The following is a 56,047-nucleotide window of genomic DNA, read 5'->3' as shown; positions in this document are numbered from 1 at the left end:
AAATGCACTGCTCTCAGCTGCCTTCCCCATGCCCATGCCTGGAAATGGGGCATCATGCTGGTACCCATTCTTCTTGCAACCCAAGGGATCCTCAGACCACATTGTCATTCCTGGCACTCTGCACTCTTTGTCACCTGAGCACCTTTAAACCAGGCATGTCACCCCCCATAGCAGGCTTTTCAAAGTTCAGATTTTGCCCCCCGCTGCATATACTACTTTGTAGTAGCCTATATAAGCAGGGCTTCCTACCTGTAAGGCACCCACAGTATATCTCCCCCAAGTCAATTCTCCACATCTCCTACCTTCCAAGATGTGGTTGTCTTTCTACTTGTAGACTTGTAGTTTTTGTTCTCTCAGAGCTCTGATTGATTTCTTAGGTGTTCAGAATGATTTGATAAATACCTCCCTGGGTTTGAGGATCAAAACAAGCTTAGAGTCCCTGTATTTTCAGCCATGTAAACTCCTAAGACCCATTAGTTATATTTTTTGAGTGAAAATGACAATCTATAGAAGAGTTCAATATGATTCCTCTTTTTGGAAAAAATATATAGTGAAGCAAGTCAAGCAGAGAAAGTAAATTATCATATGGTTTCACTTACTTGGGGAGCATAAGGAATAATGAGGAGTACATTAGGAGAAGGAAAGGTGAATTGTGGGAAATTGGGGGTGGAGAAGAACCATGAAAGACTCTGGACTCTGAGAAACAAACTGAGGGTTTGGATGGGGGGCTGTTGGGTGAGCCTGGTGATGGGTATTAAGGAGAGCACATATTGAATGGAGCACTGGGTGTGGTGCATAAACAATGAATCTTAGAACACTGAAAAAAAAATAAAATTAAGATGTCTAAAAAAACAAAAAACAAAACAAAATAAAAAAATATATATACATATATACATTGATAGTGGAAATTTCCACACCAATGTTTGTCAACTGAGACATTATTTTTAAAAAGTCTTTGTTTAGGGACACGTGGGTGGCTCAGTGGATTAAAGCCTCTGCCTTCAACTTGGGTCATGATCTCGGGGTCCTGGGATTGAGCCCCGCATCGGGCTCTCTGCTCAGCAGGGAGCCTACTTCCTCCCCTCTCTCTGCCTGCCTCTCTGCCTACTTGTGGTCTCTGTCTGTCAAATAAATTAAAAAAAAAAAGTCTTTATTTATTTAATAGAGAGTGCAAGTGCCAGTGGAGGAGGGGCAGAGGAAGAGAGAGAGAGAGAATCCTAAGCAGAATCCACTCTGGGCCCAGCATGATGTAGGGCTTGATTTCATGACACTAAGGCCATGACCTGAGCTGAAATCAGAGTCAGATGCTCAAGTATTATGTCACCCAGGTGCCCTCAGTCTTGGCAGTACTGACATTATGGACAAGAGAACTATTTGTTATGAGGGGCTGCCCTGTGCATGTTAGGATGTCTAGCAGTATTCCTGGCTCTCCCGCCAGCCCCCACACTAGCAGCACCTTTCCTCTGAGTCACGACAATCAAAAATGTCTCCAGCCATTGCCAGATGTCTTCTGGGGTGAAAAATCACTCCCTGTTGAGAAGCTTTTCTCTCCCTAATATGTTTGCTGTGGTTAAACCTGGGAGGGGGTCTGGCAGGTAATTTTTATCCTCCACCCCTTCACTTTTAGTTACTCTGCAGTGAATATGTGTACATTTATTTCCTATACTGAAAATTAAGAGCAATTAAAATACTTATGACCATAGAACTCTTGGGTAAAAAAACAAGAGGCACGTGCTTTTTTGCACAGTCTTGGAAAAAACAGAAAGCACCAGTAGATAGAAGGTTTTTGGAAGATATCATGAAGAGAACCACAAAGAAAACAGGGAAAACCAGTTCTTCCAAGATAGGTTAGCAAAGATTCCCATCAAGATGTGAGGGCTGTAATGGGTGGGCCAGAAACAATGTGATTTATGATCCAGGTTCACTCATCTGTGCTGATGGCGCCCTCTGTTTAATGTTCTCATCAGATTTACCATGCTGGGCATACTTGTACTCCGGGATATACAAACAGTTTTTCTCTGTATCGATTTCCTGGGAGTTGGCTCAGCCTGGGGACTTCTAGGCTGGTAGGGGTCAGTGTCCGTCTTCACATCCCTCCTTCCCATGCACATGATGTGACACTAGGCTTCACTCGCTTTGTAGTGGGTGTGTTTTCATTCCCCCAATGTAGAATTCGTGGGGTCCGGAAGTGGGGTGACGATTTGATGCTTTCACGAGGAAACCCTACCTAATGTGGAAGAGGTAGAAGCAACACAACTTTTGAAATGCTCAATACTCCTGCCATGCTTAGAATGACAAGAGATGTAAAAGCCACTCAGAATTAGATTCTCTTTTCCAAAACCATTGGCGATTTCAGTTTGAAGGCATCAAGTAAGAAGTAAAGTACGATGGTACTTTTGGGTAAGAAAAACCAGGTGAGGCGCATGTGGGCTTTGAGTTGAAATAGTCATGTCCAAAAGGCCTGTCTTTCTGGTGTTAAGCACCATGCTCTGGCCGTTAATAACAATAAACACATGGCACTCACTATGTGCCGGACACCGTTCTAAGTGCCTTCTGTATTCCAACACTGTTCATGTCAAAACAGCCCTGAGGGATTAGTCATCCCTTTTTCATAGGTGAGGACACTAGGACACAGCAGGTGCTCAAGTAAATATTTTGTGACTAAAACAAGTAAGCCAAACTATCAACAATCACTTTGTTTTCTCTCTGCTCTTAACAACGACTCGTTGTTTCCCTCTCCTCACCTTCTTTGAAGTTAGTGTTATAAATTTGTTCTTCAAAATGAGCAGAGTCATGTCTACCAAAATTGAAGAGAACACTCTGGTTAATGCAATTATGGTCTAAATTAAATCGTTAGATCAGAAACGGTTTGGACTTGTGGTTATTCTTTCAAGACCACGACTCCAGAATCCATCTCTCTTACTAGGGGTGTCTGCCTGTGCCAAAATATAAATGAGGGAATATGGATGTTACCTATTTTCTTGCAAAAGCATTAAAGGATCACGAGTTCATGAATAAAACAAGCATACATTAAGACCAAATAATATGATATTGCTGCATCTGCAAGTCAAAAATGGTCAAATATCAATAATTTTATTTGGTTCAATTTAGAGATTTTGTCATATATTAATGCAGTCTCTAGAGTTGAACTTCCTAGGTGAATGGTGAAGGAGATGAGACTAGTTGCTGGAAATTACCTAGCATGGTGTTTATGGTACACTTTAGTTCCCACAGTGAATTGTGGCAAATTTTCATACATTCTCCCGTACCTATTTGTTTACCTTTTTTCTTTTTTTGTATCCTTGTTTATAGATTTAAAAATTCTGTAGGTGGGGCTATTCATTCATACATATTCAAAGGGGTCTTTTGGCATTGCTCATTCAAATAGAATATTTAGTATTATAATGGTAACATAGTGCTTCAGCAGATAAAAGCATTCCAGTCTAGTGATTATTCAAATATCTTTGTAAACACACATACCCAGAAATAAATGTTCTATTCTATCACAAAAGGTGGCATTTTCTTTCAGGTTAGCCTCCTACTAAACAAGCCTACTGTGTTGTTGAGAGGACATTTTCTGACTAAACAATAATGGCAATTTAGGTCAACACTCCAGAAGTTCTCATAAAGTACCAATATGGTCACTTTAAGTAGCCCAAAGTGTGTAATATCAAGAACTGTTCTTGATTTATCCATTCTGAACTTGGATTATTGTGATTGAATTGTGGGTTGGGTTTAAATATGACCAGATTACCACTAATTCAGTGGTATTTGTATGTTTTAAGTATCTCATCACTCTGAAAATAAACCAAATCCTAAAAAAAAGGAGTATTTAAAAAATGGTCTCTATAAAACATTTTTTACAGTGCTTACACTTGCTAAGTGCCCCCAAATAAATGTAGAAGTAGGCTTGTTTGAAAATAGTCAACCAAGAGAGACAAGATGGCAGGAAACTAGGAGGAGGCGCCGTTTTAACCCTAAAGTGAGCTGATTACCTACCAAAGAACTCCGATCACTCATGAAATCAGCCTGAGATCAGAATTACACACGTCTGCATCTCTACAGGGGCAGAAGATGCCAATGGGCAAGTAAAGCCGAGTGGGAACGTCAGACTGATATTGGAAGAAAAGCAAAAGGGAGAGGGAGCCACCAGAGGTGACCAATTGGAAAGTAATACCCCTAATACGAGAGTTCCCTGCATCTGGGGACCAGCATTAACTTGGAGACTGGTTGAAAGCACTCAGAAAGAGCAAAGGATTGCGGGGAGTGGGGGGAGGAATTGTGGGAATCAGGGCAGCTAGGGACAGGGGCTTAAGTCCCCAGACCCAGGACAGCCTCCCCTGGTGCTGAACCAGAGAGGGTGCGGTGGAGAAACCAGGTCTTGGCCCCTGAGCTGCCAGTGCTCCCGAGAACACGTGGGGTCTGGCTCCTGTGAGGGGCTGGGAGCCTTGCCAGACGGCAGAACGCGGAGCCGTGGTACAGAGCCTGAGATGCACGTGCCACTTACCCTCCCCTGAGAGAGGTGCGTGAAGGCCCAGCCTGGTGCTCTCGGACGGGCTCCCTGGTCTCAGAGCCTGAGATGCGCCTGCAACCCACAGTCTCCCCTGAGAGAGGTGCGCACAAGCCCTTCACTCTTAGACCCAGAAAGACCAGGCACTCCCAGCCCGGGCCAGCGGGAAAATCTGTGTGCAATCGCTGCTTGGAACCTCTCTGGTGGTCTGGAGCTGCCCAGACAGCTGCTTCTGCTGTGGTTTTGGGTACAAGCAGATGATCCTGCATCCCCAGGGACCGGAACTCAGAACCTGCTCTGTCAGAGGCCAAGGGGGAATTTATATGGACTCTGCAACACCCACAGGGGACCAGATTGAGGCTTCTCTCTGAGAGGGGGCGTCAGGGTGCAATTTGCTTTCCTCTAAACCTACAAAAACCATCAAAAGCCGTCAAGGCAAGAGAAAAAAAAAAGTGAACAAACATTAAAAGCCTTCAGAAAACAAAAGCCTGAAAACAACCGGTTTTCTCAGAGCCCACCCCCTCGACGGGGGCGGGAGGACTTAACTCAGGGAACATCATTGACTGAAAACCCACGTGGCAGGCCCCTCCCCCAGAAAACCAACCTGGAAAGGAAAAAAAAAAAAAAAAAAAAAGACTGCAAGAGAACAACCACCACTACTTCATAGGACAACTTTTACTTTTAACTCGTTCCCACTATTCTGGTTCATTTTTTTTCTTATGTAGATAATTTTTTAACCTATTTACCATCACAGTGAGATGTCCAGTACATCAAATTCCATAATATCCTTCTAACCTGAACTTTTTGATACATACACCTGTGGTTTTCTTTTGCATTTCTATTTTTTAATTTTTTTTCCCTAAATTTTAGTTTAGCTTAGTCTAGTTTATTCATTTTTTATTTTTATTTTCTAATATTCATATAGAGTTAAACTTCAAGGTAATCCCCTTTCCCCAATCAATGCTACCCCTATAGGTAAACCAATTTTTAATCCCCCTTTATCTTAGGAAAGTTGAGTCCTTTATCAAAGATATCAAGATACATCCAAGAAGAATCAAAACAACCTTCCTCGCCCACACTGAGAATTTATAACCACTCTCCCATCTTTTTCTTCTGCCAGTGTTTCTATGTTTTTGTGTTTGTCCTGATAGTATATAGATCTTATACTTGGGGTTCTTTTTGACGAGGTTCTTCCTTTATTTGCATATATATATATATATACATATATATGTATATATGTATATATATATTTCTCTTGTCATATACTTTTATCAGTCTTTTTGTTTGTCTGTTTTTGTTTGTATACTTCATCATTCTTACCTTGGGGCCCATTTGGGCTGAACCTTATCTTTTATCTTCCCCCTTTTTTCCCTGTTTCTCTCTCTCTCTCTCTTTTTTATTTCTTTCTTTTTCTTTTCTTTTTTCTCTTGTTTGGGTGGGGAACACTGATTGCTCAGAAGTGTTCCAGGGTGCACCTTGACTGCACCACAGTTGATACATCCAGTTACATCCATTCAGTCATCTCTCACACAAATGACTAGGAGGAGGAATGCTCAACAGAAGAAAAATACAGACGATGGGCCTTCTGCAACAGAGCTAACGACTATCAACATAGACAATATGTCGGAAGGAGAATTCAGGCTAACAATTATCCAGGCAATAGCAAGGTTGGAGAAAGCCATGGATGACCAAATGGAATTGATTAGGGCAGAACTGAAAGCGACCAGGGATGAAGTTCACAATGTTAGGGCAGAGCTGAAAGCTACCAGGGATGAGGTTCACAGTGCTCTCAATGAGTTCCAATCTAATCTAAATTCTCTAAAAGCTAGGGTAACTGAGAGAGAAGATAGAATTAGTGATCTGGAAGACAAACAGATAGAGAGAAAGGATCAGGAGGAAGCCTAGAACAAACAGCTTAGAAGCCACAAAAACAGAATCAGGGAAATAAATGATGCCATGAAACGTTCCAATGTCAGAATTATTGGAATCCCTGAAGGGGAGGAGAAAGAAAGAAGTCTAGAAGATATAGTGGAACAAGTTCTTCATGAGAAATTGCCCAATCTTGCGATTGGAACCAGCGTTCATGTGCTAGAGGCCAAACGATCTCCACCCAAGATTATAGATTCCAAAAAAAATCAAGGCACCTCATAGTCAAATTGAGAAATCATAATTGTAGATACAATCTCTTGAAAACTGCTAGGGCAAAGAGACTCCTTACTTACAGAGGAAAGCCCATCAGAATAACGTCAGACCTGTCCACAGAGATTTGGCAAGCCAGAAAGGGCTGGCAAGATATATTCAGGGCACTAAATGAGAAGAACATGCAGCCAAGAATACTTTATCCAGCAAGACTGACATTCAAAATGGATGGAGAGATAGAGTTTCCAAGGCCGGCAAGGCTTAAAAGACTATGCAACTACCAAGCTGACACTGCAGGAAATATTAAGGGGGGTTCTATAAAAGAGGAAAAATCCTAAGAAAAGCATTGAACAGAAATATAGAGATATCTACAGAAAGAAAGACTTCAAAGGTAACACGATGTCAATAAAAATGTATCTATCAATAACACTCTCAATGTGAATGACCTAAATGCACCCATAAAATGACACAGGGTTCCAGATTGGATAAAACAACAGGAACCATCCATATGTTGTCTATAAAAGACCCATTTTGAACCTAAAGATACACCCAGACTGAAAGTGAAGGGATGGAGAAGCATCTTTCATGCCAATGGGCCTCAAAAGAAGGCTGGGGTAGTGATTCTCATATCAGATAAATTAGATTTTAAACTAAAGACTGTAGTCAGAGATACAGAAGGACACTACATAATTCTTAAAGGAACTATCCACCAAGATGATCTAACAATTGTAAATATCTATGCCCCCAATATGGGAGCAGCCAATTACATAAGAAAACTGTTAATCAAGATAAAGAGTCATATTGATATGAATACATTAATAGTAGGGGATCTTAACATGCCTCTCTCAGAAATAGATCATCGAAGCAGAAAATCAATAAAGAAATAAAAGCATTGAATGACACATTGGACCAGATGGACCTCATAGATATATACAGAACATTCCACCCTAAAACAACAGAATATTCATTCTTCTCAAGTGCACATGGAACCTTCTCAAGAATAGACCACATACTGGGTCACAAATCAGGTCTCAACGTATACCAAAAGGCTGAGATTATTCCCTGCATATTCTCAGATCACAATGCTTTGAAACTGGAGCTCAATCACAAGGAAAAGTTTGGAAGGAACTCAAACACCTGGAAGCTAAAGGCCACCTTGCTTAAAAATGCTTGGATCAACCAGGAGATCAAAGAAGAACTGAAACAATTCATGGAAACCAATGAGAATGAAGACACTTTGGTCCAAATCCTATGGGATACAACAAAGGCCACCCTAAGAGGGAAATACATAGCCATCCAAGCCTCCCTCAAAAAAAATTGAAAAATCCAGAATACACCAGCTGTCTCTGCATCTTAAAGAACTGGAGAATCAACAACAAATCAAACCAACTCCACACATAAGAAGGGAAATAATCAAGATTAGAGCAGAGATCAATGAGGTAGAAACCAGAGATACAATAGAATATATCAATGAAACTAGAAGCTGGTTTTTTGAAAGAACCAATAAGATTGATAAACCATTGGCCACACTAATCCAAAAGAAAAGAGAGCCCAAATTAATAAAATTATGAATGAAAAGGGAGAGATACAACTAACACCAAGGAAGTAGAAACAATCATCAGAAGTTATTATCAACAGTTATATGCCAATAAGCTAAGCAACCTAGGTGAAATGGATGTATTCCTGGAAAACTATAAACTCTCAAAATTGAACCAGGAAGAAATTGACAACCTGAATAGACCGATATCTAGTAACGAGATTGAAGCAGTGACCAAAAACCTCCCCAAAAAACAAGAGCCCAGGGGGCACCTGGGTGGCTCAGTGGTTTAAGCCTCTGCCTTCAGTTCACGTCATGATCTCAGGGTCCTGGGATCGAGCCCCATATCAGGCTCTTTGCTCAGCGGGGAGACTGCTTCCCCCTCTCTCTCTGCCTGCCTCTCTGCCTACTTGTGATCTCTGTCTATCAAATAAATAAATAAAAATCTTAAAAAAAAACAAAACAAAAAAAAACCAAGAGCCCAGGACCTGATGGATTCCCTGGGGGAATTCTACCAAATTTTTAAAGAAGAAATAACACCTATTCTCCTGAAGCTGTTTCAAAAAATTGAAGCAGAAGGAAAACTTCCAGACTCTTTCTATGAAGCCAGCATTACCCTAATCCCAAAACCAGGCAAAGACCCTACCAAAAAGGAGAGTTTCAGACCAATATCACTGATGAATATGGATGCTAAGACCCTACCAAAAAGGAGATTTTCAGACCAATATCACTGATGAATATGGATGCTAAGATTCTCAACAAGATCCTAGCAAACAGGATCCAAAAGCACATTAAAAATATTATCCACCATGAGCAGGTGGGATTCATGCCTGGGCTACAAGGATGGTTCAACATTCTCAAATCAATCAATGTGATAGAACAAATTAATAAGAGAAGAGAGAAGAACCACATGGTCCTCTCAATTGATGCAGAAAAAGCATTTGACAAATTCCAGCATCCATTTCTGATTAAAATGCTTTCAAGTATAGGGATAGAGGGAACATTCCTGAACTTCATAAAATCTATCTATGAAAGACCCACAGCAAATATCATCCTCAATGGGAAAAAGCTTGCAGCCTTCCTGCTGAGATCAGGAACAGGACAAGGATGCCCACTTTCACCACTCTTGTTCAACATAGTATTAGAAGTCCTAGCAACAGTAATCAGACAACAAAGAGAAATAAAAGGTATCCAAGTTGGCAAGGAAGAAGTCACTCTCTCTCTTCACAGATGACATGATTCTTTATATTGAAAACCCAAAAGACTCCACCCCCAAGCTACTAGAACTCATACAACAATTCAGAAATGTGACAGGATACAAAGTCAATGTACAGAAATCAGTGGCTTTCTTATACACTAACAATGAAAATACAGGAAGAGAAATTAGAGAATTGATTCCATTTACTATAGCATCAAGAACCATAAGATACCTGGGAATAAACCTAACCAAAGAGGTAAAGAAACTGTACTCGAGGAACTACAGAACGCTCATGAAAGAAATTGAAGAAGACACAAAAAGATGGAAGACCATTCCATGCTCTTGTATCAGAAGAATAAACATTGTTAAAATGTCGATACTGCCTAGAGCAATCTATACTTTTAAAAATGCCATTCTGATCAAAATTCCACCAGTATTTTTCAAAGAGCTTGAGCAAATAATCCAAAGATTTGTATGGAATCAGAAGAGACCCCGAATTGCTAAGGAAATGTTGAAAAACAAAAATAAAACTGGGGGCATCACGTTACCTGATTTCAAGCTTTACTACAAAGCTGTGATCACCAAGTCAGTGTCAGCATGGTACTGGCATAAAAACAGACACATAGACCAGTGGAACAGAGTAGAGAGCCCAGATATGGACCCTCAACTCTATGGTCAATTAATCTTTGACAAAACAGGAAAAAATATACAGTGGAAAAAAGACAGTCTCTTCAATAAATGATGCTGGGAAAACTGGACAGCTATATGTAGAAGAATGAAACTCAACTATTCTCTTACACCGTACACAAAGATAAACTTAAAATGGATAAAAGACCTCAAGGTGAGACAGGAATCCATCAAAATCCTGGAGGAGAACACAGGCAGTAACCACTTTGATATCAGCCACAGCAACTTCTTTCAAGATATGTCTCCAAAGGCAAAGGAAACAAAAGTGAAGATGAACTTTTGGGACTTCATCAAGATCAAAAGCTTCTGTACAGCAAAGGAAACAGTCAACAAAACAAAGAGGCAACCCACGGAATGGGAGAAGATATTTGCAAATGACAGTACAGACAAAAGGTTGATATCCAGGATCTATAAAACTCCTCAAACTCAACACACACAAAACAGACAATCATATAAAAAAATGGGCAGAAGATATGAACAGACACTTCTCCAATGAAGACATACAAATGGCTATCAGACACATGAAAAAGTGTTCATCATCACTAGCCCTCAGGAAGAGTCAAATCAAAACCACATTGAGATACCACCTTACACCAGTTAGAATGGCCAAAATTAGCAAGACAGGAAACAACGTGTTGGAGAGGATGTGGAGAAAGGGGAACTCTCTTACACTGTTGGTGGGAATGCAAGTTGGTGCAGCCACTTTGGAAAATAGTGTGGAGATTCCTCAAGAAATTAAAAATAGAGCTTCCCTATGACCCTGCCATTGCACTACTGGATATTTACCCCAAAGATACAGATGTAGTGAAAAGAAGGGCCATTTGTACCCCAATGTTTATAGCAGCAATGGCCACAGTCGCCAAACTGTGGAAAGAACCAAGATGCCCTTCAACGGACGAATGGATAAGGAAGATGTGGTCCATATACACTATGGAGTATTATGCCTCCATCAGAAAGGATGAATATCCAACTTTTGTAGCAACATGGACAGGACAGGAAGAGATTATGCTATGTGAAATAAGTCAAGCAGAGAGAGTCAATTATCATATGGTTTCATTTATTTGTGGAGCATAACAAATAGCATGGAGGACATGGGGAGATGGAGAGGAGAAGGGAGTTGAGGGAAATTGGAAGGGGAGGTGAACCATGAAAGACTATGGACTCTGAAAAACAATCTGAGGGTTTTGAAGGAGCGGAGGGTGGGAGGTTGGGGTAACCAGGTGGTGGGTATTATAGAGGGCACGGATTGCATGGAGCACTGGGTGTGGTGTAAAAATAATGAATACTGTTATGCTGAAAAGAAATTAAAAAAAAAAAAAGAAAATGAAAAAGAAAATAGTCAACCAAGAAGCCAAACACGCTCACCTGAGTAAATTCTTCATCCAATGTGTCAAAACTTTTTTTTAAATTTAGTTTTATTTTTTCAGTGTTCCAAAATTCATTGTTCATGCACCACACCCAGTGCTCCATGCTATACGTGCCTTCCAAAGCTTTTTGAATGCATACAACCTAGTGGATCAGCCCCTACATTCCAGATGCCCACCATCATCACGAGAGACCCACATGCATGAACCAACCCCCAGTTGAAGCAGAATGAAACAAGCGCTTTGAGAATATAGAAGAGATAAATAATTCTCACAGACATAGAAAATCAGAGTCAACTTCTTTCATCCCACATCCTTTATTGTTTGGTCACTCTTATGTACGCACTCATGTGCCTCATAACAGCAGGGGTGTGGCAAAGGGAAGTTCAGGTGTTAGTCCTCCATTTGCACATGTAATCCCCAGTCCTCCATAAATTTCAGGAGATAGGCTTTGTTTTCTTCTGATGACTCTTCTGGAGCCTGATCCTCATAGAGTCTACACAAGAGTCTTTCTTCTGTGAGCTCCTTGTACTTAGGCTGCTCACATCCCTCAGAGTCAAGTTCAGAGCCAGAGAAGGATGGTATGCACAGCCTGCCAGTCTGAGGGTCCCAGTCCACCAGTGTGGTGGATGCCTCTTCACCTGGCTCCTCTTCCGCTTCCACGTGCTTCGGCAACAGCTGGCCCAAGTCTCGCAGCTGAGGGGCATAGGGATACAGTGGTGTTGGAGAACCCAGGTCTGCCAAAGCTGCCTGTTGCTCCAAGAATTGTCCTTGAAGGGATGCCTCTTCCTGCAGTCTGAGCTCTTGATCTCCAGTCCCCACACAGATATCAACAGTTCTTACAGCCTCTTCGTATCCAACGGCAGCTTTATCTGTGGGCATTGTTTCACCCAGGGACCCTTGCTGGGTTAGGGACATACCCTTGGAGCTTTCCTCAGAGTCACAGAAAATGTCCATCCAATGTAAAGCATACCCTGAGTTCTTCACCTCCATTTCCTCCTGATGTGGCTCCTGGTCCTCGAGGGGCTCATTCAGGGCCCATACATCGTTGCTTTTCCCCCTTACACTTACATCCTGATGAGAAGTGTTAGAATCCTCCACAATATTGAGGGTGATAAAATTAAGCACAATTTTTTCAGCAGGTACAAAGAATCTTTTGTCAAATTTATTTCCATAAATCAAAATCTATAAAGAGAGAAGAGAATGGTTTTTACCTTTTCACTTGAGAGAGACATGTAAAACAGCTGTTAAGTAGAACTTATACTGTCATCACATAGTTCTATAAACCTATTCTTACCAACTCATGGAAGTGACAGTTATTCTCGGAATAAACAGAAAGCCTCATTCACATGGAGGCAAGAGACCTGAGACACGCACACACAAAGGCTTATGGAAGTGAACAGTGGTCCCTGGGGGGGCGTGGGGATATCCTGTCCCAGGATCAGGATAGACTGCTCCCTCCCCTAACTGGCCCAGGGAATTCAGGGCACTTATTCAATTTCTTGAGCCTCAGTTTTTAATTGTGTAAAATCAGAATTTCTGCCACATGAGAAGTGGCAAGGGCTGAGTGAAAGAGTTTGGAAATTGCTTTGTTAATTACTGTTGGCCATGTACTTGTCAACTAGCAGTGGTTTCCTGGACTCCCAGGCCTGGCTGGGATACACCCTACCCTGGACATGAAATGTGGATGGGCATGCAAACTGGATGCAAAGAGGGAAGGAGGCACGTGAGTAGGGGTGGTTTCCCTCACTTCCCCCATAGCTATCTAATCCCACTGTAATGGGGCCAAAAAGGGAAATCCATCTGCCTGTTTATGGCTGATAGAGAAACTCTCAATCGTGTCAGGTTTGAGATTAACATGGTGGTAGGGATATGTGGAAGGTGTCTTTTGCGATGTCCAGTCATGACTTAAGTGTGAATCCTCATTGTCCACCCCGTGAAGTGAGTTCATTTAACATTAACATTCCTCAGCCTCATTCTTTTATAACATTTCAGTTTCAGAAAGTCACATATGCTTAATTCTCCTGTGAATGTTTCTCCCAGGAATGTCTCCCTGTGCCGTTAGGAACCTACCTCTAATGTCTAAAAGCAGGCAGAATAAGAGAAACATTTAAAACCGAATTAACAGGAATACCTTATGCATCATCATATATATGTGAATATATATTTTAATACTTTGCAAATAAATCACTCTTATTGTTAAAATATGCCCAGCCCTTCTAAACCCTCCAGAACCATATTTATTCCTTCTTAATATTTTCTTGCTGTCCTTGCTCTGAATGCTTGTCCTGGCCATTTCCCTCCTAAATGTACTCCGCATTCCATGCCAGTCTCAAGCTCTACATCCCATTTTCCTCTTTCAGATGCTTCCTTTCTTGCTCTGGACAACTGGCACAGTCTTTTAGCTCCTTTTTTTTTTTTTTTAAAGATTTTATTTATTTATTTGACAGAGAGAAATTACAAGTACACAGAGAGGCAGGCAGAGAGAGAGAGAGAAGGAAGCAGGCTCCCTGCTGAGCAGAGAGCCCAATGCAGGACTCGATCCCAGGACCCTGAGATCATGACCTGAGCCGAAGGCAGCAGCTCAACCCACTGAGCCACCCAGGCGCCCCAACTTCTAGCTCCTTTTATTGCTTCTAGTCTTATTCCCTCCAGCAGTGTACTAGAACCATTATCTAACTGGATTTAAACACGATATTGACCTCAACACTGCCTATTCAAAACCCCATAGAGGTTTCTCCTAGCCAAGACAATAAAAAGCCCAAACTGCTTGAATAACACCCGATTCTCCTGTTACCTGGCCCTCACACCCACTCTCTGATCTTACTTCAGTAACTCCTCTTCAGCAACCTGTTGTCCAGCAATGTCACGTGGTTTTCCAAACATCTACGCACCTTGACCCTTCTGGGTTTTCTGCCAGAAGTATGTGCTCTAACTCCTTCTCCCCTTTCCTAATCATGGCCAGATGTAAAATTTCTACTGGTCCCCTACGCAGGGTTTCCATGCTCTCCCTGTAACTCTCTGTACATCTACAGTCCTAACTGTTTGCTTTCATCGTAACCTTTAAGTATCGTTTTGAAATTCCCATTCCCAACTTAACTTGAACCTCCGGAAGGGCATGGATCTGACTTAAATTTATTTGTGTACCTCAAGACCTAGTCTAATCTGCTCATGACATGTGAAATCTTTGTCAAAGCTGAGGAATCTCTTTGCTACTAGAGACTAGTAGCAAAAGTGTTTTCTTATTCATCCACTCTTTAAACCCGCCTGTAAAAGGGAGTTGTGTCTGCTCTAGAGCTTCCTTTTGTACTGGCCTGGAAGGGAGGGTTTATGATCATTCCTGCCACACTGAGCACTCACCAAATTTGCTGGGTGTTTCTCTTCGCCAACATGGATATATCTGTACATGGAGTAGCCCATCACAGAAAAAAGAAACACAGTGACAGATATGGGCAAAACATACCAGAAGATGATTTTAACCTTCACTGCTGATGTTTGGTCTGTTAAAAAAAAAAAAAAAAAGAGAGAGAGAGAGAGAGAAATAGAGCGTTGTGATTCAGTGTGGTGGTAGGAAAACATTGGTAATGTCAGGAGACTTTGGGTTGATTACTTACAAGTAGTAGCTCAGTTTTTCATTTATAATTTGAGAAGCTTGAAGGAAAAGTGATAAGGGGTCTCAGAATACTTACTCTCTGACAAAAGCTCTTCTTCAGGACTTATCTGGACTTGTCACAAACCTTACAGTGTGGATGCATCACCAACCCAATCAGCAGACATTCCAACATTTTTGTCTCACCATGAGATTCATGCAGGTTCTTATATTTGAAGCTAAGTGTGTCTATTATTCCAGCAACTTACACACTTTAAACCAAGCAACAGAACCCTCTTGATAAGATCCTATTAAGCTGCCCTCACTTTTCCATACTGTCATTTAACTCAACCATTTCCAAATATTCAGTAGAAATCAGGAATGTGCGGCGTCACCTTCTGTGCGGCCAACAGAACCATCTCTGAGTGCGTTGGCTAGACTTTCTGGGTAGATCTGGAATTTGGGATGTGTGTAGGAAGTGGCTAAGCTGGTGTTGCTGAGAATGGCAGTGACTCCCCTCCAGGTCCTGTTGTACTGTGGGTTCATGACAAGTAAAAGTCCATAGAAGAATGAAAAGACTTGGTGAACAGCTTTTAAGAAAGCAGTGCTGGCTCTCCATTCATGAGACTATACAGTTGTGAATAGGACTCATGTGACTGATTTATATTTGTTGGGCTCCTCTAGTATACTGGAAGTTGTAATAGTTAATTATCTGTGCCGATTGGCTAGGCCATGGTACCCAGATATTCGGCGAAACATGATTCTAGATGTTCCCGAAAGGCTTTTTTCGATGAGATTATCATTTAAATGAATGGACTTGAGTAATGCACATTACTCTTTATAATATGGGTGGTCTTGTCTAATCAGTTGATAGCTTTAGTAGAAAAAATGGTGACCACCTTGAGAGATTTCTGCCAGCAGATAACCTTCATAAAAGAAGTGTAGCATCAACTCTTCCTCGGAATCCAGCCTGCTGGGCTGCCCAACAGATTTTGAGCTCACCAGCCTCCACAGTCATGTGAGGCATCTGCTTAAAATAAATCTTTCTGTCTTTCTACATATGTAATATGTTGGTTCTGTTCTCTGGAGAACCCTGACTAATACAGCAGTAGAAAAAGAGGTTTAGTGCACATAGCAAAAATTCTAGTATATTCCTTACATACTGATGAATTCAGTGAGAGTGTCATGGGAGCTCTTTCATCTGTACAGTTGTTTGGATACTCTTGATGCCTAGGACAGAGCAATGTCACTCTCCAGATAGCTATCTAGTGAAAGAGGGGAAACAGAAGTGTCATGGACAATGAGGGAGGTCAACAAGAGCCAGTGAGAGAAGTATAGGTACAGGGCTCCAAGGGCAGCCTCTTCCACCCCAAACCACTCCCAAGAACCCATCTTCAGGTTCTACAGGGAAAGGTGGCAAAGCACAATTCAGGTGGTGCAGGTGGCCAACATCACCGACTGCACATGAGGCCACGATGCAGCCTAGTCCTCTGAATGCAAACTCTGGTCTCTGGATTGAACTTGCCCTACTTAAAACATGCCATGACAACAATGACCAATGACACTCAGTATACAGCAGAACATGTTTGCACAATAAACTTACAGAATAAAATTACAGAACTGTAATTGTATTTTAGTACCAGGGGATTATGGAGAGCAGAAGTATTTCTCGAAGATGGTCCCAAAAGAGGTGGTCCAGCTGGGCTATGAAGGAAAAGGTCAGAACCCAAAAATATATATCCTTCTTTTGTCATCTCTCCTAGACTAGTGAGAAAGTTGGCTGCATCTCTTACCGGGAAGTATTTAATGGAATCCGTATTTGAGTTGCTTTCAGTGAGCCAACTGCTTAAACGTTCTCCACTGGAAATTCATTCCTACCACTTGACCACTGATCAAGCTGTAAACAGAGCACTTTTTCCAAATACAGAAACAATTTCTTCAGTCTGCTTTGTTTTGCTTTTGCTTGCTCTGCATTTCAGTTTTATTTGACATATGGCAGAGAACCCTTCATTTTAGAGGAAGGTATGAAAGGACAGAGATTCAAAAATATAGCTTCTCACTTTTGAAAATCACAAAATCCCCTTTGGATTCCTTAGGACATTTTCAACTTGTGTTCTGTGCTCTGTGCTCTGTGCAGCGTGAGGAAAGCAGGGCTCCTGTCACCCTGGCCATCCTATAGCTGGCGATGGAACCAGGCTTGGGGATGCGGGGTGGCATTTGTCCTGGACCAGAGGGTTTGGAAGAGGGAGATGGAAGAATAATGGATGAGGGACCATTCGAGGAAGGTCAACTTTAGGGTTAATTTTCAATATTCAGGTTTTGAGTGGAAAGTCCTCTGACCCTTGGGGAAGCACAAATACACAAATGCCAAGCTCCTAACCCTATGTCTCCTAACAGGAATGAGACTCTTCAGCCAAACTCAGAAAACATGAGAAGAAGGCAAAAGGAAGGAGAGAGAAGCAATGTAAATGAAGGAGTAAGTGTGGATTTGCTGATCCCAGACGCTCGTGCAGCCCGTGAGTGATAGCTGAAGGCAGCTTGCAGAGCTCTAATTTGTACTCCCGAGGGTGAGCAAAGCCTGCTGTCTGCAAGTGTTGTTAGAATAGTGTTTTGTTTCTAGCACTAACATTTGACGTTCTTGAAGACCATAGAACTTCTCTTGATGAAAGGGACTATAATTAAGAAATAAAAAGATGTGTGTAAAATTCTAATTGCATGGAAGAAGTTTGTTGGCTGCAGATATCAGGACAGGTGCTGAGAGTTCCTTGAGAAGATGCAAACATGTTCTAATGGTGGCCAAGTTCAACGGCAGAGTCCCAGGCTGCTCAATGCATTTATGGTGATGATTGTTTCTGCCTTTGTCTCAAACTGTTCCTGGTAGGCGTGGATTAACCCAAACCTTTTTTTTTTTTTTTAAATAAAGATTTTATTTATTTATTTGCCAGAGAGAGAGAGAGAGAGAGCACAAGCAGGCAGGGTGGCAGCAGAGGCAGAGGGGGAGAAGCAGGCTTCCCGCCGAGCAAGGAGCCAGATGTGGGACTCGATCCCAGGATGCTGGGATCATGACCTGAGCCGAAGGCAGCCGCTTAACCAATGGAGCCACCCAGGCGTCCCCCAAACCTTGTTTTTAACTGCCACGCTTCTCCTAGTTTCCTTAGAGTTCCCTCCACAGACCAGCTGAGACCTTTTAAGCTTACCTTTCAAAGTACGGACACACAGCTTCTCAGAAGGCTGAGCGAGGCGAGGAGGCCCTGGGACAAAGGACTCCACGTGGACGCAGTACAGAGTGTCTGGCTCCAACCAGCTCAGCACCAGCGTGTGGTTGGTCACACACTGGGACCACTAGGGCAGGGGATGGCAAACAGCAGTTAGAGCCACGGAATTCCAATACCAGACAGACAGCTCTAGAAGGAGGTAGAACACTGAGATACCACTAAATCCTTTATTGCTGCAAGCTGGGCTTTTTTTTTTTAAAAAGTTTTATTTAAATTGAATTTAGTTAACATATACTGTCATGCATTTTAAAAAATTCAAGTAGAATTATGAACATTTTTCCATACTAATAAATGGATATCTGAGTTAAGATTTAAAAAAAATTTTTTTCTAGCAATGGCTTTAAAATACCCTTTTCCTTTAGCTCAGCAGAGCATGATCAGGAATTGGGACCATTGGGGGACAATTCTAAATAAGAACATAAGGACGGATTTCTTGCTCATCTTGCCCTGTGTTCTTGCTGACATTTTTTCTCTCTTGGAGAGTGATTGACAGATGTCATGCAAGTCGAAGCTTTCCATCAGAGTGAGGTAGACAGTCGTTCCACACCCAATAGCAACATCAGACCCCACTGAAAGAAAGGGTCTGTAAGGGAAATCTGAAGGACATTGTTGAGATGTCTATGTATCAGCTTCCACTATACCTTGCCCAGCATGTCTTTGAATATCACCCCTTCCCAGATGCCCTGCCCCTGGGCTGCTCGTTCCAGCACTAGCTGCAGGAAAGGCACAGATTCAAGGCCCCTCTTCCATCCCAGGCTCACCGTTCTATTAGATTGAGTATTATATACGGACACATTATACTTCAGATTAGAGTATATCTGTTGCATGGAAAGAGAACTGTCTTCTGGATTTCTCTTCCACTTCTCTGGAGCCGTCAGAACAATGGAAATGGATCTCTCATCTGTTGTCAGAGCGATCCCCGGTGGGCCAATTTGTGCTTAAAGGGGAGGGGAGAGGGAGTTATCATACTCAGATGTAGAAATCATCATGGATAAAACTACAATATAACCCTACTGGAATCAAAGTCTCTAAAGCCCCCCTCTTAGTTGAGATGACTCAGATTGTTCTCAGGTGAGTCTGAGTTATGCCACATCTTGAAACAATCATTTCATACTCCCTGATACAATATGAAAACAGAAAATTCAAGTCTTGTATTTACTTGGTGCCTAATCTCATGGGTAAACATGTGGTAAATACAACTAAAAGTGTTTACAACACTCCTGTGACTTGAAAAGATGGTAATAAATAACATTAACATGATTTGATGTGTGGTGGAAATCAGCCATGGAGGAATGAAACAGTGTTAAATGACAGAATGGTCTAGAACAGAGGTTCGCAGACTTTTGCTATAAGGTTCAGACAAGAAGTACTTTCGGCTTTACAGGCCATATGATCTCTGTTGTAGCTCTTACTTATGTAAATGTAAAAAGCATTCTTAGCTCTCAGTCCGTAGACAAATGGAAAGGGGGCCAAGGTGTATTTGATCTGAAGACATAGTTTGCTGAAGTCTGATCTAGAAGGGCACCACTGGAGAGATTCTGGCTCCAGTGAGAAGCTCTTGTAAAGTTCATTATGGCAGCTCTGAGTGGGTGCTCTAGGGCTGAATCAGCCACAGAACAAGAGATGCAAAAATGAAAGAAGCAAACATCAGGAAGATGTTGCCTGAATTCTGAGTTACACCTAGAAATACGTCATCACATTACCATGTTCAGAACAAGAAGACACTTAGTTTGACAATGAGCAAAACCAGTCATTTTCATGATGAAACTCTGAGATGCAGAGAGATGGGGCACCATGGGCTGATCACCCAGCAACTGAGGGACAGAGCGCAGAACAGAGTGCCCAGAGCCCTGGCCTCCTAGTAAGGCTGTCTGCGAGGCTGATACTGAACGCTCGATGGACAGAAGAACTTGCTATTATTGGAGTTTACAAGTGTGTTACTTACTTTCTAAGAATGGATTGAATCGTCCAGTTTCTGCCCATTTGGAACAATTCGTTTCCCAAATGGCCTTAACTTTGGCATAATATTGATGTTCGTAATCAGAAGTTTCCACAGAGAGATCACAGCAGGTCCTACTGATATTTCTGCATTCGGATTTATTCAGCCACTTCTTTTGCCCATATCTGCTGAGAAAGAAACTGAATTAATAACAAGGTGCCCTCTGTGCTTTCCAATAGGAAAAAAAAAAAACAGTTATTACACAAAACTCAATGGAAGTTCAGACCTTCACTGCGGAACAACAAAATTACCTGTCACTGAGATAAAAAAGAATCCACATTTGCTGCTGGCAATTTTTTTCATTACCTCTCAGGAGCATGAGTCAGAGTTTCTGCAATCACCTCTCCTTTCTGTGAATTATAAGGTGGATAGTACATTTTGAAAGCCTGTATTTTTTTTATTCTTGGTCTACAGTAAAATTTTTACATATCATATGATCAATTCTTCTAGTAATTATCTATGTATGATTTTAGTGCACTATGCCTATGAAGGTCAATTTGATGGGCTATTTTTTAAAAAGATTTTTATTTATTTATTTGACAGACAGATCACAAGTAGACAGAGAGGCAAGCAGAGAGAGACAGAGAGAGAGGAGGAAGCAGGCTCCCCCACCCCCATCCCCCGAGCAGAGAGCCCTATGTGGAGCCTGATCCCAGGAGCCTGATCCCAGGACCCTGAGATCATGACCCGAGCAGAAGGCAGAGGCTTTAACCCACTGAGCCACCCAGGCACCCCTGATGGGCTATTTTTAAGAAATACTAGCCATTTTTTTCTTGGAAGAAAAAATACTTTGACATTCTCATAAATTTAATATCTATTTTCCATGAAGAGTCTAGAGAAAATTGGTTAGGGTAGAGTGCATGCCAACTGTGGCATGTAGTGATAGTGATGATATTGACTCGGTTGTTGATACTGATTTCTTCTTTCCTTTATTAAAGACACACACCCCTAGCAGGTAAAGAAGGGAAAATATTTTTATCAATTTTCAGATGGGAAACACTGAGGTATAGAGAGTTGAAGTGCCACTGGCTAAGCCTGTGAGAGAGGGTTGTGTGGGAGGCTAGGAAGGCATTAAAGCAGGTTTTAGAAAAGCAGGGTTTTAGAAAGCTAACAGGTGTAGCATGGAGAATGCAGAGAGGTAGGGGTGGCAGTCCTGGAGCACTTGGAGAGATACTATGGTGGTTCAGCTGGGAAGATGTCGGTGGCTTGAACAAGGACGGTGGTAGTAGAACAAATGACAAGACAAAAGGAAGAACTATTAGGGGAAACAGAACTTGGTGACTGAGTGGAGGTAAGAGATGAGGGAGATGAGGGTGTTCAGGATGGTGTCTCTTTCTGTCTGGGATAGTGGTAATGTTTCCCAAGAGAAGGAATATCGAGGAGTACGTCTGGGAAATGGGGTGAAGTGGGGAGGAAGGAAAGGTAACAAGTTCAGTTTTTTGCACATTGAGCCTCAGGTATGTGAAAGACATCCAGCTGCATGGATGCCCAGTAGGCCCTGGGGCTCAGGAAAGAGGGCTGAGTGGGAGGCAGTGATTTTGAAATCAAGGGCACAAAACTGTTCATTGAAGGCTTAGGTATGAATGAAATGATCCTGGAGCCAGAGCAAAGCTTAGCATAAAATTCCAGGATCATCAAGATTTAAAGGTTGGATGCAAAGTACAGTTATAAATAGCAATTAAAGGGGCACCTGGGGTTCTCATTCAGTTGAGCATCTGACTCTTGGTGTCAGCTCAGGTCTTGATCTCAGGGTTCTGAGTTCAAGCCTTGTACTGGCTCTTCACTAGGAATGGAGCCTACCTAAAAAATAAAAAAGAAAAGAAATGGCAGCTAGAGTGGGAGTAGGAGAAGCAGGCATCACGTAAGTCAAGGCAAGAGCATGTCTTGAGAATGAGGAAATGTGGACTTTATTATTTAAGCTTAGGGGTATCTTCTCCTTTCAGAATATGGCAACAGATTTCTGAAGGCCACTGTCTCCTGCTTCGTAGGTACCATACCTGCCCGAAGACGTTAGAAATTCAGTTAAGACCTGGTCAACCAACTTCTCCAGGAAGCAGTCCCCATTGCCTAAGGGCTTTTATACATTTTTTGTCTGTGAGCCGAAAAGATGTAATCCATTTTACCTTGTGAGCCAGCTCACAGAAACATACACATATTTGACATATTAAAACAAAGTTTTCACAAGATTCTATTTAAACTGTAGTGCATGCCATCAGTTCAGTTATTTTTCACTCCAGTCCACTTCACACCATTCAAGTCCTTTCTATTGAAAATAATGCTAGCTATGTCTGTCAAAACTGATTTCATGGTCCAACAACAGCTCCTGACTTAGGGTTTGTAAAATACGACCATCACCCATTGAATCCCCTCTCTTTCACTTTCCTCACTCCTGCCAGGGGCAGGGCAGCTTCCCATGACAGAGGTTGATGGAGGAGAAAATACACTTTACTGGATTCTGAGCCACCTTCCATAGCTTGTGCCAAAGCTTGTGTTTTCCATAGTGCACTATATATTTTATGCACTAAATTCTCTTGGCAGGTAGAATTTAAACTATTGTTAAAATGTCATCTTTTACTTGGAAACAAACTTCACTCCAAAATGTAAAATCATAATATGTAAGTTGCCCAAGGTTACCTGGCTAGAATGACAGCCTGGCTGCAAACCAAGGACTGTTTGGCCTTGGAGCTGAGCTTGGAGCTGAGCTTGGAGCCCTGTCAGTGAGACACTGCTCTGTATTTCTGTCCATCTTGGACGTGCACAAGCATGTCAGACCTCTGACATGGAGAGTTTCTTAATTTATTTTGGAAATTTGTACCGTCTAAGTTATTTGCTCTCACAGAGCAGTGATCACTCTATTTTTTTGTTTTCCTTTTCAGAATCAAACACATAAAGGACATTGCAGACTCTTTGCTTTACTTAATGGAAAAAGAGGCCAGGGCACATTCAACAGCCGCTTCCTCTTTGTAGAGTGATGTCTCCTTTCCTAAAACACCAGCTTCCAGAGAAACCCTTCAAAAACGAAAATGAGGCTCTAGATAAGTGAGGTCATTGTGAATAGCTGTTGAAGTATTTCCCTGCCTTAGAGGTCAGAATATCTTCTTCATAGAGAAAAATGACTTTGTTCTTTTTGTTGTGGCTAATAGGGTACTTTTTTTTTCTTTAACTCAGAAAATCAGAAATGTGTTATCAACAGAGAAGGAAGTCACTCTAAAACCCATTAGCCTAAAACATTTGGCATACATGATTCTGGACATCTCATTATGCTCCTCTATTCACCCAGGAATGACTAGTAGGCTGCATATACAGACAATAACTAGATTATACCATACATATGGTTTTAATCAAGGTTGCAAATTTAGCCTGATTTGAAGTTTATTTAAGATTTATTTATTTATTTATTGAGTGCAAATTGGGAGAGAGAGAATCCCAAGCAGATTCCACGCTGAGCTCCGAACCCACCCCCAGGCTCAATCCCAGGACCCTGAGTTCATAACTGAGGTCAAAATCAAGAGTAGGATGCCTAACCAACTCAGCCACCTAGATGCCCTCTGATTTGAACTTCAACAGAAAAAGAAATTGAAGTGAGATTAAAGGAATTGTTGTAGTTTAAGTGATTCATCATCACGAGTTAGTGGTTTCTAAAAGATCTTTTCAAGTAAGAAAACGGTTCATGAAAAATATTGAAAGTTTGGTTATCAAGGTGATGAAATATTTTCATTTTAGATCACATTTAATGGCTTCTTGCTATGAAACTCAGTACACTTATCGATATTCCCCACCTTCTAATTTGTTATATCATTGTTTAGCTTTCAAACATTTATAAGAAATTCTGATAACCCCATTCCCCATCAATACTTAGTCTCAGTTCTTCACTTAGATAGTCTCAGTGCATGTACCAGTCTTTTTACAATGACAGTTAATCTTGTCAGTACTAAGTTCTTCCTTCATCTTTACCTCTGTCAGCTGGATATCATCTTTAGTTAGTGGTTTTCTCCTTCTCAAGAAGATCTCACGGGAGTGCTCTCCCGACATCTCACTTGCTTGAAAATATGTCTATTGAAATTTGGTAAGCATTTAGATCACACCTATTTTTCCCTCAGAGAATGTATCACTTTCTTCTGTTGAGTGTCAGCAGACAGAAATCATCCCCCTACCCCTGCGTCCCTTGAGCACCCTGCTCTTGCTATGACAGTCATAAAGTACTTCCTCTTCCTAAAGTTCAAGAACCTCACCAGGATAAGTCTTCCTATTGTTTTTATTACATTTTCCTAGATTGAGCATGTACTCATTATGCACAACTCCAGACATTCTCACTTGTTCAATTACTATCAGTTAGCCATAGAGTTTTCATCTCTATATAACATTTTTATTTTCCAACTCTTCCGTAAGCTCTGCCGCCTGCTTAAAAATTCTTCCCCTTGTCTTAGAATCTTTTCTTTAACTTCTTGCTTGCTTTCTTTTTCTCTCCCCTCTCTCCCTTCTTTCCTTCTTCCTTTCTTCCTTTTTTCCTTCCTTCCCCCCTCCCTCCCTCTCTCTCTTTGGATTTACCATTAGAGATCATGTTGTATAAAGACTCAAACTATGAATAGTTATTTGTCTGAATTTTTTCCCGGTTCCATGAGAAAGCTTTTTTTTTTTCTTTCATTTATTTATTTTCAGCATAACAGTATCATTATTTTTTCACCTTTTAAGGAACTTTTCACTTGTGTGTGTGTGTATGTTTGTCTTTCTTCCTTCTGGTAATAATGGAGAGGGGCTATGCCAGATTCTATGGACAAATGGGTATAGGACAGAGGGTATGTCACACACTTGCTCTCCAAATCATGTTATTCCCTTTTCTGGAGAGCCTGCCTACCCTCACGTTTGGCAACTGCTGGAGGCTGATGCGCTATAAGATACATTAGTAAAGTCGTAGTCCCCCTTGGGTGCCTCCCAGCCATCATCACCTTCCCTCCCTCCTGCACCCGCCTCACCGGGGCTACTGGGCCTTTACAGTGAAAGTGTCACTTGCCCATGACTTCTCTTTCAGCTCCTCTTTCTCTGACATTCCGTGGCTCCAAACTGGGGCTCATGGGGACATTCCCTCAATTTCTAGTGGCAGAAATCCTTAGGTTGTTAGGTACACCTTTTAATACTATGACATTTATTCTTGTAGAATTATTTTCTACTGTTGGAGTTTAAGAAGGTTTAGATTCATTTTCAGTTTCTGCAGTTGTTTTCCTTCAGACTTCACAGTATTTCGTTTGTACGCTCCATGGCTTATGGCTTGAGGTTTGGCCATTTCCTCGGTTTCCTTGAGCATGGGCATCATCTATACGACTTGCATTCTTTCTTGCTTGCCATGAAGTTTTAAAATTTGTGTTATTTTAGTCACCATAAAAATAGATCATTAGTTATTGATGCAGTGTTCCAAGATTCATTGTTGATGTATAATGAGTTTTGGGGAACAGGTGAAATGTGGAAATGTCCATTCACTATCTTCAATAGGAAGAGCTAATGGCACAGTAATCTGCACTCAGTTTCACTTAAAAATGTCTGTAATTCCAATTAAGTTTAGACATTTCAGAGACAATGGATTTCCTTGTCTTCTCAGCCACAAAATAACATTTTGACCAACTTCTCCCCACTTAACATAACTTTCCCTCACCTAAGCCCCCAATGCTTCTGTCTACACCAAGAAATGGTTTTCTAATTTAATCTCACAGAACAGTTCAAGAAAATTTAGCAGGGAATACTGAAAACTTTTCTTTTTTCCATTTAGTACAGTAGATGGTTTATCTTTGCACAGTTACTGGGTGTCTGAATCTTGGGTTTATAAACCAGCCCGAAGCAAAAGAACCAACTTACATGAAATACTGCACAGTGTAAGTAACTTCAGTTCCTTGTAGGCCCTCTGGTGGGCTCCACTGTAGGATATTCCTCATATTTATGGATAAGAAGGTGATATTTGTAGGCTTGGGTAAACCACCAGAGATGCAGAGAACTGAAAAAGGAGTAGAGAAGAAACAAGGTCTTAATGGAGAAAAAGGAAAACATAACTCCTGTGGTAGTTGGTCTTCAGACATGGCCTTAACTAGCCGCACCTTCCAGTATTTATGTCCTATTTCCTTCTAAACCGAGCTGACTCGATGACTTCAACCAATGGAATGTGGCAGAACTAACTATAGGACTAAGTCTTTAGAAGGTCTAGCATTTTCTACTTTTGCCCTTTTGGAAGTCCTCAGCTGCCATGTAAAAAGCTGGGCCACTCTGCTGGAGGCCACGCAGAAAGGGAAATGTTCAGCTGTCCTAGCGGAGCCAAGCTTTCCAACCAGGAGGCCAGAAAGAAGGCACCCTGGACCCTCCAGCCCCATCTGCCATAGACTGAAGCTGCATGAGAGACTCCAGATGAGACCAGAGGAAGAACCATCCAGTGGAGCCCCCGTTAAACCTCAGATTTGTGAGAGATAATAAAGTGATTGTTTTAAACCATTTGTGGGTAGTTGGTTAATGCATCAGCTATTAACAGAAACAATCCCCTTACCAGATACAGAAATAAAATTTAGGATAAATGGCCCCGAAATGCTCAAGTTTTGGAGATTGGCAATAGGTTAGCTTTGCTAAAGTATATAATAAAGCAATAATTAGAAAAGAAACCACTGAAAGATGACAACATATTTAATTAAATGCTGATATGGTCATATAATTGTGCTCTAAGAAAACTGTATCCTAGAGGTTTAATTTGTAGAAATCTTCTGTTGAGAAATGCTAAAGAATTGAGATACTACCAACAAATGAGAAAAAGACAAAAGGAAAGTGGAGGACAGTTTCTTATAAAAGAAAACAAAGATGATCCTTGAATTAAAATAAATTTAAAAAATCATTGGTAACATGTAAGAACCAAAATGTTAACTTAAAATATTGGAGAGACCACAAAGCCCTGGCTTATAAACAATCAGATTTTACGAAGGACACATCTCATCCTAAATACACATATTTTAGTCAATGAACTTGGAAAATAACAAATTTTGATACTGAAAACCAAACTTAGGAAATGAAATTTAGCTAAGTCACTGAAGACTGGTCTAATTTTAGCTACAGTCCCATAATTCTTGTGTAAATTGGCTGGGGCTAATGTCGGAGAAAGAAGTTAGTTTTATCCTTGGGGTAATCCCTGGCTAAGAGTAGCTCTATATGATCTATTGTAATTCCACAAACCAAATGAAAAGAGAGGAAAAAAGTCCTTTGCTTTAGAATTAAACGTTGTAACTGCGACCCTAAAATTCTAAGCCAAAATCTCTTTCACATGCAGCAGAGTAACCAAAATATAGGTAGCTGAGTGTGTTTTTAGGTGTGTGTGCACATGCTATATTTGTAATGGCTCCTACTTTCAACTTGATCATCTTTTTAAAATATCTCAGTTTCATTTTTAAGAAGAAAGTTAAATAAGGAGAAGCTGATCACTGTATGGGTATATATCTAGTAGGGGCAGAGAGATCTCAAAAGGATACAACTTGCCCAATGTCTGTCTCGATTTTTATCCTTCTAACTCTCTGGAACCATTGTGTATCAAGGGTATTAGTCTTTTTTTCTGGAGATCATATGCCATGAATAATTATCATTGAATTAATACTGCTCTGTGCTATCAAGAAGTTCTGATTTTTTTAAAAAAACTTATTTGACAGACAGAAATCACAATTAAGCAGAGAGGCAGGTAGAGAGAGAGGGGGAGGCAGGCTCCCTGCTGAGCAGAGACCCCCCCCCAATGTGGGGCTCACTCCCTGGGGTCATGACTTGAGCAAGGCGGAGGCTTTAACCCACTGAGCTACCCAGGTACCCCAAGTTCTGATTTTTAATAAGAGCTTTGAGGATGAAATGGGAACATGGGGGCAGGGTTAGTCCCATGAAGCATCCTGTTTTCCAACTCTTCCAAAGTAAGCAAAACTTTTAACATAAAAAGTTCCAAGGGTCTTTCAGATCTAAAATGTGTGGTCTCCATGTTCATATGACATGTGCATGTGAAGAATGGTTAGCATCTTGTAAGAATGAAAATTAAAATAGACTGTGTATTATAATATCACAGATGGAAGATATTACCAAAATATATTAGCTCCATAAAACTAACTGATCAGAAACTGGAACATTCCAATGTATGGCAACTTAAGTTTGGAGATCTAAAACACAAGTTATGTTAGATATTAGAGTCCGGACATATATTCCAATGTTTAATCTATATAAATCTTTATCTTCAACAACTCTGATTTCTGCTCGTTTTTAAAGATTTTATTTATTTATTTATTTATTTGAGACACAGAAAGAGAGCATGAGAGTGCGCTCAGTGGGGAGGAAGAGAGGGGAGAGAGGGAGGAGGGGAAAGAATTTCAAGCTGACTCTGCACTGAGGGTAGAACCTGATGGGGGTGGGGGATCTGTCTCTAGAGGCTGAGACCATGACCTGGGCTGAAACCAAGAGTAGGTTGCTTAACCACCTGAGCCACCCAGGTTCCCCTTCTGCTTATCTTTTAATGTAAGTAAACTGACAGAATTTTTAAGTGCCTAAAACATACCCAAAACAGTTTTAAGAAATAACCCGGAATTAAAAAAAAAAAAAAAAGTGTTGCTCATGTTAATGTAATTTAATTTTCTTGGTCATTGTTAAGAGGAAATAAAGCAGTTTTGCTATTCTGAAATGAACCATTCTCTGGAATGTGCTGTCAATCATTAATCTTCATTGGTTCAACCAACATCTTGATTCATGTTTTATAATTTTTTAAATGATCCTCTAGAAATTCTATGTCACAGTAGTGCATGCACCGAATGCCACTGAATTGTTCACTTTAAAGAGGTTAATTTTGCCTCATTAAATTATTATTATTTAAATAAATAAAGTCTATTTTGTCTGATTAAAAAATGCTATTTCAATTATCAAAATAGGTTAAAGAAAATTAATAGTGTGACAATAAACTAAAACATTAAACAGTTATTTTCTCATGTCATTCTACTTTCTAAAAAGAAGATATATTTAATTAGAAATGTTGTGAAATGCATATGCACCTCCTCCAAAAGTCTGTGTTATGGGTAAATCCTATGTATCACCACAGTTTTGGTAGCCAGCCTCCAAGGTGGCGCTCAATAATCTCTTCCTCCTGGCATTCACAGCCTGTATATCCCCTTACACGTTGTGTCTGGATTGCTCTCTATGTTTTAATAGTTTGATTTTACCTTTATAAAAAATGGAAAACCCAGTCAGAAGACTGGGAACTTATTTGCCTTTTAATAGCAAGTGAGGATTGCAGTGACAACTTTTTGGATACATTATTTTAAAAAGATAAATTCTTAGTTAAGTTCGTTGTAAATCCACTGACAAGGACTCAGAGTAGTAAAACTTTTAATAGAATTCCATTAAAAAATGGATATTAGGGTTTGGCACACTATTTCTTTTTCTTTCTTTTTTTTTTTTTTAAAGATTTTATTTTTATTTATTTGACAGATCACAAGAGGGCAGAGAGGCAGGCAGAGAGAGAGAGTGGGGGAAACAGTCTCCCCGCTGAGAGAGAGTAGCATAGAGCCCGATGTGGGGCTCAATCCCAGGGCCCTGGGATCATGACCTGAGCCAAGGCAGAGGCTCTAACCCACTGATCCACCCAGGCGCCCTTGGTACACTATTTCTGAGGAAAGAATATTCCAGCTTTTAGCCTACAGAGCCTTCATTTCGATTGACATTGTTTATTTGAATACATAGGCAGAAAAGATATCAATTTGGAGTCATTCCCTTGTATCATATTCCTTGTCAAAGTATTACCAAGGAGCTGCCCTACCATGAAAAAGGAGGTCACGTTCTGATATCAGCCCATCTCTGTCACCCCAGCACACAAAACAGAGCTTATAATGACATGGTCTGCTAGTTTCTGAACTATTTCTTATCGGAGCAAAATTAAGCTACGTAATTACCTTTCTTCCCATCTTGTCTCTATGCATGTATTTCCAGAAATGTATATTCATCATTTTATTAGTAGTTTATTTACTTGTATCATTTATAACATTTGTTAATTATGGAATTTTAATAATTTATCTTTGATCAATGGAAAAAGAAGTCCCTTGGCACAGTGAGGTTTGACCTTCCTGCAAAGAAGAGTTATATGGACTGTCTGCTAGCTTCAGTTAGTTTTGGTTTCAGTAGGATATCTTTTGGCAATATTAAAAATTATGTTGATTATGAGATCCATTCATGACAGGCTAAGAGATTTTGTTTTAATAGTAGATACAGTATGTGAATAAAGTTAATTTGCGGGGCGCCTGGGTGGCTCAGTGAGTTAAAACCTCTGCCTTCGGTTCAGGTTATGATTCCAGGGTCCTGGGATCAAGCCCGGCATTGGGTTCTCTGCTCGGCAGGGAGCCTGCTTCCTTCCCTTCTTTCTGCCTCTCTGCCTACTTGTGATCTCTGTCTGTCAAATAAATAAATAAAATCTTTTAAAAAAAAAAAAGTTAATTTGCATAAGAATTTAAACATTGTGAAAACCTTTACATGTTATCATATTTAGTTGAAGTGAGGCAAATGGCTAGCATATATTGAAAACTGTAGCTAACATTTATTGAATCCTTACCATGTAGCTGACACAATTCTATGCACTTTATACAACTAAATCCTACAATTCCCATAACAGTCCTATGGATGGTATCCCCATTATCATCTCCATTATACAGATGAGGAAACTGAAGCATGGAGAAGGTATACAAGTTCACACACCTGTTAAGTGGAGGAGCCGGGTTCAGAACCCGCACACTTAACTTCCTCACTCACTGGCTACCCTTGCAAACTAATCCGTATCAGAATTTAAACAAAGATAAGACTGATGTAAAAACACCTATTATCCTCACAAAACAAACTGAGGGTTGCCGGGGGGAGGGGGTTGGGGAGAAGGGGGTGGGATTATGGACATTGGGGAGGGTATGTGATTTGGTGAGTGCTGTGAAGTGTGTAAACCTGGTGATTCACAGACCTGGGGATAAAAATATATGTATATAAAAAATATATGTTTATAAAAAATAAAAAAAAAAAAAAAAAAACACCTATTATCCTAGCTATTCATATATAAAACCATGTAAGTACTAATAAATATTAGATATAGATGCCATTGATTTATTTCTTTAGATCCCACCACACACTGTAGTAGGAGACCATTTTCCTTTCCCTGTCAGAGTTTTGTTTTGTTTTTTGGTCCATATCTGATCCTGAAGAATGCAAGTAGGAATTCTATTTCTGCTTTGACACAATCTTCGGACAATGTATGGTGACTAGAAAATCAGGGGTTCTTAGAAGGGTGTGTTTGAGTCTATTCTGGTGTCTTTTTAGTTGCTGAGTACAGATCTTCTGTCAGTCTGGAACCATAGCAAAATGTAAAGTTGTAGAAATAACATATTTTGCCTTGGCCTTGGGCTTTAGCTCTTTGTCTCCTATACAGAATACACTACAGTCAATTCCATTCATATTAATGAGAAACATCAACTAATATTTGTTAGGTGCTATTATGAGTTGAATTGTGCCCTTCCCAAAAAGATATACTGAAGTTCTAATCCCTAATCTCCAAAATGTTTCCTTATTTAGAAAAAGGGTTGTTGCAAACATAAGTAGTTAAGATGAATTCAAATTGGACTAAAAAGGACTTCTTGACCCAATATGACTGGTCTCCTTTTAAGATGGCCAGATGAAGACACAGTGACACAGGCAAAATGCTATTTGAAAATGGGGGACTGGATTCCCTACAAGCCAAGGAATGCCTGGGACTCCCAGAAGCTGGAAGAAGCAAGGAAGGAGCCATCTCTAGAGCCTTCAGAGGGAGCACAGTGCTGCCAACACCTTGATTTTGTACTTCTAACCTCCAGAACTAAAAAAAAATAAATTTCTGTTGTTTTAAGCCACTCATCCTGTGGTACATGGTGAAGGCAGCCGCAGGAAGTGAATGTAGGTGCTACTATGTTGATATCTAATGGGGAATACAGCTGGGTTCCTGCCCTTCTGTAGTTCCCACACTAGCAGGAAGAGGGACACAATTAACAAGTAAAATAAACAAACAAACAAACAAACAAACAAGGACTTATAAATTTGGTGATTAGGCTATGAACAGGAATAATGTTGGAGGACTGGGTCACAGAACTTACTCAGATAGGGTTTTGGGAGTCAGCTTGGGGTGGGAGGCAGGGTTCCAGGCAAAGACCCCTGAGACAGAAAAAAATCTCATCCAAAAAGACAGTTCCTTGGAACTGTCAAAAGCCCAGTGTGTTTGGGGGGGCGGGGGAGTAAGGAAGAGGAGAGTGGCCAAGAAGAATTTGAAGAACCACATGGAACTGGAGTTCCCATCGCTATAAGCCCTGGGAAGGAATCTGGATTCCGTCTGAAATTCAGTGGGAAAGTACTGAAGCCCTTTATACAGGGAACACCACAAACCTATCTGTATTTCAAATAGATTGATTCATTACTGAAGGGAGAAAGATTGGGTGCGGGCAGGAATAGAACCGGAGAGACCAGCAAGACTGTAATTACAGCAGTCCTGGTGAGGAAGGCTGGGCTTGGGCCCCGATGCTGGCTGTGTATGTGAAGATGGGTGGGCAGCTCACAGCTCTGCTTTCAAAGGAGAAGCAACAGGCAGACCTCCAAGAGTCTCAGCAACAGAATTCCTACATTATGAAAGCTAACAGACAAGGATTTATCAAGAAATATTTGTCCTTTTACCTGTTTTGATAATGCAAAGGAGCAATAAAAAAATAGAATTAGCAATTTTTTTAAGGAAAAGAAATAGCACACTTAAACAAAGATAGTTGTTGATAACTAGGATTTTCTTGTGGTTTTTAAATGTTTGTAAAGTTTTTAGGCACTATGTTTCAAATTTGGGAAAACATAATGGAAGACATTCCTGCATAAACATTTAAATTAAGATAAGTCATTTTTCTAACCTGTCAGTACTGATAAGATAATTTATTCAGCACTGAAGTGAAAATACGTCACACCCACATCGATGTCAGGAGTCATGTGCCAACTTATGAGTAACAAAAGCATTTTTGTTCCCATAGATTTATGGCCTGTAAGTACAGCTCTGATTCTCTGATAGTCCGTCCATTTCATATTCTAAATCATAGAGCTGTTGGATTGGCACACAGAGTTTTGTTTCTGGGAGTGCTGTAGGATTACAACTTTAGTTTGGAGCATGAGATTCTTCATGATCTGGTCTGAACTTCCCTTTTGCAATTCTGCCAATTCCACCAGTTCACCAGCCACACCAAATTACCTGTGGTACCCTAACCTGTTCCACTGTTCTATGCTTTTATGATTTTGGTGCCCTCCTCCTACAGCATCTTTTGGAACTGAAAGAACCCTCATTCCTCCATGTGTGTATCCATTTAATGAATATTGGCGTGGACTATTTTAATGATGTGATGTTGCTATGATGGTATATAAGCTATGCTTGGTCGCCGGTAAAGGATGCGGGGGAGCATTCTTGATGACAGTCATCTGGGTAAGAGCTGGTCTTTGAAGAAAAAAATGGAACTCAGCAGACCTCAAAAAGGAGTGGGAACTCGGGGCTCATTTTGAGCTTCCCTGACCAGGTATGGGCTTTGAGCAATGGAGGGCTACTTAATGGTGCCCCTTGAGTTATGATTATTTAAGATGGCCTCTGGCTTATCAAAGCTGTGAAATATCAGCAAGGAGGTGTCTACTTAATGAACTTCCAAATAATGATTGGTTAGTTCTATCTGTAAGCCACATCATTCAGATTTGTGCCCACTCTCTGTGTTTATTTTCCTTTTGTAATATCTTGGCCTTTGGGAAAGATTTTCTAGTCCAGCCTCATTTATTATACACCATAAGGAGAAAGTCCTGTCTCTGTACCTGGGTCATTCTGTTAGGAAAAAAATAGATAATGACATGGGTAAATTGAAATGGGTAAATCTATGACAACATCATTGGTGAAATATTATAAAATGTGGCTACTACATTTGTTCCAAGAGTTACGTTGTATAAATACAGATCTCTAGGTGTAGCGAAATGGTAGGGAGCATTTTCCTAGTGGCCTCAAAGCTAATACTACCTCCTCCAAGAATGTTGCAGTTTTAATTATATGCCTGACCCTCAGAGATATTTCCATTTCATTATACTGTGGGGAAAGCTCATGTATAAATTAGTACTTAATATACACCTATAAAAAGTGGTGAGGTTTTCAGAGCGAACTCATGAAAGGTCAGGGTAATCAGTCTTGTGGTTTCGCAAACCTCTGTCTTTGGGGCTGAGGAAATTTGATTTTCCTATTATGGACTGTATGTTCATCCACCAGTGAGGAGAACAACCAGGCTCTAAGAGGCTCAACAGTCAAATGTGTCCACCTCTGGTGACTTCCCCTTTGGGGCTATTCAAGTTTCTCAAGCTCAAGACCAACTAGGGAAACTGGGCATAGAGGAAACCCTGCCCAGCTTTACCCAGAGAAGGTCTCTAGCCCCCAGCCCCTTCTGTCCTTCTGAAGCTAGAGCAGAGTTAAGGAATCATGAGGTTCTGAGCCATTTGAGATTGGGCTTCACATCTTACAGTCTTTGTATCCCCAGCACCTGACAAATACATGCTTTTGAACTGAACTAACCAGGGGCTGATGGGCCTCACATAAATCTTGGAGGCAGGGAAGGACCCAGATTCACTTGAGGATTCAATGGGGGTGTGAACTGCCTGAACTGCCAAGTCTTGGTAACTTGAAACTGCCTTGGTCAATTTACATTGTACACAGGGGATTGACACAGTCAAAAGACACTCAACAGATGTTTTTTAATGAAGGAACAGTAGCCCACACACGGCAAGTGGCTCCTACATATTGCAAGTGTCTTTTGAAATAGGGAAAATATCTTTATATGCTTGTATCGGTTCTTTATTGTGGGCAATGAGGTTAAAACAGTTAACAAAAAGCACCAGAGGGCAATGAACCCATTCCAGAAAGCAGGAGCTGTGCAGGACTCCTCCTAACCACCGAATGAGAGCCCAACTATATTGCTACCTTCAGATGGATTGACTTTCGTCTTGTTCTAACTTCCTCACGCTGAAAGGAAAAGCAGATTTTCTTTTGTTTCAAGTTGTAAACCAGTTCTCTTGAAAAATATTAACTCCTCTTTCTCCTCTTCTCTCTAATTATATATCAAGGGCCCTTAAAAATCAAGCATCTAAAAACAGCCCCGAAAATGTGATTCAGGAATGATTCACCTAAGAAAAGATACACAGCTGTGTTCTCTAAAGGAGAGAGCATGGGTTGACATTAACATTAGTTCCTGTAAACTCGATGGTCTTCCCTGAACCACCATTTCCACAGTTATTTCTCTAATCTCTCTTGGCAAACTCACTGCTGTATGTGTGTGCTGCCTCCATGTTCTCTCTAATAATACTGGACCTCACACAGGCCTGCCTCCTGCCCTTTCTCACTGGCTTTTAGTCATTGTTTATGTGAGTGGGTCAGACAGAAGCTCTAAGAACTAGAGTTCCAGAGCCACCCTGGAGCCCACTCCCTGCTTTACCACTTACCAGCCATGTGCCTCGAGTCAGTCACTTAACCTCTGCACCTCAATTTCCTCTTTGTAAAATAAAACAATACTATGTGCTTCATAGAATTGATGGAATGATTAAATATGGTTCTTTACATAGACCTCCTGGAACAGTGCCCGGGACAAAGAAGAGCTCAGTCAATATTTGTGAAGTGTTGTCCTCCCTAGTTACTATTCTTACTTTACAGCTGAACTGAAAGAGCCCCAGAGAAGCTGTATGACTTGACCATGGTTGGACTCAGCCATTTGGAGGATACTTGACTGAGACCAAGGGTTCTGACTATGACAGACTTCCTATAGTAGGATGCTCACCTACCACCTTTAGGAAATGCTCCTAAGAACATTGACGTGGGAAGAAGGGATGATTGTATGATCATTATAAATTTCCTGTGTGATGGATGACTGCTTCTAAGGAGAGATAGAAGAAACTCAATGAGGAAATCCCAAGTATTTCTTCTTCATTGAAGCTTTTTCTGGTGGAATTGTATACAATCACGTCATTCATACATAGTCACTGAATGCCTACTGTGTGCTAGAAATAGAAACTGATAGGCACTAGGGGACAGCAGAGCCCAGAAACACACAGAAGGCCCTGCTCTCATGGAGCCAGCAGGCATTGTCTGAATCTGGGACATAGTCAATCACTATATGCTTTCCCTGCCAGGAATATGAGCATTTATGTGGATAAGTGATGCATGAGTCATACAGAAAAAGCAGTGCTATTTCTTTAGAGTCACACCTCAATAAATAAATTTATGTGCTTAAACACGTTTTTGACTGTTGCTGTTGGTACCTAGTAGCAAGCAAGAGCTTAAAGTCGAGACTACTTTTTAAAAGAAATATATTAGGGGAGGTGAACCATGAGAGACTATGGTCTCTGAAAAACAATCTCAGGGTTTTGAAGGGGCGGGGGCTGGGAGGTTGGGGTACCAGGTGATGGGTATTATAGAGGGCACAGAATGCATGGAGCATTGGGTGTGGTGCAAAAATAATGAATACTGTTATGCTGAAAATAAAAAATAAATTAAAAAAAAGAAATATATTGGAGTTTATGCATCAAAGAGAGAGTGCATCTTCCATTTAGTTCCCAGGGGAGGGTTTATAACTCTTCCTATGGTGCTGCTCAGCTTGTGGCATTTGGGGCATGCTTCCTTTCAGCTATAATCATTTTCAGAGGTAGCTTCTAAACATGCAAGACATTCCATCTCATTTTTTTTTTTAAATCGTCAACCTTGTTTTTGCCCAATTATAGCCTGATGTCCCAGCCTGATTACCCAAGTTTGTTGGAGATGGCTTGGAATGCTTTTGAAAATTAAATCATATCTCCAAGATGAAGGTTTGGCATTTAAAGGGCTATTCTGACCCACATGTGTGGTTTCTACTTGGAACTCTGAAAAAAATGAGTTTAAGAAATACATTGTGGTGGGATTTCTGTGCATCTCCTTCCAGAAGGCCTATTTTGAAGATGCCATTATTAACTTGTGTATGTCAGCCCCACTATTAGAAAACCAGTTGTACTATCTTATGTCATCTCTTATATCAATGTCTTCCTTTCCTTTTGGAAATTAGCCCTTTGAGGACAGGAACTTGACATTGTCTATATTTTGTGATCTCTAAATTATCTGGATTTGTAATAAAGAACATCATAGTAACTGTGAAGAAGTAAATTTGAATGTGGGTTGGAGCCTCTACTATTTAATAACTTGTCTTAGAAAAGAAAAGATGAAAGTAAGAAGAAAGTTAAGGGCAGCCCATTTGGGACCACTCAGGTATTGAAAAGAATAGCTGTTGGGAATTCCAACTTCAATCAACAGGTATTAATTAAATATCATCTATTTTTCAAATCATTTTCACAACTAGTACTTCTTTTTATCCTTATAGAAGCAAAGCCATTCTTTTATTCATAACTCTATCACTTAAAATTTTCAGAGGGAATGTCAACAACACAAAAATGTGAGAAAATAATTAATAAAAAAAGTAAGAGTTTTAAAAATAATTATGTAGTGGAAAGTAGCTTGGAAGTAATAATTTAGTGGTGATTTTGATGTAATTAATATTACACTTCTTTAATATTTGCTTCTTGTTCATTTTTGACTGGGATTTTGAGGTAAATGAGGTTATTGGTGCGATCACCGTTGTAATCTGAGACTTTCCAATTGAACAAGACCAAGATGGAATTGTATACTGTCAGAAAGGTAAAATTTTTTTAATAGGCTAACTCTCCTCTGTAGTGACAAGTAATTGCTTTGATGTTTTTGAGGGTGACCAGGACTACGATGAGACCTCTTTGGGGCTGAACTGTGGCTTGATTGAATTATGTAACTAAATCCAATAAAATGAGCAGAAGTCCCACATGCTGCCTGGGCCACACTGAAGATCAGCTATTTAAGTTTCTTAACTGCCACCAAAATGTAGAAAAGCCCAGGTCATGAGAAAAGCAAAGCAACAATGAAGAAGCCTCCCATGTAGAGAAGTCAAGAGCACTGCTGCACTGACAGCTTTGGAACTTCTCCAGGGACAACTGAGAGAATGGGCCCATTAAAACAGTCTCTTTGCTGGTACTCACTAACACCGACAGAACCTCCAAAGGGCTGTGATGATTAAGGAAGTGGGAAATAACACCTAGGACACCAGCCTTATCTTGCAAAACCACATCTGTAACAATTGTGCCTTTTGATAACCGTGTGTGGTTTGCTTCGGTATAGCAAAGAGCCACGGACCGCCGTGACTCGAGGCTGCCAATGACCATGAAGTCAGGCTGTCCTAGAGCTACTAAGCTCCATACTCCTGCCCCCATTTTGTTTGGTGATTTGTAGTTTTATAAGAAAGAACCGTAGTTGTGAAAAGAAATATTAACTACCTGGTAATTTATAGAGAGAATGCCCTCAGAGCGGGACTTGGCTTCACAGCTATACCTTGAAGACTGCAGTTTCATTTTAGCCCACTATACCACGGTGAGTATCACAATAAGTGAGTACGATGAATTTTTTGGTTTCCCAGTGAGTACACAAGTTACGTTTACACTCTACTGTTGTCCTCTAAATGCGCAGTAGCGTTATGGCTAAGAAAACAAGGTACATAACTTTATTGAAAGACACTTTATTGCTAAAACTATTAACCATCCTCTGAACAGTCATCAAATTCACAATCACTGATCACAGATCACTGATCACCATAACAAATATAATACTGATGAAAAGGTTTGAAATAGTATCAGAATTACCCAAATGTGATGCAGAGACACAACGTGAAAAAATGCTGCTGAGGACAGTGGCGCCCACAGACCCACCTGTTTGAGGCAGGCTCGCCACGAATCTTCAGTTTGTGAAAAACGCCCTACAGACAAAGTGCAACAAAATGAAGTACGCCTGTATTTTCCTGCTAATATTTTAAATGAAAAGGAGCTGAATTTATATTAAGTTATCATTTTTTTATGAAATATGGATAACAGCCTACCTATAACTATTTATTAAATTTATGTTTTTTCCTAAAAGCATTGCAAATATTTATTCATAGCAAGACATTTACTTCCACACTTCATTGCTTATATAATGCATCTTTCCTCCTCAAATAGGAAGAATGTGATATATGTAACATTTTTATGTATCTAATATACATATATATACATATACAAAGGGTTCTTTAAACTGAGATTCATAAGAGCTACTGGTATGTGTGTATATACATATATATGTGTGTATATGTATGTGTATATATACATATATACAGTATATATACATATATATATATATACACATACCAGTAACTCTTATGAATCTCAGTTTAAAGGACCCTTTGTACAGGAAGCCCTGCCTGCCTTCTAGATTCGATTGGTTACCTTTTCCTGTGCTTTCTAACGAAGCGTGGTTTTCTCAATTCTGGCATGTATACTTTACATAATTACCTGCCTGCGACTAAAACTCCATGAAGAGAGACACCTTGTTTTCTTGTTCCCCTCAGTGCCTACAACTCTTCTTTATAGATATGAATGAGTGACATTGAATGAATGAGAAGTGCTCAAATCATACTGTGTCAAGGTGTATGCTAACTTCTGAAAACTCAAAATGGATGCCTGGTGTGTTAAGGTAATTCTTCCTTAAATCTGATCACCTCCAATACCTTATTCCCCAAAGTTATTTGCTCTGGAGCTGCATGTCATATTCTATTTTACAATTAGAAATTACGAGCTAACTTTTAAAATAACAAAGTAGAGCGTTCAGTAGATAATTTAGTGGACTTTTTGCAATACCTGTATTTTAATCTAAAATGGAGGAGGAGGGCTGGCTTGGAATTAGATAGGTAGTTAGCCTCCAGTGTGAAAATGGTCCTGTTGGAGCAAGAATGAGGATTTTGCACTGGAAACGCCTCTCAGAGAAGCTGAGGCAGGCAGGGGAGGTCTGAGGAGAGTGAGCCCCTCTGCTGAAGAAATTTAAACTGTGCTGTCTTTATTATACAATACTGATGGCTCTCCACCCCCTTGTTTTAATTGAGGTAGAATTGACTTAGAGCATTGCATTAGTTTCAGGTTTACAAAATAGTAATTTCATATTTGAATACATTACCAAATGGTGGCTCTCTCTTATGTTCATGTTACGGAAAGTACAGGTGAAGACCATATCTCTGCCCTCAATTTCTCAAGGAGAGACTTTCAGCCATGACACTGCTATGTCCTTTGGCAGTGGAATAGACTATAAACATGCTGAGCCACCCCATGAGGCTAAGAAGGTAACTTTTCTGCACTTCAGAAGCCAGGCTCAAGGATCCTGCCCTATGAGCCTGTGAGGTGTTATGAATTCAACTGTGCCTCTCGAAAGAAGTATGTTGAAATCCTAACCCTGAGTACCTCATAAAGTAGCCTTTACTGGGTATAGGTTCTTGGAGACGTAACCCATTAAAAAGAGGTCATTAGGGTGGACCCTAATCCAATATGACTGGTGCCTTTATAAAAGGATGAAATTTGGACCCAAAGAGAGAGGGGCACAGAGGGAAGATTATGTGAAGTGACGGGGAGAGCACCATGTAAAAGGACAGAATTAGAATGATGATCAACAAGCCAAGGGAGGCCAAAGATTGCCAGCAATCACCAGAAGTTAGGAGAGAGGCATGGCACCGATGCCCCCTCACAGCCCTTAGAAGGATTCAAACCCACCAATATCTGAATTTCAGGCTTTGAGCTTCCAGAGCCGTGAGATAATAAATTTACGTTATTTTAAGCTACCCAGTTTGTGGTACTTTGTTATGGTGGCCTCAGAAAACTAATACAGGAGGTGTCTTTGCTCGCTTGTACCTTTCCTCAAAAATGAACACAGTGTTCACTGAGGAGAACAATGAATGCTTTAAGGGCTGCTGAATCCCCAGAAAGTAAAGATGAGGGGATGGACGCAAGAGGCAAAATATCTGTGAAGTTGAGGAGAAAATTTAAACAGTGGAAATAATGTAAACAAATGCTTGAACTAGGACAAGGCAATTGCCAAAACAAAACAAAACAAAACTCCTATTACCAAAATACCAATGCAACTTTATGGGATGGAACTTTAAGGACGTTGGATGAAAAGCATATGTGTTGAGAATCAAGAAGTATGAGGACAAATGGGGTGCCTGAGTGGCTCAGTGGGTTAAGCCTCTGCCTTCGGCTCAGGTCATGGTCTCTGGGTCCTAGGATCTAGCCCCACATCAGGCTCTCTGCTCAGCAGGGATCCTGCTTTCCCCTCTCTCTCTGCCTGCCTCTCTGCCTACTTGTGATCTCTGTCTGTCAAATAAATAAATAAAATCTTAAAAAAAAAAAAAAGTATGAGGATAACTTACTGACAAGTCTGTATAGGAAAAAGTATGCCAATTTTCTGGGACTGGAGGCAGAGTGGGCATCTGAGAAAGCAGCACGTAAAGGGATTGAGGCAGCTGTGTGGGAGCCATTTTGTGGCCCAATGTGCAACACAGTCACCACCACAGTCAGTAAACAGAACTAGAGTTGTATAGATAATCAGTAAAAAAATTTTTTCCAGGGTGCCTGGGTGGCTCAGTCAGTTAAGCGTCTGCCTTTGTCTTAGGTCATGATCCCGGGGTCCTGGGATCGAGTCCTGCATCAGGCTCCCTGCTTGGGGGGAAGCCTGCTTCTTCCTCTCCCTCTGCCTGCTGCTCCTCCTGCTTGTGTGCTCTCTCTCTCTCACTATTAAACAAACAAACAAACAAATACATAAATACATAAAATATTAAAAAAAATTTTTTTTCCTAGAGAAGACTATCTTTAATTGCATCTAGACCCAAGCTCAAGATAAAACATTATACCCTATGTCCATCCTCTATCCTTCGAGAAGCAAACAGAAAGAAAACTACCTCCACCAAGTGAAATTGTCTTATTATGAAAGCCTGAGTTGAAATGAGGGTCCCAAGTCTGTGTCTCTGAGGAGAGGACAACAAAGAAAAGGAGGGCAGCTTTCAGGCATCAGGAACCCTATGTTCACTAAGAAACTGAAGCTGAATCATTTAAGGATAAACACGCCAGGCGTAGTGCTTGAAATCTTAGTAGACTGGCTGTCTCATCAGGATCTACAGGGAGGCAGCTTGGGAGCTTGCAGAGAACACACACATGCTAAAAGGACGAGGAGAGAGAGGCTGGCATGACGTAACTGGGAAGGTGGTTGGCTGAGAGGGGGGAAGACATAGATGGGGCGTTCAATTATCTGCATATCCTGTTCTGCATGGCTTCCACAGCAGAGACTGAGGACTGACTATGGGAGAAGATGCAAGAGAGTAAGCTCTTAGCGCATTACATGGAAAGACACTGTAATAATTGGAAGTCTGCAGTGACAGGACATCCTGCCTTGGTAGGCAGTGAGTGTCCCGTGATGACAGGTGCTCAAACAGCAGACGGGTAATGATCTGGAAGTAATGCTTTAGAGCTGATTCATACGAGAAACACTTGGATGGGACTTTAATAACGTCCTGTCAACCCCAGGTTCTTCTAGCCAAAGGAATTCTGAAAACTGGAGGATGTATTTAATTTCTCCAGCTGGCAATTTTTTCCCTAAAGTTTTCTTGTTCTCCAATTTTATAAGCAATTAACATTCCTTGGAATTGATTATAATGATTTAATTCATTTTTCTGGTATCAGCTTTTGTGTCAAATAATCATAAATAGGGACCAAGAAAAATCAGAATGCTTTCAGAATATCACACTCATAGCAAAAGTGTAATGTTAATAAGATGGATAAAATGATTTTACTTATTAAATATATATGCTACATTAAACTGCAGTGGTTTCAAAGATGTCTTTTTTTCTTCTTGATTATCATGGAGATAAGTGTCAATGATACTGGTAAAGCTGTACAAAGAAGAAAAAGATGCAAATAGAAAATCATTTTAAAAAACATCATGTGTGTAATGAAATGTGCTTTTAAGCAAAACCCTGCAAATTTACTGAGTAGTATTTCGTGAAAAGCACTAACAAAGGCAACACACAGATATGCAGTTTTATTTATTTAAAATATTAGAGTGGCACCTGGGTGGCTGAGTCGGCTTGGCGGCTGACTCTTGATTTTGGCTCAGGTCATGATCTCAGGGTCATGGAATCAGGTGCCATGTTTGAGCACCGGGTTCAGCACAGAGTCAGCTTGTCCCTCTCTCTTCTCCTCCCCTCCTGCCCCCTGCTCCCATGCTCTCTCTCTAAAATGAATTTAAAAGTCTTAAATAAAATATTATAAAAATAGTTAACCTTTTTATATTGACATGCTTATCCTAACATATTCATTTTATAACATGAATAATTCCATCTGCCTATTCCTTTGTCCAAAGTTTTTGCTTAAATGGGAAATATGTGTCCCACCCATGGCTCTAATAGTCAGAGCTGTAGCAGAAGGTATACTCAGAGAACTGTCGGTCCCTCCTCAACCCTACCACGTTGTTCCTATACCACGCCACCTCCCAGAGGTAATGAATATCCTTATCCTCAGTTGTTCTGCCTTTCCTGGACTCATTCTGCAGGAAGCTCAACACATAGTTACAGGCAGTAGGTACATTCTGAAGAGAGAGGCTGGTGATCTTATACAACACACTTGGATCTGGGATACTCAATGACTTCTAGACAGGCTGGGGAAGTGCCTCTAGCAGAGAGATGTGGAAGCCATGCAAATGTACAAGGAATGACCTTATGTCTGCTCCAGGTAATAGTAACTACACAATGAAAATTCCCTGCAGACACCATCTTAACCAAGCGATCAAGGTTAACATCACCACGAACAAGACATATGGATATCATAAATCCTTTGTTATGACGTACTGAGAAAGACAATATTGTAAGGGCCTATTTAGCCAGAGCGACTCCACTGTGGTTAAAAGACATTCTGTTGTTTGTGCAGTAAAACTTCAACTGACCCCGCCACCCTGCCCCCCTTCCCCCGAGAAACTTACTTAGAAGCAAGTCTGGGAAACCAGTAAAATATGGTTGGCTAGTTCTTAATAACAGAGCCCAGAATACAAGGCCAGATCGTCCAGTTCCTGATAACAGAGCCCAGAATACAAGAACGAGTCAGGCCAAGTGGAGACAATCAATCAGTAAAAAGCACACATATTGTCTCCCTAACCACCAAAGAATGTAAACCCCGCCTTTTGGGCGCCAAACTTGAGCGCCAATTCTGACCAGAGTAATAGGTTAGTTCAAACAGCTACGAAAGGGTAAATTGTAATTCAATTGGTCACCTGCGTGTGGCCTAACATGACTATGCAATGTTAAAAATCTCATTGGCCGCCTATGTATGGCCAGGCTTTTGCTCTATAAAAGTTAGTCTGTGAAGATGGAGAGGGGTTGCTGTCTTCGGAGACGGCCCTGGCCAGTCATTCTGACTTCTAATACTTACCATAAAATAAAGCTTTAAATAACTTTCACTTTGTCTCAGTCTCCTTTCATTTAATAACAAACCTAACAAGTATTATTTGCTCAAAAAGGATAACCTCACTCTCATCGTGAAGAAACACCAAATGAACCCAAACTGAGGGATATTCTAAGAAGAGATGACACCCCAAAGTGTCAAAGACATGAAAGCAAAAACGGGCTGAAGAACTGTCATAGATTGGAGGAGATGAAGGAGGAATCAGAATTGACTGTAAAGCGGGATCCTGAAAGAGAATAAGAGCCTTAGTGGAAAAATGGCTGAAATCTGGCAATGTCTAGAGTTTGGTAAGTATATTATACCAGTGTTAATGGCCTGGTTCTGAATATCGTACAGTGGTTAGGTAAAACGTTGAACTTGGGAGAAACCAGCTAAGGGATTTACGGAAAGTCTACTGTTCCTGAAACTTTTCTGTAAGTTTCAAATTATTTCAAAATTAAAAGTGAAAAAAATAATGAGGGTAGCTTAATTAGCTCACTGAAACCATCTGTGAGTGTACAAGTAACTACTCAGTGAAATTGAATATCCAAACGCTGCTGTGCTGATATCAGAGACGTTTGAACAAATGCCTTCACTGTGTGAGTTACAGTAAATTAGTTCTAATAAGCATACATATAGTAGGAATATTTAGACTGTGTTCTGAAACCTCCAAAAACTATAGCAAGGCTCATTTGTTCCTAGACGTAATAAACACCATATTCTTTTTTTTCTTTGGGGATTTTGGGCAGATCTCCTTGAGGGAGGCATATGGGAGGTGAGATGGGTGAGATGCCAAGTCTGAGCAGGAGTCACAGTGGGGGGTAGAGCGGGTAGGAACACTTCAGTGGTGGGAACTCCAAGTATGAAGTCTCGGAGATGGAAAGTGGTTTGGTTTGCTCTCCAAACTGGAAAAAGGACGGTGCAGGAAGTAAGTGGTGTGAGGTAAGCCTGCACAACAGGGAGGAGTGGTCCGCAAGAAACCTTGCAGGCACGTGCAGAATTATTCTATGGCAATGGATACTTCTAAAAGGCTTGAGGAGGAGATAGATGACCGTAGGAAGCCATCTTCTCTCACTTTCTCTAATTGGCTTCAGATGCTTGCTTATATAATGCTGACCACATCTCCTTATCTTCACTGAAGAATATACATGTGAATGGGCCAAAAAGGCAGAGTTTGATATGCAACAGGGATAAACTCCCTGGAGAAACTTCTGTCCCTGAAGAATGTAGAGAATGACGGTGAATGTGGGTGTCATACCCATCTTGAGGGAACGTCACAGATGTTCTGAATTCCATTAAAAGCTTACCTGAAATTAAATATCAATATTTTCCTAGAATGTTGATGCTACGTTGAATTTTTTTTCTTTCTCTTGGAATGTTCGGTTTATATTGCCTGATGCAAATACTGAGTTGGGTGACTGAATATTTGTGTGAAAACATTCAAAGAATTAAAGTATTCTTCCTGCCCAAGAGTGGTAATATCGTTTAACCCTTAGAAAGTCAGCATTGTTTAGCAGATATTGTAGCTGACCTATCAGGATAGAAATCACTTTCTTTTAAGAGGTAAGTATGGTATTCCAGGTACCTTCTAACCTGGTTCTTCCAGCAGTCCTTAGGTTGCCTGAAGACCCAGAAGAAAACAGCAATGCTTAAAGAAGAGCTAAGAAAGTACCTAGATCTTGTGGATCAGGAAAGAGTTTCTTCTGCTTTTCTTCCCCCAAATTTTGCTCTGATGCTAAGAATATTACTACTTTCTAATGTCAGCCCCTAACCCAATTATGGAGCAAGCTTTTTATTTCTCTCTCTGATTAAATATAGAAACAAGCAAATTCATATGTTAGTTGAAGACTCAATATCTGCATAAGTCAGGAGTAGTCTCTTCCCACTCAGCATATGTAGGAAAGAACTAAAAAATCATAATATATTGTGAATATATTTATAAATACAAAATTAAAAACTATAATTTTTAATAAATGTAGGATTTAGAAGAGAAACATTTTTGGGAGTATAATATCTATGGTTCAACGATCTTTCCGACATCTATATGCACACTTCATAACGTTTGGGACGGTATTGAACTTATTATTACTGTGTTTTTATTTTTTATTTAAAAGATTTTTTTATTATGTTTAATTAGCCAGCATATGGTACCACATTAGTTTTTGATGTAGTGTGCAACGATTCATTAGTTGTGTAAAACACCCAGTGCTCATCACCATACGTGCCCTCCTTAATAACCATCACTCTCTTACCCCATCCCCACGCCCCTCCCTTCTGTAACTTTCAGTTTGGTTCCTGGAGTCCATAGTCTCTGTCTCCTTCCCTGATTCCTTCCTATGGAAGCATAGTTGACACATGATGTTACATTACTTTCAGGTGTACGACATAGGGATCCACAAGTATAGTTATGTTCTGCTTACATATATACCTACTACCACCATACAACACTATTATAAAGCTGCTGACCATAGTCCCTGTGCTGTACCTTTTATCCCTAGGACTCACTCATTCCATATCTGGAGGCTGCCTCTCCCACTCCCCTTCACACATTTTGCCCATTTCCCAACCCCCACCCCATTCCCTCCGGGAATCATCAGGTTGGTCTCAATATTTATGGGCCTGTTTCTGCTTTTTGTTTGTTTATTCATTTGTTTTGTTTTTTAAACTCCACACATAAGAGAAACCATATGGTATTTGTCTTTTTCTGCCTGACTTATTTCACTTAGTATAATTCCCAAGTTGTTGCAAATGGCAAGGCCGCATTCTTTGCTATGAGTGAGTAATATTCCCATATGTGGTATGTGTGTGTATCACATCTTCTTCATCCATTCATCTTCAGACAACGGGGTTACTTCCAAAATAACTGCATCAAATTTAAAACCGTTTTCTTTGACTACTAAGAACACTGCACTTTCGAGGGCAACTTTCCTTCTGCATTCACTGTGGTTCAGCTCTGGGTGAAAAGTCATCAGACATTAAAGCCTGAACCGCGTTCCTACAAAGTACAGTATTCTGGGAAGCTCTGCTGGTTTTAATTTAAAAAAAAAAAAAAATCCCCGATTTCTTGCTTTAAAAGAAACCTTCTTCTTACATACCAGAAGAAAAAAAGAAATCAGGTTAATGAATCATCCTGGCTTACTGGATTCCAGTTGGTAGAATTTAAACTGAACAACACAGCAAAGCAAATTTCAGTTACCTGAGGTCATAAATCAGTTAAAAATTTACTTTTAATATAAGAGTTAAAAGTAAAAATCAAAGAGCACGTATCTATCTGTACACGGTCCTAACTGCAAAGGAAAAACAATGCCGTGCTCAAGAGAGGCGATCTTAACACGAGAAACGCCGCCTCTTTCTAGACCCTGTTCTTTCGGAGCAGAGCGTTCCCGGGACTCGGTATTTTCATGCAAGTAGAACCGTCACCGCCAGCCGCGGAGTTGGTCCCGGTTCAAGGGCGGCGGGTCGGTGCGGCCTAGGGCGCTGCGCACGGTCACCGTCGCCAACCGCGAGTTCCGAGCTGCGGGTTCTCCTTAGGGCGACCGCGGTCACACTCCCTCCGCCTCCCTGCAGTCCCACGACCGGCAGAATGAAACTCTCAGTCCCGCAGCCTTGACGCCGCAGCAGGTGCGCGCCGACCCTCGCACCTCCCGCTCCGCGCGCGCGAACGCGAAACCCCCGAGCGGACGGACCCCGGCGGCGCTGGGCAGGCGGCGGGCCGGACCCGCTCGCGTCCGCGTCCCGCACCAGGCGGCCCGGCCGCCATCCACTTACCTGCGCGGCCCGAAGGCGCGGCCGCGAGCAGCAGCAGTAGCGGCGGCAGCAGCAGGCGCAGGGCCTGGCGGCGGGGCTCCTGGACCCCTCCGGCCGCCGCTCCCGCGGGGGGTCGGCGAGCCCACATGGGCGGCGGAGCCGGGTCACATATCGGCGGGCGGCCCGCAGCGCCCCACCCCCACCCCTCGAGCCCCTTCGTCTGCGCCCCCGGCCCTCGGCTGGGGCGGCGAGCGACTCTCTCTCCGCGGCCCGGAGCCCAAGGAGGCGGTACCCCGGCTGCGCCCCACCCGCGTCCCGCGGCCGCCCAGCTGGATGCCAGCGCGAGGGGAGGGACCCCGCGATGTCTGCTCCCCAGCCGCGTAGTTCCGAGAGTGTGAGCGAGTGTCCACGTCCCCACCTGCGAGGTCACGGGTGCACGTAAAAGCCCCTCTCCCTGGGAAGAGAGAGTGAGGTGAGCACGCAGGCACGTGAGTCTGGTATTCAGGCCCGAGAGTCGCTCCTCCGCACTTCTGAATGTCAGAATTCGGTGCGGGAAGAAGGAGATGGCTCTTTCTTCCTCAACAGAGCGGCAGGCACTCTGCCATGCGTTGCTTGATTTCACGCAGTCTTCTCCACCTGCAACAGGTACTGTTCCACTGCACAGAAGAGAGAGGGAAACGCACAAAGGCGAGGCGTGTGCTTGAATGAAGTCCCCCGAGCTTGTGAGCAGGGGCCTGCGGACTTCCACACGGGCCCGCTTCTAGGTCCCAGGCTCTTCAAAACGGGACGGCGGGGCTGCAAGGGAAATAATGTGTTGAAATCATTAAAACAGAATAAAGAAAACCCGAGAGCCAGTCTCAGCCCTGGTCCCTTGAGAGGGACTTCTAAAGGCTGGGCACCGCCTTAAAATAGACCCCTGGTGTGTTCCCTCTTTTCCTCACAGATAACCCAAGGGTACAAAATTAAAACGCTGAATTTAGCTCAACTACCTTCATCTTACAAAAAAAGAATCTAAAGGAATTGAAAAAGAAAGAAGTCTTTTTGCTGGGAAGGAGTGAGAGGACGGGCAGGATTTTTCAAGAGTGCCCTAAGTATGCTATTTCCTTCTCCACAGAAAGACTTAGGAACAGAGAGGAAGTCCCGCTCGGTTGTCCTTTTGGCTGGGCTCCGTGTTGGGACGCCACAGTGGGACTCGACAAACATCTGTCAGCTGGCTCCTTTAGGTTCCATCCATAGGGGGCGCTGGATGAACGCTGACCGCTGGAGGAGAAGCCAGGGGACTGGGCTTCCTCTTTGCTGTTTTCCTTAGCTATGCCCCGCAGTGTCCCCTCACCTTGGCAGGTGTAGCTCGTTCCATACTCCCAGAATCAGCTTCCCTGTGCCCCCTCAGAGACACCAGCAGTGGGCCGGCCGGGTCCATTCGCAGAGGCCAGAGCTCCAGCTTCCTGGGTTCCTCTGCCAGGATAGAACCCCCACATCTTCCCTTTGTTCCTTCAGCCCTGGGGGAGGAGGGTTTGCTTCTGGTAGTTACTTCCCCTGTTTTCCGGCTGGGGTCTTACTGGTTCAGTAAGCAGTCGGAAGGACTGAACATTTTAGGAAGGACGCTATCGTAGATCATCAGCATTGTGGTGAATTATTATGGTTTTAACTGACTGCCAATTTTATGAGTAAGGTTTTATCCTTATCATTTTAAATCTAGTAGATTAAATGTGACATATATTTGCCACAAAAGTATTTGGGGCCAATTATTCTTGGTATCTAAACTTTAGGACTTATTTGCGTTTCTATTCAAATAGGAATCATTCCTGGCCCCAAAGGAACTAAAGCAGACATGTCCAGAGCCCTCCTCCCTCCCTTATCTCCTACCCTTCTTAACTTGGGGAGTAACAGTTCTGTTCCTTCTGTACACACATCTTCCCTCTGCCCTCCTCAAGTTCCCCTTTGCACTTGTCAGACAGCATGTCAGAATTTCACCATCTCCTACCTGTAACAAATTCACCTCTCTGTCCTCCCCAGATGCCTGTGGTTCTTGTAGGATGAGTGGGACCTAAAACATTGCTAAGTGTTCAGTTGATGTTTTCCATGCATTAAATTCAAGAGTGTATTCATGACTTCTTTTGTTTTTACCAATGACCTGGAACTCACCTTAGGGAGTTTCCTTTGTACCTTTAAATTCTGCCTCCTTCCCCACCTTGTGAACTGCAGGAAGAGGTAGTCTGGTTCTCTCCCAGTCTAAACTTTCCCAGTCAAAATAAATCCTAGTATATCCTTCAGAAGATTTTTGAAATGACTCAGCACATTCAAACTGATGTTTCCTTCTGTCATAAAGATTACAACTATTCTTTCTTTTCTTTTTTTTCCTGATGGGTGCCTTATTTTTCTATTAAGTTTTTAATTTTGGGGTGCCTGGGTGGCTCCGTTGCTTAGGCATCTGCCTTCTGTTCATGATCCCGGGGTCCTGGGATTGACCTGGCGTTGGGCGCTCTGCTCAGCGAGGAGTCTGCTTCTCCCTCTCCCTCTGCTGCTCCCCCTGTTTGTGCTCTCTGTGTCAAATAAATAAATAAAATCTTTTTAAAAAGTTTAAAATTTTAATTCCAATATAGGAAATATACAGTGTTACATTAGTTTCAGGTGTATAATACAGTGAGTCAACATTAGGCATTGTTCAGTGCTCCTCAGGATAACTGCACTTGTAATCCGCCTAACCTCTTTCACCCATCCCCACCCACTTCCTCTCTGGTAACCACCAGTTTGTTCTCCATGTTAAGAGTCTCTTTCTTGGTTTGTCTCTCTTCTTCCTTTGCTCATTTGTTTTATTTCTTAAGTTCCACATATGAGTGAAATCATGTGGTACTTGTCTTTCTCTGACTGACTTATTTCGCTTAGCATTATATCTTCCGGATCCGTCCATGTTGTTGCAAATGGCAAGATTCATTCTTTTTACGGCTGAGTAATATTCCACTGTATGTATATACCCCATCTTCTTTACCTATTCATCTATCTGTGGACACTTGGGCTGCTTCTATAATTTGGTTATTGTAAATAATGCTGCTATAAACATAGGGGTGCATGGATCCCTGTTAATTACAGTTTTTGTATTATTTGGCAAATACTGGAAGTAACTACCAGTAGCATGATTATGCAATGTTAGGGTAGTTCTACTTTTATCCTTTTAAGGAACCTCCATACTGTTTTCCACAGTGGCTGCCCCAGTTTGCTTTCCCACTGACAGTGCACGAGGCTTCCTTTTTCTCTACCTCCTCCTCAACACTTGTTGTTTCTTGTGCTTTTAGTCTTAGCCATTCCGATAGCTGCAGGTGATATCTCATTGTAGTTCTGATAGGCACTTCCCTGACGACAGATCATGTGTCTGTTGGCCATCTGTATGTCTTCTTTGGAGAAATGTCTAGATGACAATCTTTCTTGCTATGATTTACCACCTGCTGAGATTTTAATTTTGTGGGATCTGATGTATGGATTTTTGAGCTTTTTGAACAGCAAGGCTGTAAACAAATACCTTCCACCCTCAACCCCAGCACTAATACTACTAACAAAAAATACAAAGCTTGTCCCATGCCAGTTGAACTCCTAACAGTTTCCAGGAATGTTACATCTTGATGATCATCACCATTATCCCATCACGTGAGGTTACTGAATTCTTACTTAGAGCTAGGTATCATGCTAAGAATTTTACATTTACCACCTTCTCAGGCCCTTACAGCAGTTCTGTGAGTTAGTCACATTCTCCCGAATGACAAAATGAGGAAACATGCCAGGTCATGTTGTCCACTTAATAAATGACAGAACTGGGATCTGAAGACCGGTTAATCTAATTCCAAAGTCTGTGTTCCTAATGATTTCCTTATAGGCCTCTGCACTTAAGAAAAAATAAAGGAAATACATTAATGGGGCGAACTGCAAAATAACACACTTATGAAGATTATGCTTATTATTTTACCAAAAAATGCAACATTGGTGTGATTTCCATATTTTAAACTACATTGTGACTAGGAACTGATGCTCATTCCTGGACACACAGGTATAGTCAGGGGCAGGTTCAGAATATACTAAGCTTCCAAAAGTAAACCTGAAGATTAGAGGGCAGATGAGGGCTGGGGAAAAGGGGGAAAAAGAAAGAGTCCTGGAGGTAATAAGCATCCAGTTTTAGGAGATTTCCAAAATCCTTTTAGTCTACCCTGCCACTAGTTATGGATATTTGGGACTCCTAACAGTGTTTACATTATGCTGTCTGCTCAAATCTAAATAACATCAAAATAGTTAAAACCTGGGGCGCCTGGGTGGCTCAGTGGGTTAAGCCTCTGCCTTCAGCTCAGGTCGTGATCTCGGGGTCCTGGGATCGAGCCCCGCATCAGGCTCTCTGCTCAGCAGGGAGCCTGCTTCCTCCTCTCTCTCTGCCTGCCTCTCTGCCTACTTGTGATCTCAGTCTGTCAAATAAATAAATCTTAAAAAAAAAAAAAGTTAAAACCTTATGGAATCCTATCTCATCAGACATTCTTCCAATTCTTCCAGAAATGTTTTGGAGAAGTGGTCCCTGCATTTAAACTTTTTAAAAATTGTTAAGTATAATATACATACAGAAAAAAATGCACCAAGACAGATGTTACAGCTCAGGGAGTTATCACTAGGGGGAATGCATTGATAGGCATCACCCAGTCCAGAAACAACAGAACAATGTTAACCCTACAGAGACTGTTCGCTTTCCCCTTCCCTCCTCCCCAGAATCAGTCATTCAGTGTGTATTCCATTGTATCTGGCTTCTCTTACTCAACATTAAGCTAAGAATCATCTGTGTAACTGCCTAAAGATTTAGTGCAACTCTGTAAAGTTATCAATTACGCTATAATTTCTTTATACATTTTATTTTGATGACATTTAGATTATTTCCAGTTTACAGTTATGAGCAATGGTGCTTCTTGGAACATTCTAGTTCATGTCTCTTGACTAGGTGCACATATTTCTGCCAGGTACATACCCAGAAGTGTAATTACTGGGTCATAGGACAGACATATTTCTGCTTAAGTAAATAATACCAAACCTGTTTTCCAAAATGGTTATAACAATTTACATTTCCATCAGCTGTAATGACACTGATAACTTTTTCATAAGTTTATTAGCCATTTGGATATACCCTTGTGTCAAGGATCTGTTCCCATTTCTTGCCTATTTTTTCTATTAGGTCATCTTTTTATTTTATTTTTGTTTGAAGAAATTTGTTACATATGCTGAATATGAAACCTTTGGTAGTTGTATATGTTGCCAACATTTCTCCCTTTATTGTGGCTTGCCTTTCTGCTCTCTCAATAGAGTAAGGAGTTTCTAAGTATAATATAGTGTAACTTACCAATTATATCTCTTATGGTCATTTTTTTTTTTTTGTGCCCTGTTTAAAAAATGTTATCCTACCCTAGGATCATAAGGTATTGAGTAAATAATTTTTCCCTTTGTATTTTCATATGAATTTTAGAATCACTTGTGAGTTCCCACAAAACAACTGGCTGACTTTTTTTTTTTTTTAAAGATTTTATTTATTTATTTGACAGAGAGAGATCACAAGTAGATGGAGAGGCAGGCAGAGAGAGAGAGAGAGGGAAGCAGGCTCCCTGCTGAGCAGAGAGCCCGATGCGGGACTCGATCCCAGGACCCTGAGATCATGACCTGAGCCGAAGGCAGCGGCTTAACCCACTGAGCCACCCAGGCACCCCTGGCTGACTTTTTTTTTAAGCTTTTCTTTTATTAAGTCATAGCATACACAAAACAAGGTACCTAAAGCACACTAGTCTTAACCTTTTTCATAGATACACAACCATGTTACCAACCTAAGATCAAAATATAGGGTATTTCCAGCACTCCAGAAGATTCCCTCATGCTTCTTCTCATATACCTTGAACACAGGAACTCACTGTTTTGACTTTTTTAAAGAAAAGATTTTATTCATTTATTTGACAGAGAGATAGAGAGTAAGCACAAGTAGGCAGAGCAGCAGGCAGAGGGAGAGAGAGAAGCAGGCTCTCCACTGAGCAGGGAGTCTGATGCAGACCTCGATCCCCCCTGGGATCATGGCCTGAGCTGAAGGCAGCTGCTTAACCAGCTGAGCCCTCCCGGGGCTCCTGTTTTGACTTGCATTACCATAAGATTAGTTCTGACCCTTCTTGACCTTCCCACTGGTGGAACTATCCAGTAGGTATTCTTCTGTGCCTAGCTTCTTCTATTCAACATAATAATCTCTTTGAGATTCATTCATGTTGTTCCATGGATGAGTAGGTTTTGCCCCCCTCCCCTTTTAAAAAATAATTGTTAAGAGTGTTCCATGATAAGTTTTTGGTATCTGTTCATTTTTATGTCAAAAGCAAATATGAGGTTTCCAGGGCAGAGATCAGATTCTTAGGATTACCCATAGCAATAATTGCATCTGGTCCCTGGCTTCCATTCCCCTTGGGGGTGATGTGATGAGAGCCAGGTGAATCCTGTGGATACACTCCAGGAGAGGAAACCCAAAATTATGAATCTAGCACTTTAGATAGGCTACACACTGCTTAGCTGCTCCTCTGTCTTTCTGAGAGAGGGACAGAAGCTCTATCTCTCTAATGCAAACTAATACTTTGGAAAGTAAATGAATGCTCTCAGGAAGGCAAAGGGGAAAGTCCCTACCCTGAGATAAGTTTTCTTGTTTTTTGAACGAGAACATAGGGCTCCAGGTTAACCCCCTGCAGTGTGAGGAGCAGAAAAGTCAGGGAAGAGGAGAAGTTTCCTTTGCTTAAGGAGGCAGACTGTCCAGAAACATGAAAATACTCAGGGAGCATTGTTTCCCTGACATTCCATTATATGAACGTATATAACCTTTGATTTATCCATTCTCCTGTGGATGGACATCTGGGTTATTGCTTGGTATTGAGTTTTAAGAGTCCTTCATGGATTCTGGATACAAATACTTCGTCAGTTATATGTGTTGCAAATATTTTCTCCCAGTTCATGCCTTGCCCTTTGATTTTTACAATTATGTCTACAAGAGCAGAAGTTTTTAATTTTGATAAAATCTATTTTTTCCATATTTCCCCGTTGATGCTTGTGTTTTGGTTTCTCATCTTCAGAAATGTTCGTGTATTCCAAAGTTGAAAATGTTTTCTTCTAGAAACTTTATAGTTCTGCCTTTTACAATTAAATCTATAATACATTGTCAGTTAATTTTGATATCTGGTATGAGGAAAAAGGAGAGATAAATTCTTTTCCTCAGGCAGCTGTCCTGTTGTTTCTGGGCCATTCGTTGGGAAGATTTTCAGTCTACATGAAATTGCATCAGCACTTTCTAGAAATCTAGTGACCATTGATGTGTGGGTCTATTTCTGGATCTCATTCTTCTCATTGGCCCATTTGTTTATTTTTGCACCAATACCACAGATTAAAAAAAAACTTTATAGATTTTTATTTGTGTACTTTTGTACAGAAAATTGCAAAGGCACTGCAGAGAATTTCTGCATACTCAGTTCAATTAGTACGGTAAATTTTCTAAACTAGTCAAGTTAACATTGGCACATTATTGTTAAGTAAACTTTAGACTCAATTCAGATTTCTC

The 56,047-nt window shown here is 41.2% G+C and overlaps 1 protein-coding gene across 2 annotated transcripts; it reads right to left on the bottom strand.

The window, feature by feature from the left end:
- Window positions 1-11,722: 11,722 nt before the first annotated feature.
- Window positions 11,723-48,694, bottom strand: IL20RA (interleukin 20 receptor subunit alpha). 2 transcript variants are annotated; one of them, XM_059177452.1, is made up of 7 exons: window positions 48,478-48,694; window positions 26,146-26,281; window positions 20,245-20,423; window positions 19,061-19,236; window positions 18,222-18,366; window positions 14,796-14,935; window positions 11,723-12,620 (listed from the first exon to the last, which is right to left on the bottom strand). In XM_059177452.1, exons 1-7 carry the CDS (start codon window positions 48,602-48,604, stop codon window positions 11,829-11,831), a joined length of 1,695 nt encoding a protein of 564 aa, XP_059033435.1. In that variant the 5' UTR covers window positions 48,605-48,694; the 3' UTR covers window positions 11,723-11,828. The 2 variants fall into 2 exon arrangements, with proteins under 2 accessions (XP_059033435.1, XP_059033436.1); XM_059177453.1 differs by lacking the exons at window positions 26,146-26,281; window positions 48,478-48,694 and adding an exon at window positions 20,550-20,637.
- Between the last annotated feature and the right edge of the window lie 7,353 nt (window positions 48,695-56,047).

This window comes from Mustela lutreola, chromosome 6, assembly GCF_030435805.1.
Source record: "Mustela lutreola isolate mMusLut2 chromosome 6, mMusLut2.pri, whole genome shotgun sequence".
Classification (NCBI taxonomy): Eukaryota; Metazoa; Chordata; class Mammalia; order Carnivora; family Mustelidae; genus Mustela; species Mustela lutreola.
This window is presented reverse-complemented; position numbering and strand designations above follow the sequence as displayed.

What these genes read in the sequence shown, in the direction of transcription:
- IL20RA (XM_059177452.1), bottom strand. Translation starts at nt 48,604, where the DNA reads ATGTGGGCTCGCCGACCCCCCGCGGGAGCGGCGGCCGGAGGGGTCCAG. An exon ending in GTGTGTCCGTACTTTGAAAG is followed by an intron (nt 14,936 to 18,221) that starts GTAAGCTTAAAA and finishes TTTTTTTAACAG; the next exon opens with ACCAAACATCAGCAGTGAAG. An exon ending in AGAAACACCCAGCAAATTTG is followed by an intron (nt 12,621 to 14,795) that starts GTGAGTGCTCAG and finishes CTCTCTTTATAG; the next exon opens with ATTTTGATTTATGGAAATAA.